The 72089-nt window shown below is 39.8% G+C and overlaps 1 protein-coding gene and 1 pseudogene across 10 annotated transcripts; both read left to right on the forward strand.

Annotated features, from left to right (window-relative positions):
- The first annotated feature begins 12086 nt into the window (after positions 1-12086).
- LOC140526154 (H-2 class II histocompatibility antigen, E-S beta chain-like) lies at positions 12087-34391 on the forward strand. Of its 10 annotated transcripts, none has more exons than XM_072642132.1 (6): positions 12087-12183; positions 18222-18298; positions 30187-30456; positions 32128-32409; positions 32819-33010; positions 33493-34391. In XM_072642132.1, exons 3-6 carry the CDS (start codon positions 30195-30197, stop codon positions 33609-33611), a joined length of 855 nt encoding a protein of 284 aa, XP_072498233.1. In that variant the 5' UTR covers positions 12087-12183; positions 18222-18298; positions 30187-30194; the 3' UTR covers positions 33612-34391. The 10 variants fall into 10 exon arrangements, with proteins under 10 accessions (XP_072498233.1, XP_072498236.1, XP_072498227.1 ...); XM_072642135.1 differs by lacking the exon at positions 12087-12183 and having other exon boundaries at positions 18116-18298; positions 32900-33010; positions 33493-33516; positions 33687-34391; XM_072642126.1 differs by lacking the exon at positions 12087-12183 and having other exon boundaries at positions 18117-18298; positions 33493-33613; positions 33939-34391.
- Positions 34392-38837: 4446 nt separating this feature from the next.
- On the forward strand, positions 38838-39622 carry LOC140522783 (calcium-binding and coiled-coil domain-containing protein 2 pseudogene; annotated as a pseudogene).
- The last annotated feature ends 32467 nt before the right edge of the window (positions 39623-72089 follow it).

Genomic DNA, 72089 nt, shown 5'->3' on the forward strand with positions numbered 1-72089 from the left:
CTCATTAGAATCAAATGGGGAATGTGAAAAATAACATGTAATAATCATTGTCTTGGATATTCTGAGCTTCTTCCAGTCTCCTTTTCCCAAAGTCCTGACTTTAAGTTCAGTTTTTCTTCAGAGGGACATTATTGATATTGCATTCTCTCTCCTTATCCTGGTGAAATAGCACCCAAGCTCTCAAGCCGTTTGATTTAAGGGGAGCCTATTACATTCTGTTTTGTCTTGGGTGGAAATAGGTTCTTTACTTCGAGATAGCCCAAATTCTGGGGGTGGTCTGATAAAAGAGGAATTTCCTCTATCTTGAGGCAAAATAATGATGGGATGAAATTTCCTGTATAAACAGGGTGCCAGAACCCCAAAATGATCTCAGTTCCAACTCTGCAGTTCCCATGCGCGCATTCCATCTGCTTGGAAAGAAATAAACAATGGACACAACTTAGTCCTGTTTCTCTTTCTTTGCCCCAACTCTGCAGGTTGACAATACAAACACAAATGCGTGTTTATACATATACATCAGTAGGTAGGTATATGTATATACTTGCATGTATGGATGTGTATGCATATATACACATATACAAAGACATATAGGTATACACAAATATACATGGAGAGAGAGGTGAGAGACAGAGAGGATAGGTGAGAGAGAAAGAGAGAGAGAGAGAGAGAGAGAGAGAGAGAGAGAGAGAGAGAGAGAGAGAGAGAGAGAGAGAGAGCCAACATGCCCCATTTGGCAGATGAAAATATCTCCACAATGCAGAGGGGGTCATTTCCAACATCACTTAGGACCTGTAAAGTTCAAACTACATTAAACATATGTGTACAACTCTAGTGGCCTCTTCTTGCCCAATCAAGAACCATTTGCTTTTAATGGTACCAGAAAGGAAACCAATGACAGAGGAGAGAATAAGGTTGTGGCATCTCAGGAGAACTATCTTTGATGGATACTCAGTCACTCCATGTTGGACTGGATAAAAAGAATACAATCCTGCATGAGAAATTCTGTGCAGCTTTCTGCATCAAAAGTCTATCTCAGTCACCAATGCATAGAAAGGTTCCAGTGCACCCTAATTTTCTGCCAGGCAGGATACAGAAAAATTTCTGGTAAGCCATGTACCTTGAATAGTAAGAAGCAGCCATAGATCATCAATTTCTCATGCTGAATTATTGCTGTTTAGACAGATCAGCATTCAGGGGTATAGCGATATTAGCAGATTAATTAAGTGATTATAGATTTTTCAACTTTACAACTCAACAACTGGGCACTTAGGTCATTTTTTTAAGATCCTTGACCACTTCAACAATTTGTCAGATCAAACATCAAGAGATATTGCCAATGCCCTGAAGAAGTTATTTGGGTCTTTGAATCTCTTGTGCTAAGCAGTTAATTCTCCATGTTTTCCTCCTAATCTCTATTCCTTTCTAATTATTTTCTTTAACACTACTCTTTCCTTTACAATGTTACCTTAAGATCTTTTTAAAAATGCTTTAAAGAATTATTACATCATTTCTTATAGGTATTACAACTGATCTGCCCCCAAAACACCAAGGATCTTTCTTCTTCTATCTATTTAGGAGTTGTCTTCTGAGTTGGATTCTCAGCACCTAGTAGTTCTTTCTTTAGATATTCATTCTTACAGCTTTGCTTATTAGACTACACATTTCTCAAGGGAATATCAAGGCAGTGGGTGGTCATGGTCTGGAGTCCTGCTACTGCTTCTCTGGGAATTGCCTTCTTCAAAAATCACGGGAGCAGCTCAGACTAGGGAACTTCAAATACTCAATGAGCTCAAATGTTCTGACCTGGGGCATGGTCTGATCACTTTCTTCCTGGACTTTCCAGGCTCTAAACCTTTGGTTAGGTCTTGAGAATTAAAATGCAGTTGAAGGCCAAAAAGGACCCCAGCAGTCATTTGGTATATCCTCTCTCCAACCACTTTTTTTATAGTTTAGAGCACTGAATCCCAAAGAATTTGAGCTCCTAGACCAAGATTATACAGCAAGCCATTGGGAGAAAATCATTCCTTTACTCAGTTCAAATCTAAGAAAAATCTCCCCAAGCCATGGGAATATCATTTCTTTGAACCTTCTTTTGACTCCTGTATCAATTTCTTGTATGTAACATACACAAATACTTAATTAATTTTTGAATTATTTTTTGGCATGGACAAGAATTATGTACAGTGCTATTCTTTGTATGCCTTATAACCTCAATCATGGTGCTGAGCAGGGAGTAATTATTTAATAAATGTTTGTAGTTTGACCACATGGGGGAAATTCCTGCTCAGTATATCCACAGCTATTACAGGGCCTGACTAGAATTCTGGGTTCTATTAAGAAATCCTTCCACTCTCCTGGAATTCAGAGTTCAGTTGTCTTCTCATTGTCACTGCCCTGGCCCTGACAGATGCTCCTAGGTGACATCTTTCTCAGACTCAACCTCTAGAAATAGTTGCTCTTCATGAAATACTCACCTACAGAGATCATGCAGGATGAAATCATGAAGAAATTCAAGGTTCTGACAGGTGTCAATCATACATTTGACCCCAAAGATGGAGTTATTGGGAACTTTAGCTGTCAGACCAGGCCATGCTGCAGGGCAGATAGCTGGATAGTGTTGGAAGATTCTTCATCTCATACCTTCTACTTACAAGGTTGTCTTGACTGGAAGATAATTCTGTTGTAGCCCAGAGGACTCCTTCTTCTGGAAAGGCATTCCATGGCCTCCTGTTGTGTCATCAAAGAGTTCCTGTCTATAGATTCCAGGACAATCACCTTGGAAAAAAAAAGTGATACTAGAGAATCTGGGGTCAGGAAATGTGTCTGTCAGCAGCAACAGGAGCAATAGGAAATAAGATCTGCCTGGGTCAGAGATGAGGAAGTGAGAGAGGGCTTGGTGAAGGTTGGGTAGGGCAGGTTTTTTTTTTTCAGTTCATTAATGTACAATCATGAAGACAAAAGAAACTGCATCCTGGATCAGCCCTCTTGGTTTCTCCACCACAACATCAACTTCTGAGCTGTTTCCATTGTGACAGATGAGGAAAACTCCCTCCACATTATTCCCATTCCATAAAGCTTTCTATAATATCTATGACTGGATACCAATTATCTCAGCTTTATTAAAATTCTTCCAATCCCACCTGTAAGGGGAAAGCAAGCAAAGCTTATTCCCTAGTAACATCAAAGTTAAAATGAGCTTAGTAGTTTAAGCATGGCAGTGAAAATGATAGGACAAAAAGACTTAAACTCGGTTTGATGGGGAAGGTTGAAACTTTCAGGCCCTCTGCATCTTCTTCAAAAAAGTGAAGAAAAAGACTTTGGAGAAAACACCAACTTATCTTCCTTTGTTCATACTTTTAATATTGAAAAGCATAGGTATAAATGAACCTTTCTTTAGTGTGGCAAATAGTATCTATCTAAAATCAAAGAGTTAGCATTATCTGTATTCGAGAAACAGCATGGAAGGACATTTCAGTTATGTCAGGGATAAAGCAAGGATATCCGTATTTATCATTATTATTTGGTATTGTTATAGAAATGCTATCTTTTTTATCTTTTTAATCAATTTTTTTTCCTTTTCAGTAGAGTTTTTTTTTTTTTTGTGAGCAACAGATTGGAAGGCTTTGTTTTCTAATCCAATCTTTCACTCAATCTAGTTTTATTGGATTGCTCAATATGTTCATGTTTTGTTGTAAAAGTTAGATTTATATTTTCTGATTGTGAAACTGCTGATACTGAATATGTCATTATCTGCTGGGGACTCTCCAGTTAAATATTAAACATCGACTCCTCAGAGAGCCCTAACTGGGAGTACAAGGAACTATTCCCCTGTTACATAGCTGTGGCTAAAGAATTGGAATTGTTTTTGTTTTTCCTTTGAGTCTATAGCATTTTTCACAATCTCTAGCACATTATAATCCCTTAATGAATTAATAGTGACTTTTGACTAACAGACTGGTAGATTGAACGGGAGCAGGTCTGACTTTCAGTCAAATTGCAAAGTAGGTGAAGCTGGTATTCAGTGCCCCCAAATTCTCTTCCTGTTTGCTTTGATTCCCCAAAATTCATTGCTATATATCCCTGATACCTCAACTAATAGCTCTTTACATTTTTGTCTTCAGTATTTTTATTTCTAAGTTAGGATTTTATTCCACTTCTAAATTAATACTTTGTACAGTTACTTTTGCTTAAAGTACTTTAAAATAACCCTATTCTAAGAATTTTTCCTATTATTAATAATCACCCTTTCCTGTCTGTCAATCCTTTACCTAGTTTTAAAGTTTTCACTTCACTTTTAATTTTATTTTCTTTCTTACTTATATTTGGTTATGTATTTTTCACTTTTCCTCCTCTCATTAAACTATTTAATTCAAAATTCTTCCTCTCTAACTCTCAAAATTCTTCTAACAATTGTATTCCAATCTGTAAAAAAGTTTTTTTTAATTTTTCTATACTTTATGTTTCTTTCCTTAATATGTATTTTTAACTTTTTTTCTTTAATTCTTAGTCCATATATGTATTTATTTCTTCATTGGTGTCTTTGTGTTCCTCATGAAATGAAAGCTTCAAAAACACCAACTTTCAGTTTCTTCTTCAAACCAATTTTTGATCTTATTTCCAATATAGTTCTTGCCCCTTCTTCCCTCTTTTCTTTTGTACCTTGATCTTAAAGTATCAATTCATAGGGAAGTTGATGAGGACAAATGCCTCGTCCCAAAGAAAAATTTGCCCATGTCCTAAATCCCTCAGTCCGATTCTGCTCCTCAGCCTCCTTGAGATAATTTTCTAATTCATTTGCCATGTCATGTTATCTTTGAGTCCTTGCCTTTTCATCCTTTTGGATTCTCTGAGCCCCCAATAACTCTGATGTCCATTCTCCTGTGCAAGGTAGTGGACTACCTTCTCAGAGGAAAGTTATTCAATGGATTATTGTTTTCTCATGGATCATCTTATCCTCAAGAACCAACTCATTTTTGATTGGACACATCACATGCTATGGGATATATCTCTCCCTATGCAGGGCTCTTAACTGAAATTCCTGCTCTTCTCTTCTCTGGGAGGCATTATGATCTCTCTGTCTCTGCCTCTCTCCCCTTCTCTTCCTCCTCTTCCTCCTCTTTAAATCCCTCTCTTTATCTCCTAACTTCTGTACTTTCCTTCTTCATGAGAGATGGCAGTACTCATTTTGACTTTTTTGATTTTTTAGTTTAGATTTGATTAGAGTACATCAAATATCCCTCTTCAGACTCTACCTCCCTTCTACCCTTTCATGCCCTTTCTCATTGTCTCCATGTTGTTTCATCCACAGGGAGGTTTATAGGATTTACTCTATATCAGTGATTTTCATTGTTTTTTTTTTTTCCTCCACTAATCCCATTCACTAGAAAAATGTGTTGAGAATGCCTGGGGTTATTTTACAAAAAAAAAAAAACATAAAATAATCTCAAATTTATTAAGTGCTTACAATAACTACCATGGGAACTTTTGCTCCCAAAGCTGTAAATTAAAAGTTATATTATATGATAATGAAATGTAAAATTTTTTATACTTATGGTTTTAAAAATACTAGATATAAATTATAAATCTCTAAGTATAAACTAATTGTACATATTTTATCTGAGACATTCTGAAAAATTAGAAAAATAATTCAGTAAGAATTCACGTGCTTTCTGTTATCCACATGATTTCTTTTTAAATTTCTTTATTTTACAAATGTTATTGAATATAAATAGTATTTAATTAAATAAGTTATAACATGTAAGATGTTTTTTCACAACATAATAGTCATACACACATATATCCTTAAGTGTGTATGTATGTATGTGTGTATGTGTGTGTGTATAAAATTTTCATTTGGAAAAATTTTGCAATATTTGGCCCAACACCAAATAAACACAGTCTTAAAATTGGTTCTGCATAAAGTTTATTTCTGGATTTTGATTTAAAACTATAAAAAAGACAAAATGCTCACTCACATAAATAGGCAATGGAATATTTTAGCAAAATCTTATAATTGCTGTTGCTGAAAGATGGAAATTCCTTTTTTATTACCAAAAAATATATTGGGCTATAGTTTGTGAAGGATACTTACAGTCCCAAATCCACTGATATATCAAATATATTTTCTTTTTATCTATCCATAGCTCTCTGTCTATCCATATCTATTCCACTTCTCTCTTTCTCTGTCCTTCTCTGTTTCTCTGTATGTCTGTTTCTGTCTTCTCTCTTTCTTTCATTGACTTTGAACCTCTGTCTTTCTCCTTTGCTCTACCTTTCTTTCTCAATCTATAACTCTCAGACTTATAAGTTTTGTTGAGGGATAGGATGGAGTGTGGTGTTGAGTCCAGGCTAGAACTTCTGGAAAGCCTGTTCTCTGAGACTGTGCTCATTATCATCCGGCATTGCTCTCTATACTCCCCTGATGTTGTTGTTCCCATGAGATAAACAAGAGAACTACAGAATACAAGGGATATGTAAAATAGATGGATGCCCTCTGGGCTAACATTCGTTAATGTTACTAGTTTAAAATTACTAGGATGGGAGACTAGTAAATTGTCATGTAGACTTGCAGTTTCTTTTTTTAAAAAACCTGGACCCTCAGATCAATAAACACAATTGTCTTATCTTTGCTTGCCTACCTGTGTCTTTCTTCTTCACCACCTCATTGAGCCATGTGGGGATGCTGGCCATCCACCACATATGGCACCTGGAATAGGGATCTGACCCAGGAACGAGACTCGTCTTTTGGTGACAGCGTCCCCCTTTGGAAGGAGCTCCATGTTGCGACAAAGCAACTAAGGGGAAGCTTTGAGAGCCTCTTTGGGGGCATTTCACTTTATCTGAGGGTTCACGCAGGCACAATGTTACTTCAGCAACATTTCAGGCTTACGGGGAAAACTCACTGCATTACAGAATGAAAAAACAGATTCTGTTCATAAGGAATCAGAGCTGACAGGTAAACAGGAAAAGTAAGGTTAACAATGGGACAGATACATTTTAAGGACAAAGACGCTCAGGTAGGGGTGGACGCAGAGAAGGAGGAAGGGGGAGAAGAGGTGGACTTCTGGCCAGAGGAAGCCTCAGCATCCCTGGAACCCTCAGCTTCCACAGAGCTACTGCCATCCTCTACTCCTCCAGAAAGGAGAAGACCAGCAGGTCCTTTATCCAAGGATCATCTTCTGCCTATACCACCTCAGCCTCCTAAAAGTCATCTGTCACTTTTAGAAAAGATACCTTTGGAAATGAAGTTAGTATTGCCATTGAGATAAACCCCAGATCTCAATAATTCAGGAAGAGTTGCAAGAGAATTCACTCCTCTGGATTTTAAATTTTTAAAGAAATTAAAACAAGGGGCAATCAATTATGGATCAAGTAATCCTTACATTCAGTCTCTTTTAGACAGCATTTGTCAGACAGCCCTATGTCCCACTAATTGGTGCAATTTAGACAAAACCACCCTTGAAGGAGGAGATTACTTAGTGTGAAAATTTGAATTTTATAAAGGATATTTGGAACAAAGTAAAAGAAATCAATCCAAAGGTCTAATTTGTGCAAAGGATTTCTGACAGTCTTTTCTCAGTTTCTGAATTCTTTATGGTCTGTATATGTATTCTGTCTCTATATATTCTGTATGAGTGTGTTTGTGCGTTAATCTCTTTCCCATGTTTTCTCTTTCCTTCCCCCTCATCCCTTCTCTCTGATGACTGCAGCATCAGGGAGGATAATGGGAGAAAGAAAGAGAGAAACTAATCTTATATTATTTAGTTTAAGGAAAGTATAAAAGTTTTGGAAATTGTTGGTAAATTTCTCTCTCTCTTTCTACTTTCTAACCTTGGTCAGATTGTGAAGGTGGAGAGAAAGACAAGAAGAAATCAGGGAAATTTTCCCTCATATCAGGGAGGCAGACCAACTAGCATTTTAGTTATGTCATGCTGCACCTAAAAGAGAAAGGTTTTTGTATAATGGGAAATAACCAAAAAGTAGTTATTCTGGTCATATTTTAAGTGAAACATGTCACTCCTAATTGGATGTTTAAGACATGTCAGAATTTGCTATATTATTTGGCACTAAGGCAAATTGGGAAAAATGCGCTGATCTGAAAAAGAGACACTGCAGAGATAAAGCTTTTGAACTCTCCAGTAGAAAAGAGGGCACTTGGTACCACTGGATAAATTTCCAGAAGTCTCCCTCACTTCATCTGATAGATTCAAAAGCCCTCTCTTTCAAAGAAGTTTTTAAGGAATGGACACAGAAGTAAAATTTACTTGAGTAAATGTTAGAACTGATGAGGTTCAGACTCTGGGAACCTCCTTGAGCTCCTCTTGAATCTTCCCACTTAATCTGGCCTTTCTTACTCAAGTCTAATCTTCCCATTTGTTCCAACAGTCTCAGAAAGCCCATAGGCTTTTCATTATCATTCTGCTCAGGTCTCTGTTGAGGAAGCTAGGTGGTCCAGTGGATAGAGTACCAGTGCAGGAGTCAGGAGGACCTGAGTTCAAATCTCACCCCAGGCACTTGATGCTTTCTAGCTGTGTGACCTTGGGCAAGTCAATTAACCTCAATTGCCTCATACTTGAGTCATCTCCAGTCATCCTCATGAACATCTGGTCACTGGATTCAGATGGCCCTGGAGGAGAAGTGAGGCTGGTGACCTGCACAGAACTACCTCACTCAAAAACAAAGTCAAGTGCAAGTCATGTCATTATTTCTCTGATGGCATGGTCTTTTTTTTAGCAAAGAAGGATGAACACACAAGCAAATGGCTAGGCTTCTTAAGAGTCAACCCAGTATGGCGAATCTTTAATAAGCTTTGTTGTACTTTGGCTGAAAGAAGTCTTGAATCACATTCATTCAGCAGTACCCCTTGTGTCAGTACTTTGGGGTCCCAAGAACCTCAGACCTCAACATATGGTTCTCTTACCTCAACAATGAAACCTGAGAGGTCAGGCCCAAAAAATACCTACAAGGTGCTTGGAGGGTGAGAAGGGATAGAGAGAGGGGGAGCTGTATGTACCTTCCATTTTTGGCTGGAGAAGAGTGAACATAGCTGTTTACCAGTGTGAGGAAACAAAAATGTTGAGGTTTAAAGGTGCTGGGAATGCAAAATAGTGACACATGGATCCTGAATGAATTTGACACAAGTCTTCTTTCAGCCAAAGAAAAATACAGCTTATTAAAAATCCTCCATATTGGGCAGATTCTTAAGAAATCTGAGCATTGATATTGATAATACCAGTGAACCAGATTGAATCTGAGCACTTTCATGGAAACAAGAGGGATCTTACATACAGAAAGACTGAGGGGGGAATCCAGTGGGGGCCAAGTAGTCTGGGGTGTCTGGAGGAGGGAGGGGTCCTAGGGAGAGACTTGATGGGAGTGGTCAATAGCCTGTAAAATGGTATTAAGGGTGGGAAGTAGTTGAACAGAGATTTGGGCATAACCACAATGAAAGGCTTATAGCCTCAGGTGAAAGCCAGATCAAGTGGAGAGGCTCAAGGAGAGTCCAAGGTTGTTCCCACAGCCTATATGCCATCAACTTTAGCAGCAAAAAGGTAGCTATGAGGCCCAGTTCAGACTCTCATCATCTATTTCTCCCAGATTGAAGAGTTCCATAATTCCCTCAAGATATTGGAGTTGAGAGAGATGATCATTAAAACTCACCTGTCATTGTCCCTGCTCTTCCAACATATCAGCCCCTCCTACTGCTCTCAGGAACCTCCAAAGTGATGCATTTACATAAACTGGTGGATGCTTGTGAAATACTTTTGTCTACTAAAAGGGAATGAACTCCACAGCCTTGTCTCATTCCCCTCCCCCCATCCCAAGGCATTAATAACATTTAATATCATTTTTGGACTTCAATAATTACCAGAACTTGAATGAATCAATCAGAAGAAGAGCCTGGACCCAACAGTATTTTTGTTCTCTGAAGTAAACTCAGAGAATACCTCTTCCTGTGTCAACAAGGTCAGATGGGGTGGACTTAGCATACTTTGTGAGACCCTTAACCTGAGACACTTTTCTTGAATAATGGAACTGTTGTCCATATCTTGATATTTTGAGGACATATGCCATGTTATTGCATGTTAGTGGTAAAGAAAACGCAGATATCCTGGATTGTAATTTCAATTGACACTTTGTCAACTCTCTTATCTTATTGTATTTACAACCTATTCAATTAAGAAAATTCCTTTCCCATGGAATAGTTAAACGTATATAGACAACATAAACCTGAGGGACACAGACATACTGGGATTGTCCTAAAACAGATAAACCTGGTCATTCCTGTAACATTCAATCAGAGGTTTCCTTCTAGCTCCATGGCCATGAAACAACTAGCTTTAAGGGAATAAACACTACGCATTTAGCCTGTGTGCCTTTTTTATCCAAACTTTAAGGTCAACAGTTACAATGCTGTGACTTGGATTGGAACTGATTGACTGGGAAAGAATAGTTCCCCACCTTGCCAATGCCGAAAGACTTAGCCATCTCAGGATTCATTTTTTTCTGAAATCTTAAATCTTGCAGGGGTCAAGTCAGTTCTCCTATTCCCATTTTCCAAAGTATGCCCACCATTTTGGTGGAAGTCCCCAAATTCCCTTTACGTTAGTTTTGGGGTGGGAACCAATTCCCATTAAATCAGTTTGCATTATTTAGATCTCCTTTGACTATTGATCCTAGAAAAATTAGTGCAAGTATTGCTAGCACTAAGGGCAATTAACTAAAGATAGCCCTAAATTACGTTAGTCATGATAGGGCCCTTTCAGACCTGTCAACGTTACTTTATCTTAAAACCAAATTATGTTTAAAGGCCACCAAAACATCTAGACAGCAGTCTAAATGTTTTCATCTTGGGTTCAATGGAATGGCTGAGAACAAAGAACAAAAAGCAGGAACCTCTTTCCTTAAGGCTCCCAAAGCTGCTTCAGCACCAGCTAGGCTACCAACTAACTCCCTTTACCCTAAGGACTGCAGCATGTACTTTCCTTTCACTCCCTCTGCCCTATTCCTCATGTCTTTTATTCCTCTCCCTTCCCTTAAATGCTTTGATCTGGGGAGGATGACTATGCGTTGCTGTTACCTCCTCTCTCCCTGCCTTCTTTTACCTGCTCAAGCCCCTGAGGAGGACCACTTTGTTCAGCCTCCATTACTTCCTCCTTCTCCTTCCCCCTCCTCACTTTCCCTTAAGGGCTCTGGTCTTGAGGAGGATAGTTACAATCCACCTACAGACCAGAAGTGTGAAACTATATGGGGGTCTATCTCCTAAAATAGTTAGTCTAAGATAGAAACTTCAGGGCTCCCCACCTCCAATCACCCTAGAGGTGCTCTGAACAAAGGTTTGCAGGATCCATCTGTGTTCTGTCAGATCTTGAATCCTGGCCACCTCCTTCCCTTGGAATAATAATAGCCAATTCACGATGAGGCTTTCTAACAACGTTCTAATTCCCCAACTCTTTGTTGTTCATTGTGAACTCTGTTTGTATTTATCCTGCAGTTAATTGTCTGTCAGCATGTGTCCCTATCATGTGTGCTGTGAACAAGTCTGTTGTCTTGTAAGATTTAAAATGCAGGTAGCCAGAGACTTCTAAGGGCTGCAGCTAGGGAAACAAACAAGCAAAACTGTGAGACTTTTCCTTGTTTTTCTGATCTGGCCAACTTGGAAATACAATGGAAACATAGATCATCTTAGTTAAAAACATCTTAGCAGATTTTGTGGAATACGAGACTAATCCTTAAAAAGTTTGAAAACTGATCATGTGAAATTATTGGAAAAGAAACTCCTAAGACTATAAGTGACTCCAGGAGTTCACCTTGCTAAAAACACTCCCTCCCAGTACTGATCACTTAGCATTCCCCACTCCCTCCCAGAGTTAAGAGAGTATCTCAGAATGGGGATTTTTAACAGCTGCAAGGGTTCGTGCTAACTTCTCTCATTCCAGATCTAACCACAGAGAAGAGAATTCATGAGAAATTTAGGGGCAGCAATTCGAAGACTGGGAGTGGTTGTAATAGTCCTGTGCCATTGGGCACTTTGTAGCATACCCTTCTAGATAAAGTTTGGAGAATGTCATCTGGTGTTGTACTTTCCACTTACCTTGTCGCAGCAGCTGCAAACAACCCCCAGGCTTAGTAAATTCTGCAGCCACTGGAAAAAAGACTGGGACACGAGCCTCTCTGTTTGTGGTAATTGTCACACTTATCTGTTCCAATTGCAAAAAAAATGTATTTTATCTCTGCTTGAACCATTTCCTGATTTGTAAAGGGAAAAATAATACTGGTTGTTGTTATGGAATTAAAATGATATAATGGTTGTAAAATGCTTAACATAATGACTAGCATATGTTACATACAATATAATTATGGAAATTCTTAATTTTGAAGTGGTTTTAATTGCCAACAGTAATAAGATCAATGATTTCTGGAAATGTGATTGATATCATCTGAAGTTATTGTGTTATGAATTGGGCTTTTAAAAGGAAGTGATAAAATTAAATAATTTGATATTAGCTATGCTAGCAGATATTTCCATTTGCAATATTGGCTTTTATGAAAAAAATTATGGTGCTTTAAATTTCTGCTTTCCACATTGTATGCAAGGTGACTTAGGATTTAATTGACCTAAAGTTGTTATAAAATTCTGTGTAAAAGTTTCTGTGTTGTAGAATTCCTATTGGGCAAATGAGAATCCTTAAAAGAAAAAACTTGGGTGTGGTTTTCAAAGCTTTTTCATTTAAGGATGTATTCACATATGTTAATTTGAAGGTTTATGGACTATCTATATGAAATGCCAGAATCTACTTAATATTCAGGAAAATATTTAAGGGAAATCTGTCATTGTGATAAGTGTAAATTAATTGAACATGTCCTTCTTGACTTATAGAAATGAAATCTCTCCATTACAACCATCTTTTTGATATTTTGTGAAACTGTGCTATTATATACCAACATAGTTTGATGAATTCCAGTTTTAAAGGTTTCTTTTAGCTTTAAGGAGGACAAAAGAGATTTCTATAATTTTGAAAGTTTCCAACTAATTTTCTTCATAAAAGTTAACTGAACATTGGAATAAATTTTGAATTGTTTTTAAAGAAGGGAAAATACTTTGAGAAGAAAAATTTTGAAAAATCTTGTGCGATTTTTAGAAGGTCTGCTAAAATTTCAAGATAATTCATTGTTAAATTAATGTAATGAGCTATAAAGCAGAAGAGATCTTGGTATTTTGATCTGAATTTATTGTCAATCTCTGGCGTAAGGAAGAGTTAATATTCGTGTTTGATCTTACCACATGCAAAAGGCTTAAATCCTGAATTACGTCATTCTTTCAGAGTGAGTATAATTAGGGAAGAATAACCAACTTGTGCAACCAAGACATAAAGGTTAGCCATTATTGTCTTTGGTTTGTTTAAACTGGAATGGGACTTCAGTACAGTTATGCCAGTAAAAGTAATAACCTATGAGATATCTTGTCTTATGGTTAAAATGTAAGGGAAATCAGAAGAACAGAATTGAGAGATTTGGAAAGATAAATAAAGGTCTGATTGAAAATATGGAAGGCAGATAAGGTTTGGGAACAAATTGGGGTTATCCAAAGCCTTCTTGTCCCTAGATAGTTGTTCTGGCTACTTTTGTGTCAGTTTCAGATCCTTTAAGTATGTTTAGAGAATTTGAGAAAGTATTTTAAGAAGACAGGAAAGATTATGGAACTTGATTTGGTAATTAATAACTGAATCAAATTTGAGATGTCCCTCTCTGAAGGATACCAGCCAACACTTATTTGCCATTTCAGACTGAAACTGCAATTTGCTATTGCTTTAAGTTCTGATTAGACGAATAGTTGCTTAAGTTATCATAAGACCAGTTGGCATGTGCTACAGGCTGAGAACAGTGGATGTTTGGAAAGGTTTTGGAGATGACCTTGGACACAACCTAGGTAGGATCTTCCTGACTTAATTTCCCAAATGTGCTATTTCTTTTCTGAAGAAGGAAATTTCCCACCTGATTACCCCTAAATCTTGCTTTCAGCACCTAGTGACCACATGGTTGGCTATCAGATAATGACTCATTCCTGTAATCAAACAGAACAAAAAAAATTCTTTCCTTTTGTAAATATATATGATATTGTCTCTCTTTTTCTTTTATAGCAAATTTCTATAATTTAGAAGTTCTGTAAGACCAATACTAAGTCTATTAATTATTATTAAATTAAATATTGGGACATCGCTGAGTTACTATAATGGGATACAAGAATGAATAGCTTACAACTTTACCTATATTGGTAGCCAAATAATAAAATAAATATACAGATAACATCCTTCAAAGGAGGAAATGATTAAGACAAAGACATAAGGTGATAGATGTTTGATTAGATAGGATAGTAAAATTTTGAGGAAAAGTAACAGGGTCAGATAAGTTCCTCAAAGATTTATACACAGATGTACATGATTCACTTCTAAAACTTATCATGCTTTGATAATAAGATCTCACATTTTGATTTTTACACAGAATTTTATAAGGTAGCGGTAAAAGTAAGTTAAATTATTTCTTCTTTAAGTTCCTTTCCAATAGTTTTAAAACGCAGATGAATTCATTTTATGGTTTGACCCTCACATTTTAAAAGATTCTTTTACCAGATACAGAATTTAGGTAAAGAGAGAACAGAGAATGATATATAAACTGAAATTCTATGAAGTTTCCAAAAAATGAAGAACAAATTTTAAGTGATTATACTAATTTATGTTGTCAAAATTATCTGGGAATTTTTAGGTCTGAACCAGAGAAGCAGAACTCCCCTTTAGAACTGTCCCAAGAATAAAACCTGTTGTCAAAGAAAGAATATCTAGGGATCAGATAACTACATGAGACATCTGGCATTAGAAAAATTGATGCTTAAAAGGACATTAAGAATGTGTTCCTGGCATACAAGGAACTTAATGTTAGTTAACATTGGTAATTGCATTAATTTGTATGTATGTTTTCTTGTTCATTTTGGTGATATGTAAATCTCCCTTCTCAAAACTAGTCTATTGTGAGCCATCTAAGATTAATCTGTACTTGACATGATGTAATGCCAGGCCTAGAGGCCTGTGTGGGCTACCCGAGTCTTCTTACCTCACCTCCGAGGTCTTCGGTTGGCCAAAACTGGATGCTCATATGAGAGAAAGGACGTTCCAGAGTCGAACAAGGGTTGAGCTTTATTTCAGGGTCTAGTTACAAGTGCAGGGGGGTCTTCCTTAGGAGGAAGAGGGGGAGATTTCCTAAGGAGGCTAAGATCTTAAGGGATTGGAAGTAGAAGTACAAGCGGGGAGAGAGGGGGAGGGGAGAGAGGAAAGAAAAGAAACGGAGCCTACTGTCCTCTTGGCTCCTCACGTGCTAAGAGAGCTTTCAGGCTTCCTCAATCCTACTTAACCTTCAGCCACACAGTTTGCATCTCAATACCGTGCTGTTAGATAACAATAGTGTGCCCAGATCCGGGACCATCTCGAGGGCGGGGAGATCTCTCTCCCATCACGTTTCTCATGGGAAGAGGCGGAATTACTCGAGATAGCTCGGTTCACCTCTATTCCCTGCCATTTCCTGGGAGGGTCTCGTGAGAGCTCTAAGATTTAGAAGCTCCCACCTTTACCCGCCCGAGACTGTCCACACGGAATTGAGCTTCCAATCCCAACAATGTAAAATTGGAATTTTGTGAACTGTGAGAAAAACTTTATTGTGTTGTTTGAATCTAGCCCTGCACGGCTAAGGAACTGAAACTCTTTATTATGCTCTTTGAACCTAGCCCCATGTGGCTGGGAAACTGACATTTCTATGTGCCTTTAGCCATGTAAACTGCTTTGTACTGCTTCCTCACAATTACTAAATCTTATATTTTCTGGGAGCCCCTGTCAGGTCTTTCTGCATACACTCTTGGATCCATCTGTCACATCCATTGCCCCTGCTCCTGAGTTGACATTTGAGCCCACAGGATTCTTTGCCCTCCAATATTGAAGGGATCTGAAAAAGACAACATCAGGCATAGACAGTTTTCCCAAGAGTCTGGTTCAGACCTGCATGAAGAACAGCTCCCTCCTTACCTGAGCCCCTTGCATACACAGGGCTAGTTGTTTAGAGGGTTTTCCATACCTTTCTGTAGAGTTCTGCATGCTGCTTATGTGGACAAGTAAGGGACTCCTGCTAGGTGGAACGAATACTGAGTGTGATGTTGCATGATTGCTTGTATAAGGGACTTACTTCATTTAGCTGCAAAAAGTCTGGAGAGAGTATTCAGAGAGACATGTAGGCAAAGGACATCAGAGAGGTAGTGGAGAAAAGATTTTGGAATGACAGACATGTATGGTAAACTGGCTCCATGCTGTCTTTGGACTCACTTGACATTCCATCCACTTCTGAAAATGGTCTGTCCTGGGGGAAATCGATCTTTCTCTCTCCTTGTCATTTATTGGTGACTCTCCTCTCCAAATATTTGTAGTCTACAGGATGACAGCTTCACAGTTCAAGTTTCTGTGCTTACTACTTTTAACGGGTGAGGGTAACTCAAAGCTGATCTCCCTCAGTTTGGCTCCTTTCCCCCAAATGTTGGTTAAACAAAAGAGTAATATCAAATAGCGAATAAACTCACTAATCCAAACAAAATATCAGGCAGAAATCAGAGAAGGTGTCCAATTAGAATACGACATAAAAAACACAAGAGTAAATGAGCTCTTCATCTGGAAGTGAAGTAAGTTTTGAGGTCAAGTGAGGAATGAGCAAACAATCTCACTCAGGGAAGGTCTATTCTTAGCATCACTAGAATTTCAAAGACAACATAGGGCTGACCTTCTATGCATACATGCCATTGCAAAGCTTTGCTTCATTAACGATCTGGAGTTTCCTCTATTCATGCCTCTCTCTGAATAATGCCTCTAAAGTCTCTGAAGCCAATTGAGATAAGCCCATGAGCCACATAGGCACCTTGGCACTTAGCATATTTTGTAAACCAAGAGTTACAACACAAATAAATAAGATAATATTTGTAAAGGACTTAGCAAATTTTATAGCTCTACATGTTTTGATTATGATGGGTCCTCCTCACATAAAGTCACTCCAACAGATAAAGTGGATATTTTTTAGCCTAAGTATAGAACTTTCCACTTCATCTCTATTAAATTAAATCTCATTCCATTAAATTTTCCCATCATTCTGACCTGTAAATAACTTTTGGATCTTGCCTCTGTCACTGAATATGTTACCAGGTCTCCCAGTTACCAGGTCTCCCAGTTTCAAGTCATCTGAAAATTCACTTTACATGTCTTCAGTCTTCATCCAAAGCACTGATTAAAACGTTGACTATTACAGAGTCAAAGACAGGTTCTTGGCATCCTGTGCTAGAGAACTTCCTCCCACCTGACATTCATCCATTAAGGAATTGGGGCCCCAGTGATTCAATCATTTCCAAATTCAGCTGACAACACTGTCCATGGCTCTAATCCATAGCTGCCCATCTTCTCCCCAGTGGCAGCACTGAAGGTTTTGTCAGACTCTTTGTGGGAATCCAGGTTTAATACATCAACAAGATTCTCCTGATCCATCAGTTCAGTTACAGAGTCACATAAGGAAGATTTGTTTGATGGAACCTGTTTTCATGAGGCCTTTATGGCCCTTTTACAATCACTCTTCCTTTTCAACATGCTCACAAACCATATCTTGTATAATGGATTTTAATTTTTTTCTGTGAGTCAAAAGTAGAATTCATTGAACCAGAGAGTGCAGACTTGTCAATCTTTCTTTTTTAAAAATATTGGAACATTTGTTACCAAAATATGTGGGACCCACTACAATAGCGAAGACTTCCACTGATCTACACTAGCAGCTCAGCCGCAGCCCCCTAACATTTGGCTATTGTAACAGTCCAGTCAAGACGTGACCTCTGGGGCCCCTTTCATCCCTGACATTCTGTGATTTCTGTGACCTTTTCTTTTCTTCACCAGAAAAATTCTGAAGCATTAGAACAGACCCTGCAAACGGAACCTCTGCCTGGGAACAAATGATGTAGTTCTTTCCCAATACTGACTGGTTCTCTCCACTCTGAGGTTGCCCAACCCTGGGGCAGAGAAGAGAGTCTATAAATTGTTAGTCTGGGAAATGTAGGGGGGTAGGTCCATGAAGTGAGGGCCATCCTCACTGTTATATCTCTGAGTACCTTATACTCTTCTTATCTCCAGGATGCTTTTTGTCTCCCTCTCCAGAGGCATCTGGACAGAGGTCCTGGCTGTGACCCTGCTGGCACTGAATTCCCAGGTGGTTGCAGGCAGATATGCCCCACGTAAGTACGGAGCAGCAGCTCCCCGGGGAGCCCATGTGGGACCCAAGGGGAGCACTCTTCTCTCTGGGCCCAAACCAAAGGAAGTACTTGGGACAGGATGGTCTTCAGATAGGTGGGCAGTAGGGAAATTGGATTTCAGGCTTCTCTCCCAACTAACTCTACCTTAGGTTCTTTACTTCCTTTCTCCCTTTTCCTTGGGGTTCAGAGACATGATGCATTCCCCACTCCAAGAATTGAGGCTCTAGGCAGTTTGTCAATAAGCAGTTATGAGGCGATTACTATCTGCTGGGCACTGTGCTGATGCCAATGATAGAAAGAAGGGCCAAAGACAACTCCTGTTCTCAAGGAGCTCACAGTCTAATGGGGGAGACAACAGGTGAACAACTCTGTATGAACAAGATAGGTACAGGAGAAATGGGATGTGATCAAGAGAGGGAAGTCACTGACGTTAAAGGGGATCAGGACAGGCTTCCTGAAGGTGGCGTTGGAGCTGATGTTTGAAGTAAGCCAGGGAAGTGAGGAGGCAGAGGGTAAAGAGGATTCCGAGAAGGAGGGACAGTCAGAGAGGGCCCAGAGTGAGAGATGGAGAAACATATGGCAGGAAGAAGAAGAAGGCTGGTGTCACTGGATAGCAGAGTGCTGGGGGCCTGGGAACATAAAGTGTAAGAAGACTGGAAAAATAGGAGGGGCCAGGTTGGGAAAGGTCTAAAAGGCCAAGCAGAAGGTTTTTTGTTTGGTATTGGAGGGTACAGGAAATCACTGGAGATTATTGATTGGGGGAGAGGACATGGTCACAAAATGCCAAGGTTTTGCACCCCATCTAAATGTTTCTGTCCCACTAAACATTGTCACAGAGTACACCTAAACTGCCGGAAAGGTTTATATTTGGCTGTTATTCGGGGAGGAAGGCATAAATTTTCTTGGATTAATTTTCCAGGTATGATTTCAAGGCCATAAGTGAAGCTAGCGTTTGGTTTTTGTGAATAACATCATGGTGGAGTAGGGCAAAGTGTCCCGATCTATTCCTCAAGGCAGGTTAGAGGCAGTTATTGGGCTGGATAAACCAAGAGGATCAGGCTGTTTTTTCTCCTGTCTTCATGGTCTTTTATTAATGGGCTGAAAAAGAGAGGTGTAGACTCAATGTTGTCTAGTCCCCCACTTCCCCGGCCCAGGCAGGGCTTGCACTCTTGGACCGCTGCCTACCAGTGTCATCTCTGGTCTCTACAATGCTTCTGCTCTCCCTGATGCCCAGGCCTGGATCACAGGACCTCTTCCATGACTCTTCAGGGAGGTGAATTTCTTTGTCCTGTGCAGGGAGAGAACTCTCTGGGATGGGACACAAACCTCTCCCATCTAGTGTAAGTATAGTTGGGGACCAATGTCTATATTATTGCCCCTGTAGCCTGGCCTGGCACCTGGCCTGTCCAATCACAGTCTCTTTCTGGTCCTAACCTGCTCTAGAGCTGTTCTCCAGGATCTGACCCAGGTTTGAGCTTTGTGTCCTGCACTGCCTCTGAGAGGGGAGAATATGTCATGTGTAACACCCATTCTCCAGGGCTGGGCAAGAGAGAAAGGGCCTTCTAGAGACAGTTTGTCAGGACCTGAGCAAGGTGAGATCCAACGGCAGGAGACCTCCCTGTCCTCCAAGGGTGAAGGCTGATTACCCCAGCTGACAACTCCAGGATGATCCTGGTATCAGCCATGGGTGTACTGAGCAGGTGCTGCCCCCTTGTGGACAATCATCCAAACTACACAATGTTTAAATAGCCTCTCAGCTAGAACTTTGTGCCAGGCACTGTGTTAACTGTGGGGGATACAAAGAAAGGTAAAAGTCCCTGGAGATGACAACATGAAAACAACTGTGTGCAAACAAGTTATTTTCAGGATAATTTAGAAGTAACCAATGGAGGGAAGGCACTAGAATTAAAGGGGACTGGAAAAGGTTTTCTGAAGCAGATGGGATTTTAGATTGGACTTTGAAGGAAGCCAGGAAAGCCACGAATCAGGGATGAGGAGGGAAAGCATTCCAGACCTGGGGACAGGCAGAGGAAATGCCCAGAGCTGGGACATGGAGTGTCTGGTAGGAGGGACAGCAGGGCAGCCAGTGTCACTGGATCACAAAGTACATGGGTGGGGGAGGGGGGAGTGAGAGATAAGGAGACTGAAAAGGTAGGAGCGACAAACATGTGAAAGACTTTGAAGGCCAAACAAGATTTTTAAATTTGATGCTGGAGGTGACAGGGAATCACTGGAGTATATTGAGCAGGTGGGTGAGAGGGTTAGATCTGTGCCTTAGGAAGATCCATTCTACAGCTGAATAGGGGATGGACTACAGTGGAGAGAGACTGGAGGCAGGCACATCCACCAGCAAGCTATTGCCAAAGTGTAGGTGGAGAGTGGTGAGGGCCTGCATCAGGGCCATGGCAATGTCAGAGAAGAAAATGGAGCATATTTGGGATGCTACAAAAGGTAAAACTGCCAGGTTTTGACAACAGATTCAATATCAGAAATGAGAGTAAGGATAACAGAGATTGTGAGCTGAGGGAACTCGGGGATGGGGGTACCTCACCTGTAATAGGAAGGGAATCTATGTCTGTGGGAGAATGAGCACAGAAAAGGGCAAGCATAAGGAGGAACTAAGGGATTGTCTATAGCCTTTGGCTTGAGCTCAGGATTCATGTGGGCAAAAGTGAAAAAGAAGGCTAGAAAGGGAAATGGGAGCAGAGGTGAAGACCTTGATTTCTAGGCTTCAGAAGATGGTCTTTACACAGCAATGGAGAGTGATGTGGTGAGCTGGGGGCTTTGGAGAAAAAACTTTAAACCATAGAGAGCAGTCTCTGGAGCTTGGCAGAGAGCCATATTGTAGACTGTCATCTTGAGAGGAAGGACTGGGCTGAGTAGGGCAGTCATATGTACGAGGATGGACTTAGGACTTATCAGCACAGTCAGCTCAAGATGTCAGCGAAACAAAGAGGGACCAGAGGCTTCAGATGTTCCCAAGATTCAGAAGTACAATGTCAGAAATTTGGTAACATCAAGATCTAAAAGTGGGAAAATGTTTAACACATTTTCCCACTTTTAGATCTTGAATTTACCAAGGAGACAGAAAAATGTCTAAGAAATCAGTATGCTAAACATATTTGAGGTCATTCCAAGGGGTTCAGGTCTGACTCACTTGAATTGGAGACCACATTGATTTCATTCTGTTTCCCATTCCCAATACATGAGGCCAAGATCTCCCCGTTTCCCCTGTCAACCTGAAAGTTTGGATAATAAAGGAAAACAGGCTGAATGCATATTGTTTACTCCCTTAAAGCTAGCGGTTACATGGCCATGGAGTTAGAAAGAAACTTTTGACGGCCTGATAGAAGAATGACCAGATTTTAATCTTTTTCAGAACAATTCCAGGATGGCTCTGGCTCTCAGATTTATGGTCTCAATACATACTTAACTATACCATGAGAAAGGAATTTTCTTAATTGAATAGGTTGTAAATACAATAAGATAAGAGAGTTGACAAAGCATCATTTGAAATTATGACTCAGGATATCCATGTTTTATTTACCATTAACATGCCATAATATAGTATATGTTCACAAAATATTAAGATATGGAAAAAGTCCCATTTTTCAAGATAGTGTCTCAGGTTAACGGTCTCATAAAATTTGCTGTCAGCCTCATCTGGCCTTGTTGACATAAGAAGGGGTATACTCTGAGTTTACTTCAGAGAACAAAGAGACTGTTAAGTCCAGGCTCCTCTTCTGATTGATTAATTCAAGCTTTGGCCCTTATTAAAGTCCTATAATGATATTAAATGTTATCGCTCCTAATCCCTAATTTTTATGGAGGAGCTTTACCTGTGGATGACTTTCTAAAACTGTTGTTTATATGCACAGAATCCCAGGATTTGACCCTTAGAAATCATCTGGGCCAGTTCTCTTGTTTTATACATGAGGAAAATGGGACTCCAAAGATAGTGACTTGGCCAAGTAATTAGAGGGGTGATGTAGTTAGTATGGTATCCTGCAATATTAATATAGTTGAGGATATTTGAGTTTTAAATGGTTTTAAGGTGTGTGGTGATGGTGTGATTAGAAAAGTTGGGGTAGAGAGGAGGCACTGGAAAGGAAGAATGAAAAAGGTTTTTTGCCTTGTTTATGGGAGGTAAGGGAAAGAGAAAGACCTGATGCCCAAATTACTTCACGTTTTCTGCAACTGGTACAAGGGAGAATGGTGGTACCATTAATAGATATCAGGAAGTGAGGAGGAAGATGTGAGATCATTGCCACGATGATGACTTTTATATTTTTAGTTGGAGGTGCCTGGGAACATCCAGGTGGAGATGTTTGGCAAGGACTTGGAAACATAGGAAGTGAGACTGTAAGGAAAGGTGAACTGAGATCAAGATTTAGGAGGTATCTGTAGAGAGAGAAAAATGGCAATGAAGAGATATTGGAGAGAGGAGAATAGAGGGCAGTGATCCTGAATGTTAATGATTAAGAAGAGAAGGAAGGGTCAGCTCAGGAGACAGACAGGTAGTAGTTAGAGAGGTAAGAAAAAAGTGGAGATGATGAGGTGCCCCAGAAGCTCAAGGAGGGGAGGATTTCAAAGAAGTGAGGACACTGACAGAAGGATGAGTTTGGAGGCAAAATTCATTATAATTTGTGGAAGGAGGTAAATGGAGGAACCACTGCTTTAACAATCAATCATCTTGCTTTTCAAGTAAAAATTATGCTACGTAGCCCCACTTTCTTGATTGGCGACTAAGTCCTCAGTGGTGTGTGTTGTTGTTCAGACATTTGAGCTGTATTATTTAACTCTTTGTGACTCTATTTGTGGTTTTCTTGGCAAAGATACTGGAATAATTTGCCATTTTTTTCTCCAGCTTGTTTTAAAGATGAGACAACTGAGGAAAACAGGGTTAAGTGACTTGTCCAGGGTCACACAGTTAAGAAGTGTCTGAGGCTGAATATGAACCTAGGTCTTCCTGATTCCAAGCCCCTGCTCTATCCACTGCACAACCTTGCTGCTAAGACCCCAGACTACTATTTCAGAAAAGGTCCTGTCAGCCTTCACTTTATTCCCTTCTCTGCAGCAATTTCCTCCACAACCCCCTTGCCAGCCTCTTCATAGAGATGCACCTGTCCTTTCCTCACAGCTCTTCCTCCTCCCCCCAAAGTAAAATCTGGTCCCAAGAGCTGTGACAAAATCTACTTTTCCATTGTTCCTGGATCAACTGCGTCCATGTACTCCCCCCATGGTCCCACACACCAGCCCAACTTCCCTCCCTGGCCACCACTGCTCTGTATTCTTCCCCCTTTGGAATGCATACTCTTTCACTGGGGGATTGTCTTTAGTTTTGTATTTGCATTTCTAATGCTTCTCATTTGGTAGTTAGCAATTTTTTTTTTGGTTCATGTATTCATTTAAGAGTATTATTATAAACCTAGATCACTGAGTTTTAAGTGAGAGTCCTTTGGATGCAGATGAATATTTAGAGGGATTTGTTTGTAAAAGGAATCAGAGAAATAGGATATAATCTACTGAGGGACAAGAGAATAGAATGAAGGACAGTTCTATTTATTGTTCTTGTCTGTATTTCAGCACTCATACCCAATTAGATCTATGATCTCACTGATTCCAAAGTTCCTTCCAAGGTGCAGATCTCACCTCCTTGACACCTGCCCATTCTATGTGACTCTTATCCATATTCTCCCATAAATTTCCCTATGGAGTCCACCCAGGTTCATGACAGTCATTATGCTCTCTGCTGCCATTGGGAGGATATCTGTGGATCCCCCTGTTTGTCCATGCATCATCCTTTTTGTCTTGCATTGTATGTAGCCCCTCTTGTCTTCCTATCATACGTTTCCTTGATGATATTTTTGACACTCTTTTCCTCTTTGGAATGTTTGCATATTTCATATATCTACTATATGCTTTGTGTGTGAAAGTCATGCTTAATTCTTCAGAGGCAGTTGTAATCCATATCTTTCTGCCATATCAAAATAACAGGAAAATATTAGCATTGTGAAGATGAACTTTTACTTACATGAAAAGCTTGGGTTTAGTTAAAGGAGCTGTGGAATTTTCTGGCTGAAATCTAACCATTCTCTTCCTGTTTATCAATTTTGTGCCCAATTCATGACCCATCTCTCTGTCTATCCCAGAGAGCTGTATTGATGGACAAGCTCCACAGCATCAAATTGGATGCTGAAATCTGTGCAATAGATAATCTTCATTCACTTGGTATTTCCGGTTTGAATTGATAGGACAGACTTCCTTGAGTGATTACAAGTTTCTTCCAGAAGGTTTTTCAATGTTTCAAGTCTTCTGAGAGTCAGCCCAATGTCATCCACAAGAAGAAATGGCTTGGCAATCAAAAGAGAAAAATAGGGAAACTACACTGTGTGTCAGAACTATTATTCAATATTATTTGGGACCATTTAAAATAACTAAACAGTATAAAATACTGATAATGTACATGCCAAAATAGACACAGGAATTATATATGGACAAAAATATAAAACATTTTTATATAAATAAAGTCATATCTAAATAATTTAAGTAATATTTATATTGCATGGTGAGGTAATGGTGATACAATTAAAATGAAAATTTTGCCTAACTAATCTATTTATGTATGGCCATCCCAATGAAATTACTAAAAAATTACCTTACTGATTTAGAAAAAAATAATAACAGTATTTATTCAGAAGAGCAAAACATCAGGAACCCGAAAAAGAAGAAACCAGGAAAAAAAAGATGTAAGGAAAGTAGATTCAGCAATATCAGAACTTAAGCTATATTATAAGGTGACAGCATTGTTGAAGTGTAAAATGGATAATTCTTATTATTTTACATTAAAATTTTCTTGTATAAATAAAGCCCATGCAGATGAGAATAGAAGACATGCAGAAAACTGGAAAAATATTTTCATAGACAGCCTCTCAGATAGAATGTGATTGTGTTGGAATATTGTTGTTAGGAAAACATGGAAAGACTTGGATTCATAAAGGCCAGGCGCTGTCCACCTTCAGAGAAACAGATGACAAGTAGAAATCAACACAGTATGGTCTTACATATGAGTTATATGTGTGTTTATGAGTTTATATGTGTATTTATGTATATGTGTGTAGATATCTATGTATATATGTATTTACATATAAAAATACATGTGTGTATAAATTATAGCCTTCTGGCAAGGGGAGGGAGGGAAAAATAAAGTAAAAAGTGCACGACAGAGAACAAAAGAAAACCTACAAGGGAGCAAAGTAAAGCACGACAGCTTTGAAATCAATACGTAGAATTTGTTGATATAGGTTTTCTTGAAATGGAAATTTATTGTTCTGTATTGAATCCTCTCTTATGTTGTACTGTGTACATGGCAATGTTTGTTTTTCTTTTCTTATTTTGTATTTAACTTTAAAAGAAACTTAAAAATTTAGAAAAGATGAGGAGGAAGTATCTGGGGAACCTCACTGTCCATAGGGAATTCTTCTTTGACCTGGACCCTGCACTCGATCTCTTCCATCACAATGGCCAATATTGTTGGCAAATAAGCACTTCAGAATTTTCTCTGTGAAGGATAATGCAACCACACAGCACTTGGAGTCTAACAACAATCCTGGATGTACTTAACATGGAGGTAAAAATGACTGCAAAGAAAACAAAGACAGGAAAAGCAGCTAGATTGCTAAGTGTTCATAGAAGAGATTTGTGTTAGAAATGACACAGTTGTGAGGGCATCAGGGGACCAGTATTCAAGGGATCTGAAGGAGGGAAAGATCCTGGAAATTACTGGACCTTATTGATACGAAAAAGAATGGTGACTGAGAGAGTAAGAGTAACTACTGACCTATATGCCAATTCTTTGGGATTCAGCAATGGACCAAACGTTTACCATTTCAAAATTAACTAAAAAACATATAGAATATAAGATCCCATCATTCTTATTGTTTGTTAATAAGGAGTCTTTGATTCCATAATCATTCAAAATTTTCTGAAAGATTGAAAAACAGTTATTACCTCATTCAATGTTCCTCTGATGATAAGTACCCAGTGAGGCAGAAAAAAATTTAATATTCCTACAAATAATTTACACTTATGTTAAAAATAGACCAGCCTTACAATCCATACAGGAAAGTGTGAAAGGGATGAAAAATGCCCATGGTTCAGATTATGACATTCTAATTAACGCATCACTCTGCATATTTAGAGGAAACTCTGCAGATGCATGATAGATTGCACCCAGAACTGAAAAAAGGAATGGAGTTGGTTGGGTTACATTTGGGAAATGCCTCAGTGCCTCTACCACTTCCAAATGGCTCCCAGGTCAAAGTGTGGTATGTTTCTTTTTGTGTTTGTTTTTTTTAGCACAAATATTTTTTTCTGCTTCAGAATCTTAAGGTTGCAAATTTCCAAAAGGAGATGCAATAGTCAGTTGTAACCTTTTCCCAGTGTTAACCTGGCCTTATGAATGATAGTAAGAAAGATCATGGAGGAAATACATGATTGGAAAGAAAATTGGATGGGTCTCATTGGTAACCTCAGAATTTCCAAGGACCTACAGTTATTCCTCTAGCTTGCTGGGGTAAGTCTTCTATAGAGGATCTATAGAAAAATCACGCAAGATGAGCAAGTGTGGATAGGTTTTGCTCTGTACTGATAGAAGGAAGACCATTGGGATGGGTCAGAAAATCAAAGTACTTTCTACTGATGTGGGCTCTCTTGTTACAAATTGCCATACACAGTCCTCTGAGATCTTCACCACAAGTCTATGAAATAGAGACTGCCACAATTATTGTCTCCATTTTACAGAGGAAGTAATTGATTTAGAGAGAAGTGATTATTAGCACAAAGCTCTCAGACTTATCAGCACAATTGGCATTGGAAGCCCTGTGTTCTGACTACAGACAGTGTGATCCAGTGGAAAGAAGTCAGGAGTCCTGGGTTCAATGCTTGATCCCCCCTTTACTACTTTAGTGACCTTGGGCAAGTCACATCACTTTTCTGAGTCTCAGCATCCCCATTTGTAACATAAGGAGGTGGAACTGCGCGGCTGCTAACTTCCCTTCCAGTTCTGCTTTGAATGGTCTGATTATTTTAAAATTGGTGGATTCCCTATTTCTCCCATAGAGAAATATACCCTCCTCAGTTCTTCAGCTCTTTCTCTTAGGAGTTTAATCTCCTTCTCAGCTCCTGCAAGAGACAGTTCAAAACCAGGAAATGTTGATAGTAGATGAAACTGTGAGCTCCTCTTATGTGCTGTTTGGTTTTGTAAAGTGTAGGTTAAATTTAACAGGAGAGGACCCAAACTGACCTGCTTTGTCTCTTTCCTTTTTTGCCATTTCTTCTGGTCTTTGTATTTAAAAATGTTTCATTGATGATGTTTTCTGCTGTTTTATTGCATCATTATCACTGCCCATCAGTCACTAAGACCTAAACCAAAAACTTCCCCACCCCCACAATTAGGATTCCTGTGTCTTTGGGTTGTGACTGAAATGTCTGTCTCATTCCCTGCCTCAGGTCCATCGTCTCTTTGCCAAGACTGCTTCAGCCTGTGTCTCCTGGAGCCCTGATGGGTCATTGCACTGACCTGAATCTGAAGTCTTTCTAGGCAGTTTTCCTTCAGATTATTGTCACTGAGGAAACTGGTCTCCATGCTCTGCTTCCTTCTGTCTGCATTACTTCAGACAGTGTTTCCTGGTATTCACTGGATCCGTCCCTTTCATTGCTTCTTACATCCCAAGGACACACTTTAACTCTCTTAGAAAAGCATGTGTTTAGTTGTTTCTCAAATAGTGGCACCCACTTTGTCTCCAGGTCTCTGCTACAACAAAAAATGCTGCTATGTATATACACACCCATACATACACACCTATCTCATAATATGTATATGTTATATGTATTTGTGTACATATATATGTGTGTGTATGTATCTCACTTATGTGTCATCTACCTTTGACTTTCTTTTTTGGCATATGCCTAGTATTGTTATTTCTGGGTCAATGAAGGATATATAATTTACTGACCCTTTGGGTCTAAATTACAAATTACTTTTTTTAAAAAAACATTTTTGATCAGCAAAAAACTGCCTTTTCTACCTCCCAAACTTATACTTCTCCCTTTCAAACTGAGAGGAAAAACCATGCCCCCTATTATAAACATGCACAGTCAAGTTATACAAAGTTTTGCATTGGCCTTTTAAAAAAATTTTCCTGCATCCTGAGTCCTCCTGATCAGGAAGTGGGTGCCATGTTTCACCATCAGTCCTCTGCAGTCATTGGTTATTATGGTGATCAGATTTCCTAAATCTGTCCAAGTTGTTTGTTTTCATATTATTGTCGTTGTATCAGTTCTTCTGGGGGTTCCATCTACTTCATTCTGCTTCTGTTTCACACTTTCAGTTAGTCAATAAACATTTATTAAGCACCTACTACGTGCCAGGCACTGTGCTAAGTTTAAGTACTGGGGATGCAAAAAGAGACCAAACCCTAAACCCAGCCTGGGTGACAGGAGGATAGTGGTGCCTTTAATGGTGACAGTTTGGATGTTCAATAAAAAGGGGCATTGGAATCATTCCTACAAAGAACCTCAGCTGTGAGCAGATTCTTAGCTTTGTAAAAATATTTCACCTTGTCTAGAAGGTAATCTGCTCACCTGATTATTCTACATATTTTCCCTTCCTTTCTCAGCCAGACTCCTACACAAAGTGCCTGCACACACTGTCTCCACTTCTCTCCCTCATGCCTCAGACCTTGGCAGTCTGACTTCCACCTCATTATTCTCTTGAGACTGCTGTCTCCAAAGTGACCAAGCATCTATATCATCATTGCTAAAGCCGATGGTCTCTTCTCAGGCTTCCTCCTTCAGGAACTTTCTGCTGAATCTGCCCCTGTCAGCCTCCCTCAGCTCCTGGGTGTTCTCTCCTCTCTGGGCTTTTGTGACTGCTGTCTCTTGGTTCTCTCCTTACCTGTCTGGTCACTTTTTCTCAGTCCCCTTTGCAGGCTCATCCTCTACATCTTGTGCCCTAAATGAGGTTGTTTCCTAAGGTCTGACTTGGACCCTCTCCTGTTCTCTCTGGGACTTCCTCAGCTCCAGTAGAGTTCATTCCCATGTCTTTTCAGATGACTGGGAGGTCTGTGTTTCCTGCCCTTGTCTCTGTCCAGCATCACCTGCTGCCTCCTGGATTTTCTCAGCTCTCTTAAACACATGTTGAAAACTGAACTCATTGTTTTTCCCCTAAACTCATACCTTTCTCAGATTTTTCTCTTCCTAAGGAACATATTACAATTATATATTTATATTCCCAGCACCTAACAGGGTAGCCAACACAGAGTAAGCAGTTAATATATGTTTATTTATTAGCTGACTCTCTTTGAGGAAGTACAGTTCTGCACAGAGAAGGGAAGATACTTCAGTATAAAAAGGTCAAGGAATCCATGAGGTGGGGGTGGGTTAGAGGGCAGGTCAGGCGTGGAGGCTGTTCACATGTGTGGAGGTGGGAGATGAAATGCTGAGTTTGGGGAGCAGCAAGTAGTGGGTTTGACTAAAACATAAATTGTGTGTGAGAAGGAATACTAGGAGATGCTGGAAAGGCAGGCTGGAGTCAGACTGGGAGGGCTCTGAGGGCCAAGGTCAGGGCTCTGAAATTTCTCCAGGGGTCCATAGGGAGCCATCACAGCTTCTTGAGGAGCTGCATTAAGTGGTCACAGTCACATTTTGTAAAAATCACTTTGTCCCTGGTGGGGTGGCCATCAATCAGTAATAAGCATTATTAAGTGCTTCCCATGGGCTAGTTTCTCCTTGGTCAGGCCCAAGTTACAGTCTTAGGTTCGAGGAATGGGGTGTCCTCCAGGGCTGACCCTCCCCCGGTGTCCCCTCAGAGCTCTTCATGAAGCAGTTTAAGGGCGAGTGTCACTTTGTGAACGGGATGCAGCAGGTGCGGTACGTGCACAGAAGCATCTACAACCGGGAGGAGATCGTGCGCTTCGACAGCGCCGTGGGGGAGTACGTGGCGGTGTCGGAGCTGGGGCGCCCCGAGGCTGAGGCTTGGAACAAACAGAAGGAGCTGCTGGAGGACGAAAGGGAGGCTGTGGACAGCTACTGCAGATACAACTACAGGGTGATTGAGCCCTTCTCAGGGCCCAGGCGCGGTGAGTGCGCCCCGGGTGGGGAGTGGGGACCAGGGGAGCCCGGGAGGGACCCAGGGAGAGGGAGTAGGGAGCCGGGGGGGGCATCCTGGGGTGGGGCAGAGCAGGGAGGGGAGAGAAGAGAAGGGGCTGGAAGGGAGCGCAGAGGGAGGGGAGGCTGTGATGGGAGGGGGAAGGTGGGGAGGAGGGAAGGTGGGGGGGGTCACAGAGCAGGGGAGAGACCAGGGGGAGCAGGAGAGGGGGAGGTGATGGGTTGTGAAGGAGGGGGAAGGGAGGGGACCAAGGGGGAGAAGCAGGGAAGGGAGATGGAGGAGAGATGGGGGACAAAGGGGGATAAGGGGGAAGGAAGAAGACTGGGGGAGGGGACTAGGATGGAGGGAGAAAGAAGGAGGGATGAGAGAGAAGAGGTAGGGAAGTGACAGTGAGAAGAAAGGGAAGAGACATGGGGAGGAAGGAGGAGGAGGAAGCTGGAAATGAGAGAAGGGGACAAGGGAAGGGAAGAGAGAGGAGAAGAAATGGGGGACAATGAATGGGGACAGAAGGAAGGGGGAAGAGACCTTCTTATACTAACATGGATTCTGGTTCCTTGAGTCCCTTTTTCCTCAGTCAAATTCAGATTTCTTTTCCCTCCTCCAATTCTAATGGGGATTAATTACTTTGGGAACAAGCCCCAAACCCTTCACCAATAAATAACTTATATTTATACAATACCAAAGTGGTTAATAGGCAGCAGGTAGGGCAATGGAAAGAGTGCCAAGCTGGCAGTCGGGAAGACTCCTCTCCCTCAGTTCAAATCTGGCCTCTGACATTTCCTGGCTGTATTACACTGGGCAAGTCACTTAACCCTTTTTTCCTCAGTTTCCTCATCTGTAAAATGAACTGCAGAAAGAAATGTCCAACCACTCCAGTATCTTTGCCAAAAAAAATCCCAATTAGCGCAGCAAACAGTTATACACAATTCAAAAAAGAGAGAACAAAATAATTAATATAAAATTAAATCCCCCAAGTCTTCATGAACCTTTTTAAGTCATGAATAAAACTTCTCGTTTTTTAATCCTTGAATCTTAGCTCAGCAGAGACTTCCCATGCTCTGGTCTCTCCTGTATCAACCACATTCTCTCTCTCCCTCCTCCCTCCCAGTCTTCTGTGATGACTCCTTGAAATTATCTTTCTCCTCAGACCCAGACATACTTCTGCTTCTCCCAGGGTGCCTGGGCTCTGGGTCAAGATGCTAAAGTTTCTGCTGGGCCTAGATATTCACCACTGTTCCCCTGATTCAAGATTTCTTCAGTGGATTGATAGCATCTCAATATTTGACCTAGAAGTATTTCTGAAAATAGCTTATTGTATGCCCTTATATTCTGCTTTTGGAAATAATGCTTTACAAATTATCTGTTTGCAATGAGAAATCTTACCTTCTAATTCCTTCCCATATCACTGAATCCTCATGAGCTGGGGCTGTGAAAATTCAGCACCATAAACTCCTAGGCCCACTTCCTGCTAGTTCAGATTCCTAGTCTTAAGAGGAACATATATGTCTACCAAGACGCCCATTTCTGACCCTGGGAAGGAGAGGAGACCTGAGGCTGGTTGTGGATCACGTGGCAGAGGTGGTGACTGGACTAGAAGATCTGCTCTGGCTCCCTCACCCAAGATCTTTCTTTTTTCTTCCAGTTCAGCCTGAGGTGATTGTGTATCCATCAAAGCTGGCTCCCCTGGGACACCACAACCTGCTTGTCTGCTCTGTCACTGGTTTCTATCCTGGGGACATTGAGGTCAGGTGGTTCCTGAATGGGCAGGAGGAGACAGCTGGGGTTGTGTCCACAGGCCTGGTCAGCAATGGAGACTGGACTTACCAGATGTTGGTGATGCTGGAAATGACCCCCAAGCATGGTGATGTCTACACATGCCAAGTGGAGCACTCCAGCCTTCAGAGACCTGTCATCTTGGACTGGAGTGAGATAGAGCTCCCTCACCCTCCAGTTCTAACATTGGTCAGGACATGGACCTAGCTCTGAGATCCCCTCATTGTGTATCCTGGACCCTCTTTTCTTCTGCCCTGGGCTGATAAAAACCCCATGCGGTGCTACCCGCTCTCCTCCCTTTTCCCAGCCCAGCCACCTAATGGCAGTGCTGATCTAAGAGCTATGGAGACCTTGTCAGCTTCCTCACTGACCCCAGCCCTAGGAGCTGGCCTCCTTCTGAGACTCTGTGATTAGCCTATAGACCCCTTTGTCCCAGGGTTGGGGAGCTAGATTTTGAGATGGATTGATGTCAGTTCTCCTGATGAGCTATCACTTCTTGAGTCCTGAAAGGCCGTTAGCACATCAATCCATTCTTAGACAGGATTTCCTTACCTTCTCAGGGTCCCCTCAGACCAACCTGCTCCCCACACGGGGCTGGCTCTTGAGGAAAAGTTTTGATCCTTGGTGTCTCTCCTCTGCAGAAGCACAGTCTGAATCTGCCCAGAGTAAGATGCTAAGTGGAGTCGGGGGGCTCGTGCTGGGGTTGATCTTCTTTGGGGTTGGCCTCATTGTCCACAAGAGGAGTCAGAAAGGTGAGATAGTCTGGGGAAAGGCCTGAGGCCCCCTCCCATCCATGATCTTCTCTAGGACAGAGAGGATATTTGATTGTGCCAGAAATCTGGCCCCAGGTCAGGTGAAGGGGTGGTCTGACTCTGACTTCAGTTCTTCTCCCTACCCCCACCCCCAGGAACTTATAGAAGGTGGTGAAGGAGTCACATGCCAGGGCTCATGGGTCTTAGGGAATCCCATATTCACCATAGAGATAGCCTTGGGAGGGGTCTCAGGTTCCAGACTTTAGCCCCTCCCCCTGCCATTCTCCCTCCACCCTGTCCACTCACACTGTTGTAGCTGGATGGATGAAGCATCGATTAAGTGCTTCCTCTGTGGTGTCCAGTACTGGACTAAGCAATAGCAGGAGCCCCCTGCCCCACAGTGCTCAGAACCCTGATGCCCTTTGCTTCTGTGGCTCTAAAATTTACAAGGATTTGTATGTCTGTTTCTCTTCCTTTCCTAGGAAATCGTGGTTCACGACCAACAGGTAAGATCCTTGTACCCAGGTGGGATCAGGATTCTCACAGCTACAGTGTCTGCCCAGTGGGGCCTGAAGCTAAGAAGAGACTTGGGGACCCTTAGTGGTAAGAAGTGGTTCTGTTTCTGGTTTCAGACCCCCATGTAGACCCTTCTGTGCCTGTTCTGTGACCCCTGCAGCGCTCCTGAGCTGATCCCTGAGCCTGTGTCCCCTGGAACTGTTGAGTCCTCAAGCCTTCCTCTCACATTTGGAAGCCCCTGCTTGTGCCCAGATCTCCAGGAGTTAGCTTTACTGACCCCTTCCTTGGCATAGTTCCTTTGACTGTCTGGACTCTTGGTATTTCCCTTAAAGAGTTTCGAAGACCCCCTCCACCTGCCTTTGTTTCTGTGTGTTTTTAACATCCATTTTTGTCCTTTGAATCTTCACCCGAGAATTAGAAGACCGAGAATCAACTGGTCCTTGGTGACACGGAGACAAAGTGAGGGGAGCAAAGGAAGAAACTTCAGCATTTGGGATTTGTAGAATCTGTCAAAGTGTGAAATCCCTCCAGAGGTGCAGATTGCGATCCAACTACACCTTTTCATCCTGGCCCCCTCTTGTCCATTTCCTTCTATAATTCACACAGAAGTTGGTTAATCAACAAGCTAGTGGCCCTCCTGAGACGTTTCCTGATATTATGTAGATACCAGTGCCCTCACAAGCTGTGTGCCCAGAAACCCTTAGCTTTCCCATGTGAGGGGCCCCCCTCATTCTGGTGATCCACCTCTCTCATGGCTCTTCTGTGACTTCTGCTCAGTTCTTATTTGATGATGTAGTGTAGCCTGTTCTGGCCTATCCTGTGCCTCTCCACGGCACTTTTAAAAAATTAAATGTTTAGTAATACATTTTGTGTTCATGTTGTATTCATTGCTTAATATATGCCCTGCCCCCATTGCTTTTCCTCATAACAAAATTTTTTCTCCAAAGTTCCCTAATAACCATCACATAGATCACATGTATCCAACAGTACATGCACAATACATACCCATAATCTCCCCACTTCCTCCATGAAATGTTTATTTTCTCTTCTCTGTGGCCAAACCTGGTAACTCTAGTTATATACATTCAGCATCATTTCCCCCATTTTGTAGTCCTGAGTGTATTTCTTTCCTGATTCTGCTCACACTATTCTGTATCAGTTCACATAAGTCTTCCCATGTTTCATTTTTGTTGTTTCTTCTGTTACAACACAATTCCATTACATTCCTGTGCCACAATTTGCTTAGCCCTTTCTCAGGTGATGTGCCTCTCTGTTGTTTCTACTTCTTTGCTACCAAAGAGTGTTTCAATGACTATTTTGATGTATATGCATGTCTGAGATTTTTTCCTCCATCTTTTGCATCATTGGCATATATGCTAAGCTGTGGGTTCTTAGCATCAAAGGGCATAGAGATTTTGACACTTGAGCATGATTCCAGACTGTTTTCCACAATTGTTGTACCAGTGCATAACTCCACAGGTAGGACATGAAGTTGCCTGTCCTTGTGTAGTCCTTTCCACGGTGACCATTTTCATGAGTTATCACCTTGAGATGTTTGCTGGAGAAAAGGTAAAAGTTCAGAGCTGTTTTAATTTCCACTTCTCTCATTGTCAGTGATTTGGAGCAAATTTGAGAACTCTTCATTCCCTTGACCACTTATCTAGTGGTGAAAGCTCTTGTCCTTTTATATTAATACTCATTCCCTACATGTCTTGGATAATAGACATTTATCAGAGACATTTGATGCAAAGATATTTTTCCCCATCAACAGTTCTTTTAGCTGTTAATCTTGTCATGCCAAGGCTTCTCAGTTTAAGGTAATCAAAACTGTTTTCTCCTCTGGTTTCCTCAAACTCTTGTTTAGTGAACAATTCTCCCATTCATCACTGTTGTGAAATCTCCTTTGAAACCAGCTCTTTCCTGGACCTTTGCTAGAAGATTGTTAGCTTTTTACCAGTAACAATAATGGAATCTCATCTAAGGTTCCCCAGAATTAGTGCTGGGGTGAGTAGAAGGAATTTGGGGTAAGGAGAAGGAAATTAATTGTTAAAAATCATCATACCATTTGGCCATAATGTTTAGCAGAAAATGTTTTTAAACGAGTGGATTTTGTGGTTAGCTCATTTCCATGCAAGGGATGGGGCTGCCCAGAACTTACCTTTACCTAATGAAGTTTATGGGAGACTGTTCTTGACCAGTAGCAGAAGTGTCAGTGTGGGTGGAAATGAGGATGCTGGGCCTCCTCTGCCCTGCATCTAAGTTGGGCTCTTCTCCCTCTTTGAAGAGTGCAGAAGCCTGTCAGTGTCAGAGCAGTAAATGGGAACTGGGGAGATGTGAGGAGAATAGCAACTTCCTCAATGGCTGGTGAGGGATGAGACACCCAAGATTGCTCATCTACTTTTCTTTTTTGTACAGAAACAATGTCATTTATGAGCAATATTTCAGTTTCCAGGTTCCCGTAGATTCTAATCCATTGGAATGTTTTAATTTTTTATATCCATTAATGAACATTTGGAAGGATGCAGACATTTGTTATTATTCCTAGCATCTAGGCTGCCAACTCCCTTATTTGGGTTGATATGAATCTTATGTTTGAAATCATCATTTTCAGAAACAAAGATCTTAGGAATTTAGGGATATGTTGTAATGTAGGAGAAAGAAAGAAATCACACAGGGAAGCAAGGAACTAAATGATCATTAGGAGCATGTGAATCCCAAGGAAGTTCTCTTTAGTCTCTAAGTGCTCTAAATATTTCCAAGGGAATCGTCCCTCTGCCATGTTCTTTGGTGAGACACCAATAGACCGTCGATTTAAGAACTTTATTGTTTCCTTTGATACATTTTCTAGCAATCAGTGCCCTTTGATTATCTATTATAGATCAGGAGTTGGAAGAAACTCTGTAGTCTAAACCCTTCTTTTTGTAGGTGCAGAAAATGAAGTTCCATAAGATTAGTCAAATCAAATGAGTAAGCATTAGTTAAATGCCTTCTGTGTGCCAGGTACTCTGCCAAGTGTTGGGGATACAAAGAAAGGCAGAAAATGGTTCTTGCCTTGAAGAAGTTCACATTCTAAAAGTCCAACAGGATTTTATTTTTTGTTCCTGTTCATAATAGAGGGTTACTGAAATTTGTGAAATAGAAAAATGACATGGTCATACCAGCACTTTATTTTTAAAATAGTATTTTATTTTATTCTGATTACATATAAAGATAATTTTCAACATTCATTTTTAATGAGATTTAGAGTTACAAATTTTTCTTCCTCCTCTCCTTCCTCCCCAAGCAGCAAGAAATCTGATATAGGACATACATGTCAGTCATGTAAAACATTTGCACCTTGGTCATATTTTGAAGGAATAGAACTTCTTGTCATTCAAAAACATGAAAAGAACAAAGCAAGTAAAAATCATGTGCTTTGATCTCCATTCAGCCGCCATCAGTTCTTTCTCTGGATGTGGACAGCATTTTCCATCACGAGTCTTTAGGAAATCCCTGCACTTCACAAAGAGCAATGTGACATCTGAGTAGAGGATGGCTCAGAGTGGGGAGACTTTGAGGCAGGGAGACCTCCCAGCAGGCTATTGTAATAGTTCTGGTGTGAAGCAATGGGGGCTTTGACCAGTATTAGAGGAGAGAAGAGACAGGAAGGCACATATGAGATGATGTTAACAAGGCAGAAATGATAGGACTTGACAAACAGCTGGGTATAGGAGATGGAAGTGTGGAGTCAAGACTGATAAGGATATGACAGGAAGGTGGTACTTTCCACAACCATAGAGAAGTGAGGGTAGGGATGGAGTTGGAGGTGGAAAAAAGTAATAAGCTCAGTTTTTGACATGTTGAGTGTAAGATATCTGGAGTACATCCATTTTAGGTATGTCCAATAGGCAATTAGAGATGGGAGAATGGAGGTCATGAAAGAGGTTAGGGTTGGACAAAGAGATAGGAACGTCATCTGTTTTGAGATGATAGTTTAATGTGTGGGAGCTGAAGAGAACCTCAAGCTAAGTAATGCAGAGGAAGAAGAGAAGAGGGCCCAGGTCAGAGCCCAACGTCACAAGGTAGTAAAGGTCAGAGGTTAGATTCGAACTAATGCTCTCTGATTTCAGAGCCAGTGATCTTTCTACTGTAAAGCAGTTTCACACTGGGTAGCACGCTGCCCAAAATAGAGGGGAAATGAAGCCCCCCTGACTTTGCCCTGTCATTTATTGTGAAAGTGTCTTGTGTTATTCCTTTGCAAGTAACGTTAACTTTCAGTCTTAGATAAATACTTTTATCACATTCACAACAACAAAAATGTCATACACACATATAGGTGAAATATTGATGGCAGCACTTTTTATGGCACCGTAGAAATAGAAACAAGGTGAGCGCTCGTTGACTCCTTAATGGAGAAACCATATCGTGTTATGTAAATTTAATGAAGTGAAACAATTCAAAAAAGACTTTGGAGACATTAACTATTATAAAATGAAATAAAACCAGGAAAACATTATATACAATTATTACAACAATAAAAATGGAAAGAATATATCATCAAAACTGAAAGCCATATATTAATGACCAAACTTGGGCCCCTTAAAAAAGCTGAGGAAATGGACATCTCTCCACTGCAGAAACAGAGGATTATGGCTATGAAATGATACATACACCATCAGACACAGTTGCTGTATTGCCTGCTTTTGGTTATGTTTTTTTCTCCTTTAATTAATTGTATAAAAGTTTAGGGGAGGGGAGGGATGTATTCATATATGAAGGTAATGTAAAAATAAAAGATCAATATGTTTTCTTTTAAAATAAAGGAAACAGCATTTGTAGTTAGAAAATCTTAAATAACCAACACATAATTGTATGTTTTGAACAGAGAAGTAATAGGGAAGCACTGGAGCTTATTGAATATATGTGGGGGTCCCTAACCTGTGAAAGATGGATTGGTGTGGGGAGACAATTTGGAAACTTTTGCAATAATCATAAAGTGATAGAGATCTGAATCAGAAGGGGTCATATGCAAGAGGTGTTGTCTTCACACACACACACACACACACTCACACACACACAGAAGCGTGCGCATGCATACATATGTACACAGTACGTGACTGGATATATAGGGAGAGTGAAGATGACATTAAAATTTCAGACATGGATGACTGGATATATGCTGATTCCCCCATTAGTAATAGTAGATTTGGGGATGGAGTGGGTGCAAAGTAGTTCACCCTGTGATGGTCCCTGCCTCCCCTTCCCATTTCACCCGCAATCATGGTTGCTGTTGCAACAACATTGCTTGTGGCTGTTGCAAGACTCCTCCACCATGGGAGAGATAGGCAAGAAGCCCCCAGTGTCAGTCATCCTGCTGGATCACTGCCATTTCTGGAATCATCTTCAACTACTTGGAGAAATCTTTCGTCCCTAGAGGAGATATCACATGCTATTACATCCTCACCCAGCATTTCATTCTCCACCAGAAAGACTGTTGGCCTCTTTAGGGGAGGATAGAAGACAACCAAAGAATAGGGCATCTTTATGGGGTCTGCTTTGCCTGCCAACCTCCACAGCAAATTGTCTTAGCAGCAACATGTATAGTTTAAAGCTTCCTACCTATCCAGGTACAATGGTGTTGTTTTGTTTTGGGGGGTCAGTGTCCCTTTCCAGTTCCATCCAGAAAGTGAGGAGGACATTTTCGTGGTCACCTCTCAGGGAGAGGAGGAGAAGGGACTGAGCAGCTCAACCAGGAACTGCACCAACAGAACCAGGAGCTGAGAGACACCTGTGTTAGTCTCCAGAAGCAGAAAGACATGCAGGGTGAATTCCAAAGGATACAGCAACTGCAGGGGAGACTAGAGTCTCTGACAGACATCACCGATGAGCAGAGGATTAGTGAACTGAATGAAGAGAATGAAGGTCTAAAAGAACAGAAAGGCTGTTGGGAGACAGAACCAGTTCAGCTTAAAGTGTAGAACCAGAACGTATCCTCAGAAAATGAGCACCAAGCTCAAGATCAGCCTTGATCACCTTGATCAGTTTCAGGTACAGATTTCAGTTCTACATAAGCAAGAATATTGGATGCTTACAATTCTGTTCTTTCTTGATTGCTAAAGAAAAACAAAATTCGTCTAGTAAAAAAATAGTGGATATGGGGGAAATGGAAATGAGATGTGAGAAATGGGATGTCAAAAACAAGTCTGGAAAACACTGAATGATAAAACTAGGAGACCTGTTTAAAAATAAAATAAAAAGAGGAAATAATAAGAATTCATTAGGAAAAGCACCTAGCAGGACACTCCAGGGCCAAGACTACCTGTAATATTATCTTCAATAGGTTGAGAAGTTCATATTAGAGGGTACTACATTAGTCTCAGGGTGCATTAATAAAGGCCTCTCCTGTAGTAGAAAATTAAGAATAGAAACAAAGAGCAAACATGAGAGATGCCCTAGAGATGCATTTAGCAGCACCTAGGAGATGGTCATGGCAGAGGAAAGCTTAGAGATAACAGCAGGATTTCCACAGGAGAGGCTGAATAAATGGAGGTGGTTTTGATCAAGACTGTGAAATCACAAGTTATGTTTTCACATTTAAAAAAATAGTTGAGAGCATCCTGTGAGCCAGGCACTCTGCTAATCTGGGGGAATATATAGAAAGGCAAAAAACATTCCCTGCTCTTGAGCTCAGGGTGCAAGGGAGGAAACAACATGCTCAGTTTAAACAAGAGCTTTACAGAAAAAAATTGAAGATAACCTCAGAGGGAATGTACTGACATGAAGGAGGACTTGGAAGGGCTTCTTGTAGAAGATACGACTTTAGCTGAGACTTGAAAGATGTTAGGGAAGTAAGAAAAGAATGTGGTCTAGGCGTGGAGGTCAACCTCTGTAAATACTGGGTGTTGGGGAATGGAGTGTTACATGTCAAACAGTACTTTCAGTCCTTAAGGTATAAGAAGACTGGAAAGGTATGAAGCAGACAGTTTATGAACGGCTTTAAGAGCCAAACAAAGGATTTTGTATTTGATCCTAAAGACAATAAGGAGCCAATAGTGAGTGGAATCATCTTTGAAGATGTTTTTGTACATGTTATACATTGTTTGTGTTTTGACCCCAGAGTGGGATTCCCCTTGTGCCATGGTAATCAGGTAAGGGTTGGATAAGCAGACAATATTTAGGGCACCTTTTCTAACCCCTTTCCTTACACCAGGAGGTGAGCAGTGTGATCCTTAAAAGGATGCTCAGATACCCAGGGGGCTGTGGAGTTCCACTGCTGCTTCCAGTGAGAAATGACCCTATGGCCTGGGCTGCCTGTGTTCAGGTTTGTGACCAAAACTCCCAGTGTATTTGCACCTGCTGCTTCATCACTTGCCTGTTGCCACAGGACTTTGAGGTATAATAGTATAATATTATGGGTGATGTCTTTCGATTCATGCATAAATTGGATTTAAGTGAGGCAGAGTTGCACAAAGTCATCAGCCTCACTCACTCCTCCAGAGTCATCACAATCCAGTGGCAGGACAGAATCAGGACAACTAGTGATGGCTCAGGATGCAGTGGATGATCTTAGCGTCTCCAGTCTCTAACCAAGCTCTAAGCACTCCATATCGCCTGCTTCAGCTGCCTTCATGACCATTGGAACAAATTGTTCTCATCCACCAATTCCACCAGGGAAAGTCTTGACATGCTTGGGGAAGATACTCCCCTAAGTCACCAGTTAAACAGACTCAGTAAGGAAACTAGGTTAGATTACAGAATGAACACTGGGTTTGAAAAATCCTGTACTTATAAAGCAGATAATGCTTCATGTTAAAGTAGTCACAGTAGGCTAATTGAGAGGAAAGGATTTATAAGTAATTAAGTCTCAGTGTTAGGGAAATTCTTCCACATATAAAATTTTATTGGTCAGAGTGTTCTTTTCTTTTTCTCATTTGGATTCTTGTCTTGGAAATGTCAAAGGTCTTCCCCTGATTCAGGGACTGTTTTTTTGGAGACAATTGAAGTTCAGTGACTTGCTCATGGTCACACATCCAGTATCAAATATCTGAGGCCAGATTTAAACTCTGTCTTCCTGACTCCAGGGTAGGTGCTCTGTTCACTGATTGCTTTTTTTAAGTCAGTTGAGGTTGACAGGAAATAGGTTTCAGGCGTTACCAGGTGTTCAGGAGAAAGGCATAATAGAATATCATTAAAAAAATAAATTGAAATGTTCCCATCACTATTTGCTTTGCTTTCATCATACAAGAGTCTGCAATACCTCAAAGATGAAAGAATCACATATTTTCTCAGGCAACTACAAATACCAGGAAACCTTAATGATCACTTATATTAAATAAAATGAAACGTCCTTAATATAGATTGCCCCTTATAACCCACTCCAAATGTCCATTAATAAGATATTTCTTCTTGGTTCTGAGCTGTGTCATGTAGCCATCACATACTGGGAAACATTTTGTCTTGGGAATTCTGGAATAAGCCTTAGTTTTGGGACAACTGGATAGAGTTGCTTCTGGCAGATTTGTTTCCCTGGATCCAGGTTATTTGCAGAGTTCCTAGACAATGCTGCTAAAACCTGCTAGTGATAAGACCTCATACAATTTAGTAAGGACTAACCGAACCTCTTTAATTTGCTCTTCCAGTAACTAGTTAATATGGTGAAAACCAGCTCTTGTCTTATGGAGCTAACCTTATTAATAACAGAACTACGAGAACATCTAATTAAGAACCCATAATTCATTTGAGAGTTCAGAGAATTCCAGGTTTTACATGCCACTTCACTTTTCTATCTTTATCTGCACTCTGTACCTGATACAAATAATGCCATCTACAGGATGAATGAAACATTAAAAGCATCCATGAAGTCTTGATTTGTAAAATGACCCCTTCTGTCTCTTAATATTATCAGAGAAAGACTTTAAAGTGGGGGTGAGGGGTGGGGAGTGATTTGTTATTAATGCAGTTTTATATGTAAAATCCACAATTAATTTTTGAGAACTTACAATACTAAAACATAATTAAAGTCTGTTTATCCTAGGGGTGAATGAAAGAAAAAATGTTTTTACAACAACAAAAATATTCATCTCTGTATATTTGATTGAACCTTTAAGGTGATCAGTACTTTACTTATTCAATCTTGTTCTTAGTTGTAATTAATAATCTTTAGGATAAAAAGAAAAAAATTGAAAATATATTATCCAGGAACTTTATATTTACTTGTATTTTTTTCCTTGTTACTGAGAGAAATGCTTGGAAGTCAATTATATATACATATATATATAAAAATAGATAGATATATAGATATAGATAGATATATAGATATATATAGATATATACACACACTTTCTATTTCTTTTTAAGAAATGGGTCTTTTTGATTTTCTCAAAGTAAAGTTGGTGTGAAACTTAAAGATTTACATTTTTATCACATCACATCTTTGTCCTATTCCCCCTTTGAGAATATAAGTATGAATAAGCCATTATATCACCAAGAAAAGAGATGGTACTATGCAGACTTGATTTCACACATGAATGCATAATCATTACCAAGGAGATACATGCAAATCAAAGAACTTACTTGCCTAATTATTTAAAATAGGAACCTGAAACAAATAATAGCCCCAAATTTAGAATGGGAGTGTTAAAAACCCATTAAGTTCTTTCATATTTTCATCCTATTAAAGCAACCTAGAAATGTTCGAGTATTGCAACAAAACTATATTACAAAAATTTTGAAGTTTACCTCTCAAGGTTATAGACATTTGCTATGAGATGAAGAATTAGAAACATGCTTATATCAATACCAAGACTATCTCATCAAATGCACGGACCAATCTGTCATAAGTATAACAGTATAAAGAGGACAAGTTTATAATTCTTGTTGACTTTACTGCCAGAATGAAGTAGACTATAAGATGTGGCAAGGAGTCCTTGAGAGGAATGGAGCCCAGAACAGTGATAGCAATGGCCATTACTACTAAAGACTTGGGCATCTCATGAGCTCATCAGCAACACTGGTTTCCATTTACCTAAGTGCAGTAAAACTTTGTGGATGAATCCTTGCTAACTTTGTGGATGAATCCTTGCTGGAAACATTGGCATTTAATGGTCTACATGATTGTAAGAAGAAGAGACAGATAGGATGGGAGAGTGACAAAGGTGATGTGTGGTGCAGAGTGCTGGACTGATCATAGACTTATCTTCTCCAAGCTAAACATTTACATTCAACAAAAGTGGTGACTCCAAGGCAAGATGAAGGCTAGCAAGCTCATTGTCAGCAGATGAGAGCACTTCTCTGTGTGTGAACAGTTTATTGCCAACTTGGAAGGAAAGTTGAGGTAATACATGGTTAGCAATGGTAGAACAGAAAAACAGTGGGCAGTTTCAGAGATTTGTGTACTGCGCTGCATTTGCTTATCTGGGCCAGAACACTTGCAAATATCAAGACTGGTTTACAAAAAATGATAAAGAAATTTTGAAGCTGCTAAAAGGTAAGCAAGAACTCCATAAGGTTTACCAGCAGTATACTTCATCCATCTCTGAGAAGGTAGCATTTAGTTCCATTAAAAGTAAAGTACACACAGACTTAGAGAAAAGTAGGATTCTCATGTAAAACTTCAGTTTTTATGCTGATAGTAACAATCCAAAGCACTTTGAATTGGATTCTCTGAAGGCTATTTATGGACCAAAGACCTATGGTACATCTCAACTACTCAATGCTGATGGAATCACATTGATTAGTGATAAGGACATGACCCGGGAAAGGTGAACTGAGCACTTCCATATCTATTTAAACAGACTATCATCAATCAGTACTACAGACATTGAACATTTGCCTCAAGTTGAAGTCAGTCCCTCTGGAGCTGAACATCTAAATGAAGAATAGGTTTTGAATGCCAATGTGTGTGAAAGAAGCTGGTACTGATTCTGTTTCAGCTGAAATTTACCATGTAGTGCACTGGTCCACTACTCATGCAAGAGCTGAATGAAATGTTCTGGGTTATGTTGCAAGAGGACGTAATATCCCAAGAGTTCAAGGATGCCTCCATTGTTCATCTCAAGAAAAGGAAAGGAAATTGAATTGTTCTGTGACAATCAAGGGGCCAGTGTAGGGGTGGAGTGGAGGAGGAATACCTCTCTCTTAATCACTGCTGACAAGGTTCTTGTCAGAATCCTCCATAATAGGAGGATGGCCATTTACCTGAGAGTCATTGTGGCTTCAGAAAGGGCTGAGGAATGGTAGATGTGGTATTTGCTGCCCAACAACTCCAGGAGAAATTCCAGGAATAGAATTGGTACCATTTGCCAATTTGACCAGGACTGTCAGTCATGTGGGCTTGTGGAAGTTCATAGTAAAATTTTATCGACTTTTTTGTTTTTTGTTTGACTCTCCTCCTTCTTTCCTCTAGCTAATGTGAATCGGTATTTACCACGTTCTTTTCTTTTCTTTCTTTTTTATATTCAACAAATTTTGTTTTTGGCACGTTAGCCAGAAATCACTTCTTTTTCAACAGTAGCCCTAAACAATTTGATAAATATTCCAGGCAAAAGGGTCTGCTTTGTCAGAACACAAGGTAGAAGGCATTAAATTTCCTTAATTTTAAAATTGGGAAATTAACCATCATGTGAATTCTACTTAAAAAATGTCTCAATCACATCTTATTATGGACCACAAACATAAATGTGTTTAAGAAAAGAACACAAGTTTTTATGTAATTTACTTTAAATAAGAGTTTGATACACAAATATTAAGAAAAAACCTAATTGTGTAAATTATTTCATTGTACCATTTTATGTTTTTAAAGTACATATATGCAAGAATATTTTGGCTTATGAAAAATATTAAAGTATAACCTTGATTAATCAGGATGCCTAGGGCATGAGTCTGTGTAACTAATGGCTAATCTTTAATTCTAAGTAAAAAGATTTCAAAAAAACAATAGTTGACTTTTTATCTCAATTTTACTGTCTTTCACTAAGCTAACTGCATTGTGATGGCTAAGAATCTTGCTGTGCATTAGTCATAATTAAGATCAATTAAATCTAAGTTTCTAATGTCATGTACAACATTACAATACCAAAAACATCCTTCAGAATATATACATGGTTAGATAAGTTGCATTTTTTATAAGAATCTTTTGCCTTTTCAACGAGCATTAGATCAAAAACTGGAGCATCATGGGATGATATCACTGAAAAAAATCATAGAAAACTTTTCGTAGCAGTGTTAATTTATGTGTTTGTCAAACACAGTTGTGTATACAAGTTGTGTTTTACTACAAAATAACAAAGAATTTAAGGTGCATTTTTTCCTGAGTCTTGATTTCGTACAAAGTCAACCAGCATATTAAGCATTATACCTGCTTGTTGACACTTTCCTTTTATGACCCATTTCTCTTTTCTTTTAAAGGTTTATCTCTTCCTTTCTTTGTAGATGTCTAGAAAAGCATAAATATTTTAGCCTCTATAGTAGTTAAGAGCATATACTTGCCTCTCTTCTGCTGTTTATTTATATAATCTCGCATTCACTTTTTTCTTCTCCGCTCTGTTGCTGCTTCGTTTATTCATTTCAACCCTTTTGGCACTCATTCTTATTCCTTCTGGATTCTGTGGGTCACCATGATGTTACTTCTTATCTCTTGTATGGGTTGCTCCTTTCTTTCTTTCCTACCACTTCAGTTTCAAGTTGACTTTTCTGTTTTCAGTGATCATGGTGCTTAAACTGTCTCTTTTTTCCCTGCCATCCCCCTTGAACTTTGAGTTCACTACACTAAAGGCTATCTTATGGTCCTTCTTGAAGTTTGTATGATTTCAGGTCTTCTCAACGGTATTCTTTGTCTTAGAGATTCAATGCAGAGTTATCCACATCAACAGATCATGATTATATGAGAGTTCTTAGAATATACTCATGTAGGGATATAATTCAGCAAGAGCTACATTTACTTTAAGTTCCCCCTACTAACTGTATTCAGTTCTACAGGGAAATAGGTAGATTATCTGTGTGAGATATCACTTTCCAAATTTAGAATAAGTTCATATTGTTCTGTTGATGGTACTTCTGAGTTAAGTAGAAATCCAAATGAAATATTAGAGTCAGGTGAGACCTAGAAAACTCAAATGATATTAAACACAAATATTTACATGTTAATCAATCATCTAATATTCTTAATCTATGATTGACCCATGATTTTAAAGAAGAAATTTTCATTTTCTTATTTTACTGGTAAAGAATTAGTTGTCAGTAATATCATTTTTCTATTTTAAAATGAAAGAGAAACTCCTTCCATAAATAGTTAGGTAGCAGAGGAAAGGTTGGCTTCTTTCTTAAGGCAGGTGTTTTATTCATGGGGTGCATTCCTTCATTAATTTAAAGGTTCAATGTCTTTATAGGAGTAGCTACAAAAAATCGTAAAGAGTCTGAATGCAGCACTGAAAAATAAATATCATTGTTTATTCTGAAAGATAATGGTAAATGTCCATTCAGCAGAAATCAACAAATCCCAACTTGATCTCCAGGAATTATTCATAGTTCTGAGCCATGCTTTATGAAAACATTCCCAGGAGTCTATGCAGGATTTATTCCTATTCCATCATTTATAACTATAACACTTGTTGTGGCAGGAACTTTAAGTTTTACTTCCATTTAAAAAAATTTGTTTTCAGTTTTTTACCATCACTTCCATAAATTTTGGATTTTCTTCTCCTTCCTACCCTCTCCTTCTCCCCTGCCTCCCCCCTCTCTTCCCAAGACTGTATGCAATCTTATATATGTTCTGCACATACATTCTTACTAAATACATTTTTCACTTTAGTCTTGTTGCATGGAAGAATGAAAATGAATGCGAGAAACCATGAAAAAAAAGACCAAATCAAACCAAAACAAAACACAAGAGAAAATAGTTTGCTTTGTTCTGCAATCTAGTTTCATAGCTCTTACTCTGGATGTGGAAGGAATTTTGCCTCAAGTCCACTGGGTATTTTTTTGGTCCTTGCATTGTTATGAAAGGCTAAGTCTACCAGAAAAATTCCTCGCACCCTGTGGTTGTTACTGTGTACAAAGTTCTCCAGATTCTGCTCCTTTCTCTCAGCCTCAGTCCATAGAAGTCCTTCCCGACCTTTCTGAAGTCTTTCTGTTCATCATTTCTTAAAACACAATAGGATTCCATTACATTCATGCACCAGAACTTGTTCAACCATTCTCCAATTGATGGACATCCCCTCAATTTCCAGTTCTTGGTCACCACAAAGAGAGCTACTATAAACATTTTTGTACATGTGGGACCCTTTCCCATTTTTGCGATCTCTTTGGGATATAGTCCTAGAAGCAATATTGCTGGAGTAAAGGATATGCACATTTTTGTATCCCTTTAGGCATAATTGCAAATTGCTCTCCAGAATGGTTGAATCAGGTCATAGCTCCACCAACACTGAATTAATGGTCCAACTCTCGCACATCTTTTTCACCATTTATCATCTTTCTATTTTGTCATGCTAGTCAATCTGATAGGTATGAGATGGTACTGCAGAGCTGTTTTGATTTGTGTCTCTCTAATCAATAGAGAATTGGAGCATTTCTTCATGGGACTACAGATAGCTTTAATTTCTTCCTCTGAAAACTGCTTGTTCATATCCCTTGAGCATTTATCAATTGGGGAATGACTTGTATTCTTGTACATTTGTCTCAGTTCTCTCTATATTTTAGAAATGAGGCCTTTAAGAGGCAGAGCCAAGATGACAGAGTAGAAAGATGCACATACACTAGCTCTTCCTCCACAGCCCATAAAATACCGTGGAGAAGGACTCTCAAGAACTTCTAGAGCAGCAGAGGCCACAGAACAATGGAGTGGAGTAGATTTGTAGCCCAGAGTGACCTGAAAGATCGACAGGAAATGTCTGTCACACCAGACACAGAGCAGAGCCCAGCCCAGCCTTGGTCGTGCAGCCCTGGGAGGAACAGGACTAAGCAGGCTTCAGGAACAAAATCTCCAGTGGCAGAGCAGATCCCTCAACACATAGGAGCTAAGGGTCAGTGAGAAGGTCTTTTGGGTGACCGAGAAGGGAACAGGTTTTCCCCATAACTCAGGCCTCCTCAGGTGGCAACAGCAGAGTCAGCATCAGATAGGGGCTCCCAAGGCAGGCAGCAGAACTCATCCATTGCTGAAGGCCTCATGGTAAAGCCCCTGAGGGAACTGAGCCCTGTGTGGCTGCCCTACCCCCACCTGAGCAGCTGATCTTAATCTCACACGGAATAGGGACCCTGTCCCCACCTAAAGCTCCTAGGGGATTGGAGCAGCTCATCTGAATCTCAGCCCCCAGTACTGGCTTGGTGAAATTGGAGGCCAGGTGGGTGTGGAGAGGAAACTCAGAAGTCAAGTAACTGACTGGGAAAATGCCTAAATAGGGGGAAAAAAGACCATAGAAGGTTACTTTCTTGGTGAACAGGTGTCTCCTCCCATCCTTTCAGATGAGGAAGGACAAGGCATACTGTCAGAGGAAGTCAAGGCCCTTGCCTCCAGGGCCTCCAAAGGGAACTTTAACTGGGCTCAGACAATAGCAGTGCTTGAAATGGGTCTTAGCAGCTTACTAAAGGAGAACCAAAAAAAATGCTGAAGAAAATAACACCTTTAAAAAGAGGCTGTCAATTGGAAAAAGAGGTCCAAAAAGTCAATGAGGAGAAGGAGACTTTAAAAAAGGATAATTAGCCAAAGGGAGGAGAAGGTTCAAAAGCTCACTGAACAAAATAGTTCATAGAAATAGAGAAAGAGTTCAGGGAAATCAATGACTATGAGATATACCAAGCAGTTAAAAAACAAAACCAAAAGTTTGAAAAAATAGAAGATAATGTGAAACATCTCTTTGGAAAAGTAACTGACCTGGAAATTAGATCCAGGAGAAACAGTTTAAAAATTAAGGAACTACCTGAAAGCCATGATCAAAAAAAGAGCCTAGATATTATCTTCCATGAAATTATCAAGGACAATTGCCCTGATGTTACAGAATCAGAGGGCAAAATAAATACTGAAAGGATCCACTGATCACTTCCTGAAAGGGACTTGAAGAGAGAAACTCCTAGGAACATTGTGGTCATATTTCAGAGTTCCCAGATCAAGGAGAAAATACTACAAGAAGCTAGAAAGAAATAATTTGAGTATTGTGGAAATACAATCAGGATCACACAGGATCTGGCACCTTCAAAATTAAGGGATCAAAGGACTTGGAACAGGATATTCCAGAAGTCAAAGGAACTGGGATTAAAACCAAGAATCACCTATCCATTAACAATTTCAGAATGGTTGGACTAGTTTAAAGCTCCACCAACAGTGCCTTCGTATATCTATATTCCCACATCTCCATTATTTGTCATTTTCCTTTTCTGTTATGTTAGCTAATCTGATAAGTATGACGTACGGACCTCAGAGTTGTTTTAATTTGCATGGATTGGATTATTAATTATTTAGAGCATTTTTTTCATGCAACTTACTAGCTTTGATTTCTTCCTCTGAAAACTGCTTGTTCCTATCCCTTGAATTCTACCAGTTGAAGAATGGCTGTTATTATAATTTTTACTTAATTCCCTTATAATAGAAAATAGTCCTTTAGTAGAGAAACTTACTTTAAATATTTCACCCCAGTTTTCTACTTTTCTTCTAATTTTAGCTGAATTGTTTTTGTTTCTGGTCAAACTTATCTATTTTATGTAATAAAAATATTCATTTTTCATCCCATGAACCTTTATATTTCTTGTCTGGTAATGAACTCTTCATGTGTTCATACGTCTGACAGGTGATTGTTTCAATACTCCATCAATTTACATATGATGTCACCCTTTTGTCTTATTCAGGTACATATTTTGAAATTTTGTTGATCTACTTTCATTTTCTGCCAAACTGCTTTCAAGTTTTCTAAGAACTTTTTGATACATAATGAGCTCTTGTTGCAATAGCTGGGATCTTTGGGTTCATTAAACACTAGGTTACTGTGTTCATTTGCTTCCAGGTACTGTGTAACTAATCTGTTCTTTGATCAACTATTCTTTTTTTGATAATTACAGCTCTTTAGTATAATTTGGAGTCTGGAACTGGGAAGCCCCCTTTCTTTCCTTTTTTCTGATTGATTGCCTTGAAATTCTTTACCTTTTGTTCCCTTAGATGAATTTCAACATTTTTTATCTTGCTTTAAAAAAGGTAGTGTGGTTTTGGGTAGAAGTAAGATTAGTGATTTAATTGGTATGGAACTGACTAAGTAAATCGATTTAAAAAGTATTATCATTTTCAATTATGTTGGTCTGGTCTACTCACATGCAACAAGTTTTTCTCCTGTTTTTGGCATGTCTTTATTTTCATGAGGTTGTTTTGTAACCATGTTGGTAAAATTCCTGTGTATCTTGGCAGTGAGACTCCTAAATATTGTATCTGTCATTATTTTAAATAGAATTTCTATTTTTTAATCTCTTCCTGCTGGATTCTAGTGGTAATGTATTGAAACAGTTATCATTTGTGTGGGTTTATTTTATATCCTGCCACTTTTCCTGGAGCAGTTAATTGCTTTGACCAGTTTTTTAGTTGGTGCTCTAGCATTCTCCAAGTAAACCATCATATTATTTGTGAAAAGTGACTGTTCTGTCCCCTTGTTGTTTTTGCTTAATCCTTCAATTTCTTTTTTATATCTTATTGTTATAGTTAGCTTTTCCATTAGGAGAGTAACATTGGTGATAATGGTCATCCTTGTTTCCCCCTCCATCTTACTGGAAAGGTTTGTCATCATTCTTCATTGAAAATAATGCTTGTGGGGAGGAGCCAAGATAACGGAGTAGAAGGACACACATATGCTAGCTCCAAACCTACAGCCCATAAAATAAATGTAAAGAAGAACTCCCAACAAATTCTGGAGCAGCAAAAGCCACAGAACAACGGAGTGGAGGAGATTTCTGTTTCAGAGAGCCCTGAAAACCTCACACAAAAGGTCCATCGCACTCCAGACCCGGAGCGAGCAGAGCTCAGCCCTGCCATGGCCTGTGGCACCGAGAGGAGCAGATATGAGCAGGCTTCAGGATTGGAATCTCCAACAGCCACACAGGTCCCTCCACCACGGGTGACAAGGGTCGGTGAGAGAGTCTTTTTGGGTGGCTGAGAGGGGAGTGGGGTGTTCCCGTGGCTCAGGCCCCCTCGGGAGGCAGCAGCAGGGGTGGTGGCAAACAGGGGCTCCCCAAGCAGGCAGGAGCCTGGATCCATTGTTGAAGGTCTCTCTGCATAAACCCCCTGAGGGAACTGAATCCCGTGAGGCGGCCCTGCCCTTACCTGAGCACCTGAACTTAATCTCACACTGAATAGCAGCCCCGCTGCAGCCCAAAGCCCTGAGGTTGGGAAGAAGCATTTGAATGTCAGACCCCAAGTGCTGGCTGGGCGGATCTGGAGGCGTGGTAGAGGTGGAAAGAAAACTCAGTAGGCAAGTCACTGGCTGGGAAAATGCCCAGAAAAGGGAAAAAAATAAGAGTACAGAAGGTTACTTTCTTGGTGAACAGATAATTCCTCCCTTCCTTTCTGAAGAGGAAGAACAATGCTTACGATCAGGGAAAGACACAGAAGTCAAGGCTTCTGTATCCCACACATCCAAAATAAATATACCATGGGCTCAGGCCATGGAAGAGCTCAAAAAGGATTTTGAAAATCAAGTTAGAGAGGTGGAGGAAAAACTGGAAAGAGAAATGAGAAAGATGAAAGAAAAGTATGAGAATCAGGTGAACACCTTGCTAAAGAAGATCCAAAAAAATGCTGAAGAAAATAACACCTTGAAAAATAGGCTAACTCAATTGGCAAAAGAGGTTCAAAAGGCCAAGGAGGAGAAGAATGCTTTCAAAAGTAGAATTAGCCAAATGGGAAAAGAGGTTCAAAAGCTCACTGAAGAGAATAGTTCTTTCAAAATTGGAATGAAACAGATGGAGGCTAATGACTTTGTGAGAAACCAAGAAATCACAAAACAAAACCAAAAGAATGAAAAAATGGAAGATAATGTGAAATATCTCACTGGAAAAACAACTGACCTGGAAAATAGATCCAGGAGACACAATTTAAAAATTATGGGACTACCTGAAAGCCATGATCAAAAAAGGAGCCTAGACATGATCTTTCATGAAATTATCAAGGAAAAGTGCCCTGAGATTCTAGAACCAGAGGGCAAAATAGGTATTCAAGAAATCCACCAATCACCTCCTGAAAGAGATCCAAAAAGAGAAACCCCTAGGAATATCGTGGCCAAATTCCAGAGTTCCCTGGTAAAGGAGAAAATATTTCAAGCAGCTAGAAAGAAACAATTCAAGTATTGTGGAAATACAATCAGGATAACACAAAATCTAGCAACTTCTACATTAAGGGATCAAATGGCGTGGAATATGATATTCCAGAAGTCAAAGGAACTAGGACTAAAACCAAGAATCACCTACCCAGAAAAACTGAGTATAATACTTCAGGGGAAGAAATGGTTTTTCAACGAAATTGGGGACTTTCAAGCATTCTTGATGAAAAGACCAGAGCTGAAAAGAAACTTTGACTTTCAAACACAAGAATGAAGAGAAGTATGAAAAGGTAAACAGCAAAGAGAAGTCACAAGGGACTTAATAAAGTCTATTGTTTACATTCCTGCATGGAAAGATAATATTTATAACTCGTGAAACTTTCAGTATCTGGATAGTTGGTGGGATTACAGACACACACACACACACACACACACACACAGAGAGAGCACAGAGTGAATTGAATAGGATGGGATCATATCTTAAAAAATGAAATTAAGTAGTGAGAGAGATATATCAGGAGCAGAAAGGGAGAAATGGAATGGGGCAAATTATCTCTCATAAAAAAGGCAAGCAAAAGACTTTTTAGTGGAGGGAAAAAGAAGGGAGGTGAGAGAAAAACATGAAGTTTACTCTCATCACATTCCACTAAAGGAAGGAATAAAATGCACACTCATTTTGGCATGAAAACCTATCTTAAAATACAAGAAAGTGGGGGAGAAAGGGATAAGCAGGGTGTGGAGGATGATGGAAGGGAGGACAATGGGAGGAGGGAGCAATTAGAAGTCAACACTCTTGGGGAGGGACAGGATCAAAAGAGAGAATAGAAGTAATGGGGGGCAGGATAGGATGGAGGGAAATATAGTTAGTCTTACACAACACAACTGTTATGGAAGTCATTTGCAAAACTATACAGACAAGGCCTATATTGAATTGCTTGCTGTCCAAAAGGAATGTGTGGGGAGGGAGGGATGAAGAGGAGTTGGAACTCAAAGTTTTACGATCAACTGTTGATTACTGTTCTCGCTAGTAGGAAATAAGAAATACAGGTAAAGGGGTATAGAAAGTTATTTGGCCCTACAGGACAAAAGAGAAGATGGGGACAAGGGAAGGGAGGGACAATAGAAGAGAGAGCAGATTGGTGATAGGGGCAATCAGATTGCTCGGTGTTTGGGGGTTGGAGGAGGGGACAAATGGGGAGAAAATTTGGAACTCAAAATTTTGTGAAAACGAATGTTAGAAGTTAAATAAATTAATTTTAAAAAAGAAAATAATGCTTGATTTTGCTCTTAAATGGATATTCTTTATTTTTAAGAAAACCTCCATTTATTTCTATGTTTTCTATATGTTTAAAGCAGGAATGGGTGTTTTATTTTGTAAAAAGATTTTTCTACTTCTATTAAAACAATCTCATGATTTGTTCCTTGGTACAGTCTATTACACTCTTGTGGGTGTTCAGTCACTATCAAATGCAACACACAGCAGCCTTGAATTTTGCTTATTGTTATAATATTGAACTAGCCCTGAATTCTTGGTGTAATTGCAGTTTGTTTATAGTGCATGATCTTTGTAGTATGTTGTTGTAATCTCCTTGCTAGAATTCTATTGAACAATTTTTTGTATCAATATTCATCAGGAAAATTGGTCTTTAATTGTCTTTCTCTGTTTTGCCTCTCTCTCTTGTTGTCGAATCAAGGGTACATTTTTGTCATAGCAGGAATTTTATTTTTTCCAAACAGTCTGTAGAATATTGAAATTTATTTTTCAAGATTTTGGTAAAAGTCACTTATAAATCCATCTGGCCCTGATCTTTATCAGAGGGAGATCTTTCGTGGTGTATTGGATTTATTTTTCTGGGAGTGGGTTATTTAAGTATTGTTTGCTCTTGTGGTCTTCTTTGGCAATGAAGGATGTACACACACACTCTTCTGTTCATATGAGCAATTGTATCACCTAAGCAATACTCACAGAAACTGTGAATATGAATATTGTGGCACAATCACAAATGAATCACAAAACATAACAAACTCTCCATGTAGAAGGCAGAAGACAAAAATATTTCTTCAGAGATCAGAAAGCCAAATCCCAACACCAGAAAACCAAATCCATAATAGAAACCAAGAAGTCAATACACATTAGCACTGCAGGAGCCAAAGTCATTCCCAAACCTTCCCCTGCCCCATGCTGGGGACTTTCCACAAACAAACACTAACAAGACTAGCTGTGCCTGCCAGTGTCCTTTCTCCTCCCTCCCAATTGCTCTCATCAACTTTGTCCCAGTTCTACTCCACTCTTCATATTCTACTTATTCACCAAGCTCCTCCCAGCACATGTAACTTAGACTTCCACGTGATTTAAGCAGGTCACATAGGCCTATTAATGAATGAGAAAGATCTTCCCATTAAATGAGCATTACAGCAATTTAGACTTTTGCAGATATTGATCCATTTAATTTAGAATGTCAGTTTTATTGGCATACAGTTGAGCAAAATATCTCTTGATAATTGCTTATGTTTTTTTCTTCACAGGTAGTAACTCCTGCTTTTGAGACAGTGATCTTCACTTGCAAAACCTCCAATTAGGCACAAAGATTTAACCAAATAAAAGAATGGGACTGTACTCTAAATTTTTCAGGGTGTCCTCTTAGCCCTGCCCAAATCTCAAGTTGACCTTCCCAACTGCATCATAAATTTTCTACGTTGTCCACTGATGAGCTCGAGTGAAGGCCAGGTACAAAATGGGGTTAGTTTTGTGTGGGAATTAAGGGAGCCAATTAGATTCTCTCTCATGAATACTCACTTCATGTTGTACTATCACATATATTCTCTTTTATCTTGTGTTTTTGCAAGTCATTCTTAGGAAGTTAGATGATATTAGCCATCTATTGTTTCATAAATACAGATGGCTGCAATCAATCAGTCTCAATCTGGGAAAAGAAAATCTACCCTAAATCTACTCATTCTCCTCACAACTCAACCAAAACTCTTTCTTACCTCCTCCAAACTTGAAATACCTCCAATCTTTCCTCTGATTAAAAATCATATTAATTAATTTCGTATTTTGGCTTGTATCCTGACTGACTGCTATCATATAATTAATTGGTTTCATTTGATTATTTTTAATACATCAAAATTTTGTTACTATATTCAGGGTCTTTAGACTGACTAGAGAATACATTTTCCCACTTATCATGCTGATTTTGCTAATAACTCATATAGATCACATTGTTTCCTCAGTTATCATTCATTAATCACCACAACTCTAGAGATGGTATTGGGTCAGGTTCATCAGCAAAGCTAGTCAGCACAGAACCTAAAGACTGGTAAGCTCCTCTTTTTTTTGCAAGCAGCTCTGAAGGGTTTGGAAATGTTTGTAATGGAGGCAAGGGGACTAGTCTCAGCTGTGGAATAAGAATGGGGTTCTTCTGTTTATCCACATCTGGGGGCATCTTGCACTATATCAAAAACATCTTATTTGCTCATGATGTCACAATCTTTTTTATTATTAGTTCTTAATCAATTTTTAGTTTTCAACATGCATTTCTATAGATATCTATCTATATCTACACACACGCACATGCAAACACACAGACACACACATACACACACACATACACATACACATTTCCTCCAATTACCCTAACACTGAGAAAGGACTCGAGTTACAAATATTATCTTTCCATGTAGGAACGTAACCAGCTCAACTTTAATTATTTGCTTATAATTTCTCTTTTGTGGTTACCTTTTCATGTCTTGATTCTTGCATTTGAAAGTCAGATTTTCTATTCAGCTCTGGTATTTTCATCAAGAATGCTTGAAAATTCTTTACTTCATTGAAAGTCCATTTTCTCCCCTGAAGAATTATACTGGGTAGATGATTCTTGGTTTTAATTCTAGATCATTTGACATCTGGAATATCCTATTCTAAGCCCTCTGATCCCTCTTCTGATTATGTTTCCACCGTACTTGAACTGTTCTTTCTAGCTGCCTCCAATATTTTCTCCTTGACCTGAGAACTCTGGAATTTGCAACAATATTCCTAGGCATTTTCCTTTTGGGATCTCTTTCAGAAGGTAATGAGTGGATTCTTTCAATATCTATTTTCCCTTCTGGTTCTAGTATGTCAGTGTAGTTTTCCTTGAAAATTTATTGAAAGATGATGTCTAGGCTGTTTTGTTCGATCATGGCTTTCAGGTGGTCCAATGACTTTTAAATAATTAAAAATATTTGAAATTATCTCTCCTGGATCTGTTTTCCAGGTCATTTGTTTTTCTCCAGCGAAATAGTTCACATTGACTTCTATTTTCATTTCTTTTTGTTTTGTTTTATAATTTTTTGTTGTGTTTTATAATTTTTTTTAGATTTCTCATAGTCATTAGCTTCTATTTGCTCCATTCTAATTTTCAAGGAATTTTTTCTTCAGTGAACTTTTGGATCTCATTTTCTATTTGATCAATTCAATTTGGACAATTTTTCCATTGGCCAATTCTGTTTGACCAATATTTAAGGTATTCTTCTGCTCATTGACTTCTTGGACCTCTTTTGCCATTAAGGTTAGTTTATTTTTTAAGTTCTTATTTGCTTCAGCATTTTTTGTGTGTGTCTACTTTAGCAAGCTGTTTGTTCATTTTTCATTTTTCATGATTTTCTTTCATCAGTCTCATTACTCTTTTCAATTTTTCCTGTACTTCTCTTACTTGATTTTCAAAATTCTTCTTGAGCTCTTCCATGGTCTTCATATTTTTCTTTGGTTATAGGAGCTTTCACTTTGTTGTCTTCTGGTTGTATGCTTTGGTCTTCCTTGTCACCAAAGTAAGATTCTATAGTCACATTCCCCCTTCTGTTTTCTCATTTTCCCAGTCCCTTATCTGACTTTTTAACTCTTTGTTAAGGTAGGTGTCTGATTCCAATGTGAAGGATATTCACATATGCCAAGCTTCAGGGATTTTGTGCAACTATTTTCAGAGATATTTCTAGGGACCTGTAAACTTACAGTTCCTCTAAGATTGTATGATGAAAGGAGAGGTGTTTACACTTCTCCTGGTCTGTACTGTGGTCTGTGAGTGATCATAGCACTCTTTTCTTCCTTGAAGCTGTGAGAAGGATTCCTTCTCTACTGCCATCATAAGTCTGCCATGCCAGCACAACTTGTCACCCCAGGAATGCCACCCAGATTGAAGCATGGTCAAAGCAAAAGAATCCCACCTCAATACCTCCAAAGAGATACTTGCAGTCTACCTCCCAGAAGCTACTGGATCCCCATCAACTGTGGGTTAAGAGCTCCAGAAGCAGCCACTGCCACTGTCATTACCACTTTTGCGTTGGAGCTCAGACTTTGCTCCTCTATCACCCATGTCCTACAGACCTTTCCCACTGACCTTCTAAGTTGTCTTTGGTGTGTATGGGTTGATAAGTCTGGAAACCACCACAGGTGCCAGAGATTCAGTTCCATGAGGCCTGCTCCTGACCTGTCTGTGCCAGCTTGGTCCAGGTTGGACTTCACTCTTCTATCAGACCAGAGCAACAGACCTCCCCTATCAACCTTCCTGGTTGTCTTGGGCTGGAAAGTTATTTCACTCTGCCATTTTGTGGGTTCTGAAGCTCTAGAATTTGTTTAGGGTCTTTTTTACAGGTACTTGGAGGGCTGTGGTGGAGACCTCAAGGAAATCCCTGTTTTAATCTACCATTTTGTCTCTGACCCTCCATGATGTCACAGGTTTGAGCACAGATATCAATAAATCATTAGTAAACATTTATTAAGTACCAGATACTGTGGCAGAATCTGGAGGGGGGAGAAAAAAATGAGAGTCCCTGTTCTTAAGAAGTTCAAATTTAATCGGAAGAAACAATATGTACACAGGTATTAACATACAAGGTAAATATGAGATTGTTTTTGAGGATGATGCCAGCAGGTGGGAGAATGAACAGGATGTCATGATAAAGGGTCAGTCTGAGCTGGTTTGATGAGGCCTCCATTAGAAGGTCTCTGAAATCAGGCACACATTAAAATCTGCTGTCTGGTATTGTTTTTCATTCTGAGACCCAAGGGAACTTTGACAGGCTCTGCTTGGGACACAAAGGCATCCTTTTCACTACCTGTCTTACTCACAACTCAGGGTGATTTGTCTACAGGTCTGCAAGTGCCAGGATGGTCTTTCCATGCCAGCTGTTCTGGCTCCTGGTGCTCTAGGTTCAGGGTAAGAAACAAAAGAGTAGTGAAGGGGTTTGGAAGATCACAGTTTTTCCAGGATGGAAAACTTTTAAGTCCCCTACAGGTGGATGAGCAAGGTTAGGCAGAGCAAGGGAAAACAGGGGTTACAAGCAAGACTTGGCTCCAGATTGCGAGCACTGTGAATTTGGTGGGGAAGCTGGATCATGGCTTTCTTTTTGAAGCAAATGGAGCCAATGGTCACTAATTTGGGGGTTCCTTGGTCTCCACAAATTGCGTTCTTCATATTCTTTGACTTGGGCATTGACACATTTTTGAATTTATGTAATTCTGTTGAATTTCTAGATTACAATGGGGTCACTGTACTAACCCAATCTCCATCTTCTTTATCCAGATCTCCAGAAGGAGTCACCATCAGCTGCAAGGCCAGTGAGAGCCCTTTCCTTTAAAGGGTTTAATAGAGATGAACGCTTAAACTGATACCAGCAGAAACCTGGCCAAGTCCTCAGGCTCCTCTATGGGACTACCAGACTGGAATCTGGAGTGACTGCCAAGTTCAGGGGCTATGAGTCTGGGACTGACTTCACTCTCACCATCAGCAGCTTGGAGCCCAAAGATACTGGAGATAATTGCTGTCAGGGGTATAAAAGCTTCCCTTTCTCACAGTGCTTCAGCCCTGAACAAAGACTTCCCTGATCTGTTCAGTGAATTCAGCTCAGAACAGCAGCTGTTTCCTCTTTGGCCCCCAGGGAAAAGCAGGCCCTGCTCTTTGGGCAGCCTCACATCTCCCAGGGCTTCCCCTTTGGCTACCCTCACAGTTCCTCATTCTTCTACCACAGGTATCACATTAAGAAACCACATTCTTGCAGCCAAAACAGGTTGGAGATAGCAGACCACCCTAGAAAACACAATGGCAGGAATATGCTGAGGGATCAAGTTCATTTGAAACCTTTAATGTAACATCAGGATACTTTCTCTTATTGTAAGGAGAAGTTCAGGTTGAGGAGCCCTATTCTGCTTCTGTGTGAGCCTGAACATATCACTCATCCTCTCTTTCCCTCAGTTTCCTCACGCATAAAATGAGGATAACAGTCACTCACAACCTCATAGGATTGCTGTGAGGATTTAACAGAGCAGTATTTCTAAAGCACTTAGCACAATGCCTACCACATAGTAGGGGCTTATTCCATTTTCCTTTCCCCTTCTCATTCAGCCCCCACACAGTATAAAAATCACTTGTGTTATAGAGTTGGTTTTCTATTATCTGTGTGAGAGTTAAAGGGTTAAGGTGAATCAGGCCCTTCCTCAATGACTTGTCATTCATTGATTCTTGCTAAGAGTCCTCCCAACATCAGGCACTGACCCCTCTTCTAGCTCAGTGACTTCAATGTCACCATCTGGTTTGTCACTCTCTCAGGCCATGTTACTCTCCAGTCACTCATTGTCTCATGCACACATGCATTCATTCAGTCTTGATTAACTGAGTGGAGAAAGGCACACTGGAGACATGGGGTCTTTGCCATCCCCCAAGACGGGAATGATTAGACTGAAGTGAAAAACCCAGGCTCCAATCTCTCAGTCTCTGCCTCTAAGCCATTCTCATTCACCTTCATGGTCTCTCTTTGGGCCTACAGACAGATCATGTCCACCTTCCAAGCAAACACACAGTCAGGCATGGGATGAGTCGTTCCTGTAGACTTATATTTTCTCCCTTATGAGGTATGTCTGGAATGAGGCAATGGACACCAGGGTGGGCATAACCTTTGCCACCTCAATGCTCAAGACAATCGCAGTACATTTGTGAATGACAGCACCCATTCATCTCAGAATGACGTTTTCCTAGGTTTTTCTCATGGATGGTGCCTAACACCTCTTCAGCCTCAATTAGACCCTCCTCATTGCCTCCTTCAATCGACACCTTCTCCAGAGACTAGTGGGGTAGGCACAGGATCAGAGGAAGGTGAGAAACCCCAAAACCTTCAAACTGTGAGTTCTTGCCCTCTCTGCCACCTCCCAGGGCTTTGGGGTTTTCTCCTGGCTTCAGCGAATCTAATTTTGGGGGAGAGAGAGGAATCTCTTTGCTACCAAAATGTAGCTAAAGCTCTGTTAGTCACTCAATATGAACTTTTCTTTGTTTCTGAGGCGCCAACTTAAAATTCATAAAACAAGAAAACTCAGTCCCCAGGGATCATCTTAGTCAGAATGTCTTAATCTAGTTTATTGGCCCCTGAGATGAGCCTCATATGAGTCCTGGTTCTTTTTTGCATATAGAGACTCAAGGGTGTTTTCACAAACTCTGGTTAGGATATAAGAGGTACCCTCTTTCTACCTCCAGTCAAGGCAGAGTGGAGATAGCACAGGCCACTGGAAAACAAAAAAGGGGGATAATCCATGGGGGAGATTTGCTGACCTTTCAAATCCAAAAGAAATCTGTGCCTTGAGAGTTTGTCTTGTTGCAAACCCAACTTCCTTTGGTGGAATCTTCATCCCACTTGTCTGCAACAATGACAAAAACAACATTTATTTTCTCAAGATATGCCCTCTTTTACCTCACAGAGCTGGGCTCCCTATAACCTAGGCAGTGCCAAGGAGCAAATTTGAATGGCTCATCCTAGTCATTGCCTTTTCATTCTCTGGTACTGGGGATGAAAATGTCTCATTGGCTGCCTGAGACTTCCTGAGTGTGCACCTGAGTGTGTTGCAATATCCCTCCCACCAGCCATGAGCGAGCTTCTAGGACAGCAGGTGGCAAGGCCGTGCCCATTCCCTGGCAATTTTTGCTTACATGTAACCATCAGGGAAGCAGTCAGTAGACAGGGAGAGGCTGAAGTTAAATGAGAAGTTCGAGATGACCAGAGGGTCCATCTGCTGAGAAAGAGAGAATGAAATGGGATCACTTAGGAATGTTGACATGTTGGCCTTGACAAGGGGGAGGACTTCCTCATGATGGCAGGCCGGGTGAAGGAGGAGACCGTGGCAGAAGGTGCCTGGAGAAGGGAGATGAGGAGGGAAGAACTGAGGTCTCTGTGTGAGTGACTTCCATTTGTTTTTTCATAGAATGAGGGCAGGTTCTCAGCTGAGAAATCATGGTTGGTCAAGTTATGCAAAGGCTGAGGAAAGAAAAAACATCCTGAGGAACAAAAGTGGTGAGTGAGAGAGTAAGCTAAGTAAGGTGTAAAAGAATCTCTTTTCAGCACTGGCACCATAGGTGATGTCATAGAGCATCAGTTTGAACCTGGGCAGCAGAGTCGCAGGATTTTCTTCACCTTCAGCAGCATTTGTGTCTTTTATTCTGAATTCAGTTTTGGAGCCGTTTTTCCTCTTCCATTCTTAAGGCATTACTTCTTCTGGATAATTAACTTTCTTTTGTTTATTTTAAGGCAACTCTCTTCCCACCAGCTCTTTTCACTTCTTCTCTGAATTGTCCACCATATCCGTTTTTAGAGTTTTTTTAACTTTCTGATTTTTTTTATCATTTCCTCCTTTGTTTAGTTATTTAATACCCCCTCAGTAACCTTCCTTTTCTCCCTCTACATGAAGTCTTTCATTCACAGTCCCTCCTCCTCTCCAAGATAGTTTTGTTCTTTTTCTACCTTTTTTTGTTCTAAGAAGGATTTCTTAACTTTGTCTTTGTTCTCATTTCTCTTCCCTTTATTTCTATCCTGAACTTTCATTCTTCAGTTCATGTTCTGAATACTGTTTCATTGTTTAAATCCTGTGTGGCCACTCATACATTAGGGTGTTAGATTAGATGCCTTCAACAAATCCTTCCCACTCAGAGATTCCTTTACTCTTAAAAGGGTTATTTCTCCCTCATTTTGCCAACTCAGAGAGGCTTAGTAACCCCTTCAAAGTCACAAAGCTACTCAGTAGTAGAACTGACACTCAGCCAGGCCCAACTCCAAGGCTGACATTCTTTCCCCAAATATCCTTGGTGGGCTCAGGCCCGTCTTTCCCAAAACTGACTGAGAGATCCTTAGCCCTCCCTCTTCTCTCTCTGTCCCCATTTGCTCTCCCAGCATATGTAGATACAGACATGGTTATACAGATGATAAAAATAATGTAGATAGATGACACAAATATAGATATCAATGAAATAAATCTATACAATAAAGATGAGCTCACAAGGACGGATGGTCAGGAAGGTGACCTGAGAGTCAAGAAACCCAGAATCAAGTCCTGATTCTCTTCCATGCTGGTTGTGTTCTTGAACTACTACCTAATACCTGAGTGCTAAAGACAGCTCCCCAGGACTCTCCTTTGTAGAGAAGATTCCAAGAGGCATAGGTTGATGTTTTTCTATGAGAACTTCTCACACCAAATCAAGACTGGAAAAATCAATACCTTTTTAGACACATCTCAGGCAACCAAGTGGTACAGTACATGGAAAGCAGGGCCTGGTTTCAGGAAGAGCTAAGTTCAAATCTTGCATCAGATATTTACTAGGCATGAAACCCTGACCATGTCACTTCATCTCTGACTGTCTCAGTTTGCCCATCTGTAAAATGGTTATAGTTCCCCTTATTAGTGCTATTTGTTAGTATCACCAACCCCTTAGTGCTATTCTAAGGATAAAAGGAGATAATATTTCAGTGCACTTTGCCAACTTGGGGTCATCCAAAAATGTCAACTGTGTAATAATAATAGCAATTAATATTATAATTATACCATTCTCCATTAGAATATGAATACCTTTGTCTCATGAACTATTCTTCTTTTTCATCTTTTCTCCCCAGTACTTTGCATTCTGGAATGCTTTTCCATAATTTAATAAATACTCTTTCAACTGATGAATTTTGAATGGAGATCAAAGCATACTTCTTTTTACTTTACATTCTTTTTTTTCGTCTATATATTCTTTAACAACATGAGTAATCTGGAAATGTGTTTTGCCTGACTGTACATGTATAACATATGTCAGATGGCTTGCCCTCTCAGTGAAAGTAAAGAAGGAAGGAGGCAGAAAATTTGGAACTCACGTTTTAAAAGGCTAAAATAGCTGTTGGATATAATTGGGAAAAAGTAAAAAAAATTTTTTAAAAACATAATTGCCTTTCCGTATATTCATTCACCATTGATTGAAAGGAAAGACTGGAAATGCGTATGCCACTCAGGGAGCTTTTGCAATCCTCCCCACCACAGAAGCAATTATCCAGAAATCAATGACTCTCTCTAGTCTCCTTGTCTCTTAGACAGGGTCCCTGAGGAAAGGCTCCTACAAGACCTGGGGCTCTTTAGCATATGGAGACCCAAGGGACCTGGAGTGTGTTCTAATCAACATATAAAAGCTTTCTCATTCCTTCCTGCCATCCCAGGGCTCTGAGTATACTCTCTGTAGGTCTCTAAAGGCCAGGATGGTCTCCTCATAGCAACTCCTCTGGCTACTGGTGCTCTGGGCTCAGGGAAAGGCACAGCAGACCAGTGAAGGGTTTAAAAGGTCAGAAGCTTTCAGGGATGAAAAAATCTAGTTCACCGTTTTCATTTTTTATATTGGTAATTTTGCTTTCTTCTTTCTTTTATTAATCAAATTGATCAAAGGCTTATAAATTTTATTGGCTTTGTCATAAAACCAACACTTAGTTTTGTTTTTTTTTTTTATCACTTCAATAGCTTTCTTAATTCAATTTTATTAATCTCTCCTTCGTTTTTCAGTATTTCTAATTTGGTATTTATTTGAGAATTTTCAATTTGTTCTTTTTCTAGCTTTTTCAGTTGCATGCCCAATTCATTGATCTCTACTTTCTCTATTTTATTCATATAATGTTTCCCCTAAGAACTGCTTTCAAAGCACCCCATAAGATTTGGTAGGTTGTCTCATTACTGTTTTTCATCTAAGAAGGATGCACTATCTCTGCTTTTCTATAATGGATTGTGAGGTTTTTAATGCCCTAGTACGTGGTCAATTTTTGTATATGTGCCATGTACTCCTGAGAAAAGGGTATATTCCTTTCTATCTTCACTCAGTTTTCTCCAGTGATTTACCATATCTACCTTACCCAGAGTTCTGTTCACCTCCTTAACTTCTTTCTTTTCTGAGGTTAGATTTATCAAGTTTAGAAAGGGGGAAGTTGAGGTTCCTCACTAGTATATTTTTGCTGTCTATTTCTTCTTATATCTCCCTTAACTTCTCCTCTAAGCATATGGATGCTACACCACTTGGTGCTCATATGTTTAGTAATGATATTTCTTCATTGTCTATAGTGTCTTTTAGCAGGATATAGTTTCCTTCTCTATCTATTTTTTATTAGATCTATTTCTGCTTTTGCTTTGTCTGAGATTAGGATTGCTACCCCTGTTTTTTTTCCCATCAGCTGAAGCATAATATATTCTGCTCCAGCCTTTTACTTTTATCTTGTGTTTATGCCCCTGTTTCAAATATGCTTCTTGTAAACAACATATTCTTAGATTATGCTTTTTATCCATTCTGCTATCTGCCTACATTTTATGGAAGAGTTCTTCCCATTCACACTCGCAGTTAAGATATCTATCTGGGTCTTTCCCTCCATACCATTCCCCCTATTTATGCTTTTAGTTCTCCCCTCCACAATAGTTTTAATTTTTGACTACCACCTCCCTCAGTCTTCTCTCCCTTCTATCAGTCCCACTCCCCTTTATTCCCCTTTTTGTTTACTACTTCTTCCCTCCTCTTTAGCCTCCCCTCCCTTTTCTTTCCCCTTTCTGCTCCTATTACCTATAGGGCAAGTTAAATTTCTATACTTAACAAAGTTTGTTCCTCCCTTCTTGAACCAAATCAAATGAGAGTAAACCTCCAACAGAGTTTGTCTCCTTCCCCTCTTTTGCTCTACTGTAAGACTTTTTTATCCCTTTTTCTATGAAATAATTTATCTTTTTCTGCCTCCTCCTTTTCACCTCTCCTGTTACAATCCTTTCACACCCTTAAAACACAATTTTTATCATAACATCATTTAATTTATACCCACTTCCTCTGTCTATATATATCTTTTTTATATGTCATAATAAATATCCAGTTCTCAAGATTAACAAATATTATCTTCCCTTATAAGGAAGTAAACATTTTGCCCATATTAAATCACAATTTTGTGTTTTTTTCCCCTGTTTACCTTTTCATGCCTTTCTTAAGACTTGTATTTGAACATCATATTTTCTATTGAGCTCTGGTCCTTTATCAGGAAATTTCTCATTTCATTGAATGTCCATCTCGTTGCCTGAAATATGATGCTGAGTTTTGTTGGGTAATTGACCCTTAGTTGTAGTCTCCTTTGCCCCATGGAATATCACATTCAAATACTTCCAAACTTTTAATGTAAAAACTGCAAGGTCCTGTGTGATCTTGACTGTAGTTCCTCATATTTGCATTTTTTTTCTGGATGCTTGCAGTATTTTTCCCTTAAGTTGATAGTTCTGGAATTTGGCAACAATATTTCTTGGTGTTTTCAGTTTGAGATCTCTTTCAGGCAGTGATCTGTGGATTATTTCAATGACGATTTTGCCCACTGAATCTAGGAACTCATGGCAGTTTTCCTTGATGATTTCCTGGATGATATTTGTCCACCTGGGTTCCTGATTTTGGCACTTAAGGGCTCCAACCCGCTGAGGCTCAGGATCTCCTCCTTGATATCTGAGGTGGGGCTGTCTGGGATAGCTCCATTTCTGCCCTGGTCCTCCTCAGCCACAGCAAGAGGAACTCTCCTTCACAATCTCCCTAGCTTACCAAGCTGAGAAACTGTTTACCCCTTCGAGTGATTCCATTATTCCAGGAGTTTACCTGGGGAAATATTTTCTGGGTTTTCATGGTCAACAAGGGTAGAGTAGGAGGACTTACCATTCACTTTGCCATCTTTGGTCCCCGAAGTTCAGATCTTTTCAATTTTTTAAAACAAATATTATGTCATTTAATTTCAAACTTCCAACCTTTTCCCCTTTCACCCTTATACTTCTGTTCTCTGCACTTCTACAAGGCGTGCCATTTGCTACAAGCTCCCTTTTCTTTCTCCTCACCTCAATGTCTCACTAGGTTAGTCTCCATTCTTCCCCTCTGTGGTGCAGCCTCCTTTTGGGTTTTTTTTTCTCCTTCCCATTGACAGGGCAATCTTCTCTTCCTGAGGTAAGATGTCCTTCCTTTTTATCCTTTTCCAAGAGCTAGCACCTTTGATCATTTTTCTCATGCTCAGTCTTTCTCTTTATCTAGACTTCTTCTGTATAAATATGCTCATATCTCCCTCATCTTCAATATACCTTTATTTTACAAGGCCCCTTTTCAAGATATCATCTTATAGCTTTACTTTTTTCACAGTGAAAACCTATGAGAAAACGGTCCATTTTCATGGTTGCACCCACCTTTTAATCCTGGCTCTGTCACCCAAAACATTAGCTATGTCTCCCAGTTTCAAGTCATCTGAAAATTCGCTCTGTGAATTTTCATTGAAGGCACTGACAAAAGTGTTGAATGGGAAAGGACCAAGGAAAGATCCCTGCATGCTCTGCTAGGGAACTTTCTCTCATTTGACATTCACCCATTAAGCACTAATTTTTGGACCCCAACCATTCAACCACTTCCAAATCCAGCTGAGAACATTATCATCTAATCTATATATGCCCACCTTTGCTACAGAGGAAGTATTGGAGATTGTCAGATTCTTTGGTGGAATCCAGGTTTGCAAATATATAACATTTTCCTGATCCTGATCCATCAGGTCAGTTAGAGTGTCTGCTTTCACCTGTTTTTGATAAGATGTTAACAGCCTTTATACAATTGCTCTTCCATTTCAAAATGCTCACAAAACATATCTTTTCTAATATATTTAAAGAATTTTTTTTCTGGAAGTCAAAAAGAAAATTCATTGAACCATAGCTTATGCGCATGTTCATCTTCCCTTTTCCAAAAAATTGGAAAATTTGCCCTCCAGTTTTATGGGACTCACTACCGTAGTGAAGACTTTCACTGACCACCACTAGCAGCTCAGCTTCAGCACCCTAGCATTTAACTTTTGCAATAGTCCAGACAAGACATGACTTCTGGGGGCCCCGTCCTTCCCTGAGATTCAATGAGTTCTGTGACTTTTTTTGTTTCTTCATCAAAAACACATTGAAGTATTAGAAAAGGTCCTGAAAAGGAACCTCTGCCTGAGAACAAATGGTCCACTTCATTCTTATTGCTAACTGGCTCACTCAGCTCTGAGGTTTCCCAACCTTGGGGCAGACAAGAGAGTCATTAAATTCTTAGTCTGCTAGATGTGGTGGGTAATTCCATGAAGTGAAGGCCATCCTGGCTGTTATATGTCTCTGAGTCCTTTAGCCTCATCTTGTCTCCAGGATGCTGTGTGTCTTCCTCCCCAGGGACATCTGGACAGACGTTCTGGCTGTGACCCTGCTGGTGCTGACTTCCCAAGTGGCTGCAGACAGGCATGCCCCCAGGTAAGTACAGAGTAACAGCTCTTTAGAGAGCCCAGGTGGGGCCCAGATGAAAGGAAGGACTTGGGACAGGATGGTGCTCAGTTGGTTGACTAGCAGGTGAAGTGGTTTTTCAGGCTTCCCTCCTAACTAACTCTCCCTTAGGTCCTTTGCTTCCTTTCCCCTTTTCCTCAGGGCTCAAGAACCTCATACAGCTGCTCCTCCAAGGACTAAGTCTGCAGGCCGTATGTCAGGAAGCAGTTATTAAACACCTAATGTCTGCTGGGCACTGTACTGATGCCAAGGAGAGAGAGAAAGGCAAAAGACAGTTCATGTTCTCAGAAAACTCACAGTCCAGTGGGGGAGACAAGGCATAAACAACTCCATACAATCAAGATATATGCAGGATAAATTGCTTGTTACTGTTTTAGTTGTTTGTCCTTCATTCTCAAGGAAGACCATGATACCAGGGAGGTAATGATAGGCAAGTGATTTGGATATAAGTGAAGAAAGACTGTGCAAAGCCAACAATTTCACTTTCTTGTCAGGAACCATCAGTATCCAATGGCGAAGTATACATCTGCATGACTGGAAATGGCCCTAGATTCAGTGGGAGAACTTAACTTTTTAAGCGAAGGTCTTTAATAGATCTCAGTTTCACTAAGCCAGCGCAAAATCATTGATTCAGGCTAGGGAAGGGAAGGGAAAGGAAAAGGGAAGAGGAAAGAAGGAAGGAAGGAAGGAAGAAAGGAAGGAAAGAAGGAAGGAAGGAAGGAAGGAAGGAAGGAAGGAAGGAAGGGATTAAGAAGGGAAGGACAGAAGGAAAGAAACTGTGCTGTCCAATTGGCCAGTTCCATTTGAGTCCGCACTGGAGCAGCTCTTACTACTACTCACAGAGGTTGTAGTTTTTCCTTCATTCTCAAAGAAGACCATGACATGAAGTAGGTGATTCAATGACATGGAAGTGAATTGGATTTAAGTGAGGAAAAGCTGTGTGTAATCACCAGCCTCAGTTTGTCCTCTGAACCAATTTGGGTCCAGTCACAAGATATAGATCAGGAGGACTGGAGATGGCCATCAGATAAAGTGGACATAAAGGGAATGCACTAATATCAAGAGGGATCAGGAAAGGCTTTCTGTGGAGTATATAATGATACTTGAATTAAGACAGGGATGTGAGGAGGCAGAGGTGAGGAAAAAGAGGATTATAAGCATGAGGGACAGCCAGAGAATACCCAGAATATGGAGATGGAGAAACTTACGGGAGGAACAACAAGAAGGCCAGTGTCACTGGATAGCAGAGTGCTGGGGTTCGGGGAACATATAGAGTAAGAAGGCTGGAAGACTAGGAGGCACCAGGGTTGTGAAGAGACTTGAAGGCGAAGCAGAGGATTTCATATTTGATCCTACAGGTGATAGGGAATCAGTGAAGTTTATTGATTGGGAGGTAACATGGTCAAAGCTGTCAAGGTGTCCCACTATCAACTAAACTTTCTCTGCTGCTAAAAACCTTCATAGAAACTGCTGGAAATTTTAATTTGGCTGTTATTGGAGGAGGAAGAGGTCGACTTTCTCATATTAAATTTCCCAGGTATGATTTCAAATCCACAAGTGGAGCTGGTCTATTTGGGGCCATTCCTGGTTTTCATGAATAACATCATGTTGGAGTAGGGAATATGGGACATATCCATTTCTAGGAGGCAGGCTACAGTCAGACACTGGACTGGAGGGGCAGAGGGGATTGATCCAGGCTGGTTTTTCTTCTGTCTTCATGATCCTTTGTTAATAGGCTGAGAAATGAGGGTTACACTGATAGATTCATTGGGAGCAATGCTGATTTTCAGTCAAATTGCAAAGTAGGTGAAGTTAGTATTCAGGGTCCCCAAATCCTCCTGCTATTTGCTCTCCTTCCTTTGACTCATTTCCCTAAAATTCATTGCCATCTCTTCCTAATACCTCTAGCAATAGCTGTTTATGTTTTTGTCTTCAACATTTTTATTTCTAAGTTAAGATTTTATTCTACTTCTAAATTAGTACTTTGTACGGTTACTTTTGCTTGAAGAACTTTAAAATAACCCTATTTTCTTAGGTTTTTTTCTGTTATTAATAACCACCTTTTCCTGTCTGTCAATCCTTTACTCAGTTTTAAAGTTTTACTTTACTTTTAATTTTATTTTCCTTCTCCCTTATGTCTAGTTAGCTATTTTTATCTTTTCCTCCTCTCATGTATCTATTTAATTCAAAATCCTTCCTCTCTAACTCTCCAAATTCTTCTAAGAATTATATTCCCTTCTGTGAAATACATTTTTTAAAATTTTTCTCTACTTTATTTATGTTTCCTTAATGTTCATTTTTAACTTTTATTGCTTGATTCTTGGTTCGTATATGTATTTATTTCTTCATTAATATCCTTGTGTTCCTCATGAAATTAAAGCTTCAAAAACACCAACTTTTAGTTTCTTCAATCCAATTTTTGATCTTATTTCCAATGTATGTCTTGTTTCCTCATCCCTCTTTGCTATTGTACCTTGGTCTTAAAGTATTATTTCATAGGGAAGTTGATGAGGACAGATGCCTTGTCCCAAAGTAGAAATTTCCCCATGTCCCACATCACTCAGTCCAATTCTGCTCCTCACCCTCCTTGGGATCATTTTCTTTTTCATTTGCCCTGCAATGTTCTCTTTGAGTCCTTGCCTTCTCACTCTTCTGGATTCCAGGAGCCCCCAGTAACTCTGATGTCCACTCTCCTGTGTAAGGTTGTGGACTACCCTCTCAGAGGAAAGTTATTCCATGAATCATCATTTCCCAATGGATCATCTTATTCCCAAGAACCAACTCATTGTTGACTGGACACATCACATGTTATGGAATATATCTCTCCCCATGCAGTCCTCTTTACTGGAATTTCTACTCCTCTCTTCCCTGGGAGGCATTATGATCTCTCTCTCTGTCTCTCTCTCTCTCTCTCTGTCTCTCTCTGTCTCTCCCCTCCTCCTCTTCCTCCTCCTCCTCCTCTTCCTCCTTTTTCAAATCCTCTCTTTGGCTCCTAACATCTCCTGTAATGTCCTTCTTCATGAGAGATGGCAGTATTCATTTTGACTTGTTTGTTTACCATTGATTTGATGAGATTACATCAAATATCCCCCTCCAAACTCTACCTCCACTCCGTCCTTTTATACCTTTTCTCATTGTCTCCAAAGACATATTGTTTCACTCATAGGGTGGTTTATGGGGTTTAGTCTATATCAATGATTTTCATTGTGTTTTTGCTCCACAAATTCCATTGAGGAGAAAAATGTGTTGAGAGTGCCTGTGGTTATTTTACATAAAGACCAGAAAATACTCTCAAATGTAATAAGTGCTTACAATAACTACCCTGGTAACTTTTGGTCCTAAAGCTCCAAAATAAAAATTATGTTATATGATAATGAATATAAAACTTTGTTGCACTTATGATTTGAAAACATTCAACATAAAATTATAAAACTCTAAGTATAAAGTAATCACATATATTTTATCTGGGACATTCTGAAAAATTAGAAGAATAATTCAGTAATACCTCACATGCTTTCTATTATCTACATGACTTCATTTAAATTTCTTTATTTTACAAAAGTTATTGAATATAAATATTATTTAATTAAATTAGCTATAAGATGTAAGATGTTTTGAAACAACCTTACAGTCACACACACACACATATATCATATGTGTGTGTGTCTACACATACATACATACATATATATATATAAAATTTCAA

This window comes from Notamacropus eugenii, chromosome 2 (genome assembly GCF_028372415.1).
Source record: "Notamacropus eugenii isolate mMacEug1 chromosome 2, mMacEug1.pri_v2, whole genome shotgun sequence".
Taxonomy (NCBI): domain Eukaryota; kingdom Metazoa; phylum Chordata; class Mammalia; order Diprotodontia; family Macropodidae; genus Notamacropus; species Notamacropus eugenii.

Excerpts from the sequence above, each read along its gene's own strand:
- LOC140526154 (XM_072642126.1), top strand. The coding sequence starts at position 18,199 with ATGCTTTTTGTCTCCCTCTCCAGAGGCATCTGGACAGAGGTCCTGGCT. Across the intron at positions 18,299-30,186 it reads TGCAGGCAGATATGCCCCAC|AGCTCTTCATGAAGCAGTTT; the intron begins GTAAGTACGGAG and ends GTGTCCCCTCAG. Across the intron at positions 30,457-32,127 it reads CTTCTCAGGGCCCAGGCGCG|TTCAGCCTGAGGTGATTGTG; the intron begins GTGAGTGCGCCC and ends TTTTTCTTCCAG.